General features: G+C 40.8%; 4 protein-coding genes, 1 long non-coding RNA gene and 1 pseudogene across 5 annotated transcripts; 2 read left to right on the forward strand and 4 right to left on the reverse strand.

The window, feature by feature from the left end:
- Positions 1–5,559: 5,559 nt before the first annotated feature.
- On the reverse strand, positions 5,560–7,461 carry LOC115667764 (receptor-like protein EIX1). The gene has a single exon (XM_030589307.2). It carries the CDS (start codon positions 7,459–7,461, stop codon positions 5,560–5,562), a length of 1,902 nt encoding a protein of 633 aa, XP_030445167.2.
- Positions 7,460–9,090, forward strand: LOC115667112 (uncharacterized). Its single transcript, XM_056303004.1, has 4 exons — positions 7,460–7,502; positions 8,220–8,459; positions 8,548–8,660; positions 8,895–9,090. Exons 1-4 carry the CDS (start codon positions 7,460–7,462, stop codon positions 8,994–8,996), a joined length of 498 nt encoding a protein of 165 aa, XP_056158979.1. The 3' UTR covers positions 8,997–9,090.
- A 14,080-nt stretch (positions 9,091–23,170) lies between these two features.
- Positions 23,171–24,787, reverse strand: LOC130134932 (receptor-like protein EIX2; annotated as a pseudogene).
- A 16,642-nt stretch (positions 24,788–41,429) lies between these two features.
- LOC130134933 (receptor-like protein EIX2) lies at positions 41,430–42,264 on the reverse strand. Its single transcript, XM_056302971.1, has one exon. It carries the CDS (start codon positions 42,255–42,257, stop codon positions 41,595–41,597), a length of 663 nt encoding a protein of 220 aa, XP_056158946.1. The 5' UTR covers positions 42,258–42,264; the 3' UTR covers positions 41,430–41,594.
- A 9,178-nt stretch (positions 42,265–51,442) lies between these two features.
- LOC130134930 (uncharacterized) lies at positions 51,443–52,255 on the forward strand. Its single transcript, XR_008814453.1, has 2 exons — positions 51,443–51,735; positions 52,005–52,255. It is a non-coding gene; the product is annotated as an uncharacterized LOC130134930 (long non-coding RNA).
- Positions 52,256–55,961: 3,706 nt separating this feature from the next.
- On the reverse strand, positions 55,962–60,434 carry LOC115666230 (serine carboxypeptidase 24-like). The gene is made up of 10 exons (XM_056303005.1): positions 60,074–60,434; positions 59,658–59,744; positions 59,453–59,545; positions 59,275–59,360; positions 58,945–59,175; positions 58,728–58,858; positions 58,532–58,636; positions 56,248–56,374; positions 56,077–56,164; positions 55,962–56,029 (listed from the first exon to the last, which is right to left on the reverse strand). Exons 1-10 carry the CDS (start codon positions 60,432–60,434, stop codon positions 55,962–55,964), a joined length of 1,377 nt encoding a protein of 458 aa, XP_056158980.1.
- Positions 60,435–60,948: the final 514 nt, after the last annotated feature.

Here is a 60,948-nt window from a genome sequence, read left to right on the forward strand (position 1 = left end):
CATTACGGCAACGAACGCCAAGCCTTCATATATCTCGACCCAACCTGCAAGCTGGGAAACCAAAGAGTCTAGTTTTAGTCATTGTGAATGAATTTGTGGAAGCTTTTCCTTAACTTGATTTGAATTGCGTTTACCATATCGTGATGGTACCAGGGGTACCATTTCTCCTGTACTTTCAGTTTTAGTGCTGCAATGTTATGTCGAGTTGTTGGCAAAGGAACGGCTGCATCTGTTGTGCCGCTACTCAAGAAAAAGGCAATAATCCATGCGAATCGACACTCAAAGCCACTAACAACGGTAAGAGAAAAGAGACCGTTGTGATGAATTAGAAGAAATGTTGGTTTCGCCGTATGTATGAATGTTTGTGCACTAATCCTACCAAATTATTGTATCATAGGTAAATCTCAAGTCTATCCAGCATGTTATATGATAGATTCTATATGCAGCACACTTAAGGTCCTCTATCATAATTATGGTAAGGAAGGAAAGGCACATCCACTCTTGGAATTGAAGTCTTTAAATTGATGACTGGACCCCATCTGGAAGAGAAGTCCAAGTCAACTTGGAAGGAAGTCTTTTGATTCCTTGTCATTATTCATAACACTTGTTTTTTTTTGTATAAATGCGTGTTTATAAGACACCGTCCATTTTAAGTTAAGATCTTAATCAAATTAACAATTTCGAAATAATTATCTTGACTAGTTATGTTGCCCATGCTATGCACAGAATTTTGTTAGCTATTGCTTAAAAAGCAAAACAATGAAAACAAACGGAGAAGCCATATCGTAATCACTTTCACAACATCACAAATGTAATTTGATTCTTTATTTCCGAACCCTTTTCCAGTAACATCTATCTTTATTTTCAAGATAACTAATTATTTGCTCCATAGGAAATATAAGCGATTAGTCTGTTAAAGAAACTTTCTTTTTGTTGGCTTTTCTTTTGATAGATGTATTTCAATCAAGAGAAAATCAATTGCATATTAATGTTGTCCAACTTTCCTATAATAAAAGTATTATTTTCATAAATATTTCTACCTAATAATACTCACCTTCTGTGCCTCACTTTATTCGTGATCTAAGTAAGATGGTATAATAAAGTTTAAATGTATTTTTTCAAAAGAAGATGAGATAGAAGCGATATTCTGTTTTTAAGTTTAGCGGTCACGTGGTATCCATACCAGTGTTCGCGCACCTCAACTGGTTCATTTACCCGAACGATCTTAAAGGTGTGCTCTCCCCACATCGGCTTGGTGCATTCAAAATTTTACTCTTAAAGTGCTCACAACAAGACTTGAAACTAAGAGACAAGGAGAGAAGCAAGCTCTATTACCATTTAAGCCAACACCTTATTGAGGAAGTCATATTTTTACTGCCTTGCAAAATTTTTGCAATGGTTATATGTTTGTAGAATGCTCCATGACAAATTATTTCTACGATCTTTTGTGAGCCCAGAAGAGAAAGATAAGGCCAAAAATAAAAATAAAAAATGCAGGTAGGTGTCAATTTAGGAGATGGTCATTGCTTATTTTTGCAATTACTTTAAAGAAAAGAAAATTACGAAAAACATATGAAAGTTGGAGATAGCCTAAAAGAGAGAGAAAAGGCAAAAAAAAAAAAAAAACAAAATGGGTAGTAGGTCTCAAAAGGTCAACCATGTCCAACTTTTTTCCTGAAAATCGATTGAATAAAAATAATAAATTAAGCACCACAAATTTAAGATAGAATCAAATTGAAGCAAAGTCAAATTTCATTATCTCGACTTCGCTGGTATCAGTCGGCCAAGGTAGAGTGTTCAGAGATGGAGTTGTGGGAGAAATCAAGCCACAAAAGCGACATGTTAGGCTAACTATCTGGGCAAAGCCCCCAAAAATGGTGCCATTTGAGAGAGATATCCCGTGGTCCTCCACTTGTGTCCCATCCATTGTGGAAATGTTGCTCCAAATTTGACGGAATCCATCCGAATGATTCCAAGTTGGAAAAGGGCCACTTGGGATCTACCCTAAAAGTCAAGTAAATTATCGCTAATATCCAAATACTTCAAGCTAGGGATGGGGACGTGTAGTTTAAGATGTGGGTTTCGACTCCCACGCCCGGCAAGAGGCAGGGCAAAAGTCTGAGAGTGAGTTGAGAGTTAGAGAAGGACAGACCAAAAAAAAAAAAAAAGCAAGACCTAGGTTACTTGGAGTGTGGACCGGTACGTGGAACGAAAAAGGGATCGCGAAACTGTTACTTGTAAAAAATGTGGTACAATAAGGGTGGACTTCTACTGATCATGTAATTAGGATAAAACATGATTTTGTAGTTACAATATAGATAATATAGGCGGCATAATGCGTTTTTAATGTATCTGAACCACTAAGTTTCATGTTCAGACAAGAACTACTATTTTTAATAACATTTTCCGATACAAAAATATTATCATGAAAAATATATAACAGGTAACTAATAACGATTAGTGTATTGGAATATTCACAGTGCTCATTTTAATCTGTCCGGACCCTAGAATTTTGCCTGCTTCCCTGTCCGTCCCAATGATCCAAGAATTGGAGGCCCATTTAAATCTGTCCGGACCAGCCCTAATTAACAGGTATCTTGCACTATGACCTTCGGCCACATAAAATGCGAGAAAAGAAGCCGAGTAGAAATCAAATTTGGCTGAAAAGAGAGAGCGGAGAGCAAAGTTTGGCATGCGAAGATACAGTAGAAAGAGTATTGTTTTGCGAATTAGACCTCACAGCGTGCTAATTACATTACATTGATAAGCAAAGTAATGGAAGGGAAGAGATCACACGAGCACAAGTTCTAAATACACCCGAAATGAAGAACCAAAGGGCGGGGAGAGGGCACGAGATTGCTCATTTCTCATGCGGTGTGGTTACATAACATGCACCTGATGTGGATGCAAGTGTACTGTCTCAAAGGATGTATGTGCAGCACATGTAAGGTCCACATACCATAATCAGAGTCATAAAAAGAAGGCACGTCCGTTCTTGTAAGTGGGAGTTTGTAAGTTAATGACAGGGCCCCATCCGGAAGAGAGAATTCAACCACTACAGATTAGTTTAAGTGAAAAGCAGCCCAATTAAGGAGATCGTGGGACACTACGCTCAATTTTTGCAGTGCTGGACACGGACCTAATTAAGTCAAGTCTTTTGGGTTAATGATTGTTTCTATGTATAAATGCGTGTCTATAACAACACCGTCCATTTCACGTCATGACTTTTATCAAATTACCAATTTTAAAATGACAATTTCAACTAGTCTTGTTGCCCGTGCTACACACAAGATATTCTCGGCCATTGCTCAAAAAGCAAGACAATAGGAAACAACAGCGAAAAACATACTGCGATCACTTTCACAGCATCGCAAATGTAAATTTTTATTCTTTATTTCTGAATTCTTCTCCCACAACACCTATTTCAAACTTGAGTTTGCTTCGTCCATAAATTTTCAAGATAAATGATGATTTCGACCATAGAAAACATTAACAGTTCAATCTGTAAAGGAACTATCTCTATGTAGGCTTTTCTTTCAATAGACGTGTGTCGATTGTTTTCCATGGATGTAATTTGATTCTTTAGTTATTTAGTGTTTCCTATGAATGCAAATCACTAAACTAATAGTGATGGTAATTGAGCAAGGGATCAATAACGCAATTCATGTGCAGAAAGTGAAAGGGTCAGAGTACCATTCCTACATATAAACTACACTAAGAAACTCAGAGCTATCATAAAATAAAATGCTCCCAAAAGAAAAGAATCGAACAGCATATGTATCTTATCTTATATTAGAAAAACAGGTCTGATAATGAGTGGGGATAAACATTCGCGATCACTTGCTAATAGCATCCAGAAAAGACAGAATCTAACCACCACCTTTGTTGTAGAGAAAAATGTAGCAACGAGCTTTTGGATGGATGATGAATATGAGAAGGTTGAGGAATTCAAACTCTATATACAATTCGGACAAAAAGCCTAGTTGAGACTGGAGACAAGCATGGTTGATTTTTAGCAGAGAGACCAAAGGTCATTCATGAAGGGGAAGAAATGAGAAGCTAAGAGTACGGCTTTGCCATCAATTTCCATCCTCTTAGATTGGATATCATCAAGAGGCCTCTGAGCTCAAAAAACACAGAAGAATCGAGAATCGAGGCAAAATATAAACATAATCGAAGGATTAAAACACGGTTTTGGAAAATTACTTCGACGAGTCTCTAGGAGATATGGGATGATCATAAACAACATTCCTCGTTAAGAGAGCAAGTAGTTGCGCAAAAAACCGACGATCCGAAGTAGTTTAAAAAATAACTCGTGTTCAACTTAAGCAAAGTAAGATGGTAAACACAGATATAGCTAAATTTGGTAAAGCAACCTCAAAGTAATCTTTTTGTAAGGTTAAATTCAGATTCCATACGGTCGCTGACAATACATAAATCTCCAAGCAAACTCATCATGTTCAAAATTTGAGAACCGGAAATATCACCATTTTTAATAGACGCAAATCAGCGACGTCACCTCTTTTTTTTTTTGGTCGGAAAGAAGTTCTATTTATCATCAAGAAGTCTTAGACAAAACGCTCAAATAAGGGACATCAAAACACAACAGGTCCTAAAGAGGTTGGGGGGCTGGGATAACCAAGAAGGAGGAAGAGTATTTAATCTTCGGGCCTTAATTACCCAATCAGCCACTTGATTTGCGACTCTTCCACAATGGGCCAAGGTGATGTTGTTAAAATAGGCTAACTGGGCTTTGAGCATCCAAGATGGGCGCCTCCACCTCCCACGGCACGTGAGTTTTTTCCTGCATGGCTTCAAAGAGATTCAAGCTGTCGGTCTCCAAGTACAGTACTTCGTTTCTTCTCAAACTGAAGTGCTTCAACGGCTCCACCAGAGCCAGGGTTTCCACCTGGATGGGCGAGGAAGCTCGGATTTTTTTAGCAAATCCGTCTATCAGAACTCCTGAGGTATCTCGGAGGACTCCTGCGATCGCTCCCTCTGGACTACCAGCTACGAAGGAACCGTCGATGTTTATCTTAAAGGACTGATTCTTCGGCGGACACCAATTCAAGGGTAAGTGAGCTTGATTCGAGTCAAGTGTTGAACTTTTAGTGTTCCACTTACAATAATTGCTGATCATCGACTCCGCTGAAGCAATTAGTGTTTCGGGGGGGGGGGGGACAGGGGGGGTGTTTGTTTTCGACGGAATACAAGATCGTTCCTTGCTTTCCAAATGTACCAGAGAAGGGCTGCGATTTTCTCAAAGGGAAGTGAGTTAGCTGGCTTTTGTTGGTGATTTTGTAGCCATTCGTCCATCCGCGTGATGTTCTGACTGTATATTTAATGCAGGATCATTCCAAACCGAGCCGGTCCAAGGGCAGAGCAAAAACAGATGTTCCACCGCTTTCGATTTCGTGATTACAAAAAGGACAAACTGGCTGAGGTATGATCTTGCGCTTGTATAGGCTTTCTCTGGTAGGGAGTGCATTTTGGCACAGGTTCCAGAGAAAAATTCTAACTTTAGGGTGGGCCTTCAGATGCCAGATTTGGTACCACAGCTTACGAGATGGCTGATATGATGATGAGGCTTGCATTGTATTCTGTCTGCCCGGTGAAGTTGTTTTGAGATAGGTTGAGGTGGCTCAGAAATGTTAACGCTGAAATGCCCTGCGGAATTGTCCCCGAGAGGTGGTTGTTCGAAAGATCAAGAGATTCGAGTGACGTCATGTTCCCAATGCCAATGGGAATATCTCCAGAGAGAAGGTTGTGGGACAAGTTCAAGCCATGCAATCCCGCGAGATAAGCAAATTCTTTGGGGATTGACCCGGTCAAATGGTTGCTTGGGAGATCCAAATTGACCACAAGTAGCAGATCAATATTGGTGTATTCATTGTATCGTCCCTTCATGATCTCAACCACAAGCTGATCCCAAAAAGGATATAATGGCAATGGAGATCCAAATGGATTGACTTGATTGAAGTTTATCATGCCGCTCATATTGCCAAGACAACGTGGGATCGTTCCCCTCAAATTGTTCGCTGCCATGTCTAATATTTTCAATCCTGAGAGTGAGCAGAGCTGCGGAGGGATGCTTCCCGTAAACCTATTCTCTCGTAGCCTCAGGATCGACAAGTAACTAAAGCTTTCGCCGAACCATGTCGGGATGCTACCAGAGAAGTTATTCTCTCCAAGGTCTAAAATTTCTAGCCTTGTGCAATAACCCAAAGACAGAGGAATCTCCCCATTGAGACGGTTTCCATTCAAGCGTAGGAAAGAAATGACGGGTCTCATTGAGCATGGAGGTACTGCAGACGACTTATTGAATGACAAAGTTGAGGGAGATGAAGAACACTTCCAACGGTCCGGAATACTGCCAGATAGCTTATTGTTGGCAAGATTCAAAGCACACATGCCCATCACGGTACATAACGATGACGGTATTGTACCATTAATTAGGTTATCATTGAGATACAGAAAATCTAATCGGTACATAACACCAATCTCTGTCGGAAGAGATCCAGAGATCGAGTTGTGGGAGAGATCCAAAGCGAAACAGTTAGAAGATAAGCTAGGCAAGGGTCCAGTAATTTGATTGTGAGATAGATTGAGCTCGTCGAACGTCATGTTGGCTAACCAATTTGGCAGGGGCCCAAAAAGGGAAGCATCGGAGAGTATGATACATTCGGCTTCCACTTGTGTCCGAATCCACTGGGAAAATGGAGTTCCGAATTTACAAGATTTTAGCACAATGAATAGAAGGTGGAAAGGTGGTATCCAGCTGGGTTTTGCCTTGAAAGTCAAGTTATTATTGTCACTAACATCCAAAAACTTGAGCATTGACATATTAGAAAAATGGATTTCCGAAATCACACCTCCCAAAGAATTATTACCAAGATTCAGACCCAAGAGATGAGAAAGCTTTCCGAAACTACTGGGTATAGTACCGGTCAAATGATTACTGGCAAGACACAAATCTTGTAAAGCCCGCAATTTTGCTAATGACTTGGGAATATGCCCCGCCAATTGATTATTATAAAGATCTAACCATCTCAATGACGACAACCGACCTAATGATGATGGAATGGTCCCATTCAATCCATTATCTGAAAGATCTAGTGTTACCAAGTTCGACAATGACCCGATGACACTAGGGATTGAACCGGATATGGAATTGTAGGGAAGCATAATGTATTTTAAGTTAGTAAAGTGCACTAACCAGTTGGGCAAAGCAACCTTAAGAAGATTACCACGTATCTCTAGACTCTCTAAGTTATTCTCATTGAGTCTCGACGAATTTCTTTGGGTTGTTGAAATCTCTTCTCCGATTTCGTTAGCAGACAAACGCAACGACTTGAGGTACCGCTTGTTCTTTAAGAATGAGAATAAGCCTCCCTCAATGCTGTCAAAAAGATTTCCCTTGAGATCGAGATGAACAAGGCTTGTAAACTTGTCAAACCACATGGGAATTGATGAGTTGAAAAAGTTCCTTGAAAGATCGAGATGTTGGAGAGAAGTCATGTTTTAAAAAGTTCAAACCACTGTAGGGTTCATCAACGAAAACAGCGCAGCGGAATATAGAACCCTAGACAGGATCCATGTGTATATTGAAATCGAAAAGGAATTTCGATACGTACCTTTTGCAGATCGAAGATAAATCAAAGACGATTGTGTCGGATGAGCGCCCCAAGTGTTGCGCCTCTACCGGTATCCACACACACGAACAGAATTCTCCAACGATCCACGTGCTAGCGAAAGATCTTGAAGTTCCTTTTCTTGAACACCTTTTGATTTTCGATACTCTATCGAAAAAACCCTAGACAGAGAACGATTCTCTATCTATTTATACAGCCTCATTATCTAGCGGAATTAAAAGAAGTGAGCCGAGCTATTTGGGCCCGCCAAACCGTCCACCTTCAATCGTACGTTTAATCGTTATCTCATAACGCGCACGACCGCATAGATAATTTAAATAGGAGAATAAATTAAAATCTACTTCTTAAGTAGATCAAGGAGCACAGACAATATTAAGTCCGTTCGCTATTGTGTGCGACCCTGTAGGTTCACTAAACATTAGCAGTGTGCCCAAAACTCTTTTGGCCCACAAGTCATAAGCGGTCTCTAACAAGACATTATGACTACCTAAGTATAGTGAAGATCGGTTTTCCGACACAACCTAATCCAAAATTAATATTAAAGTATCAACCTTGATTGATTCTTAGGGCTCCAAGAAGGCCGACGAGCTCAAGGCCGCCGCCCTCAAGCAGGCCGACCAGATCAAGTCCATCGCCGACTCCATCTCCCCGCGCTCGACGCCGGCCCCTCCGCCAATGCCGCCACCACCGCTCCCCCGGGGCCGTTGGAGGAGGAGGAGGACCTCAAGAAGCTCGACGTCACCGGCGACCTGCGGGAGTTCGTCAAGGGGTCCACGCCCACGACGTTCCAGAACTTACCAATTCGAGGTACATTTCTTTGATGTCCTCGAGGCTCTTGTGAGGTCGTAGGGATTGATTTTGGCGTGGTCGTTTGATGGTTTGGTTGTGATGGTAGATGACGAAGAGGTGGAGGAGGAGTGCGGTGCTGCCGCGGCTGGTTCAAACGTGAAGCGGGATCTGACGGAGTGGCAAGCGAAACACGCGACTCTCGTCCTCACGACCGTGAAGGTACGACGCCGAGTTCTTGTGGCTTGGTAAGAAATGTGCTTGCGAGTGTTTCAGATCGGCTCAATGAAGTTTTGTTTGGACAAGGAGTTATCGTTCTGATCATTGTTGTTTAGGTTTGAAAGAGCTCCCTATGCTGCCTCTGGTCTAAATGTTTGGCTTGGTGATCTCTGTGCGTGTTTTGCTGCGAGAAGCCATGATAGCTTCTCTTTGTTTCACGATGATCTTGTTATGCAGGAGATTTCGCGGCTACGGCATCAATTGTGCCCTCGGGTTATGAAAGAAAGGAGATTTTGGAGGATCTATTTTACTCTCGTAAGCACTCAAGTGGCCCCGTAAGTCAATTTGCTTCGTGGGTTGGGATGAAATCGAGTAATTTTCCTAGTTCAAGGGAGAATGTCCCCTTTGCTTTAGTTGATACGCCCTCCAAGCTACCGTCTGCCATACACTAAGCATTGTGCAATGTTGCTGGGCTTATTCTTCCTACGTAAAATGGTGCCGTTAAGGACCAAAAAAAAAATGGCTTTTTTCTCTGGGTCATTTAAAAAAAAGAATTGTGTTTGGTAATTGATGAGAAGATTCATTTTGGTAATTGAGCCCGTGTTAGGGCCCAGCTTCACCATGTCGTCGATCACAAAGACCGCGCCGAAGGATGTGGCCGACTGGCTAGTCGTCGGGGCTGAGGCTACTTTGTGTGGCGGTGAAGTTTGGGCCAGCAAACACTTCGTGCAAGTAGAAGTGGAGGTGGCTCAGCTTGTCTGATCTTCTCGGCCCGGCTTCGATCGACAGGCTGCGGGCGGATGTTTGGGATCGTCCGGCGAAGATGGTTAGAGAGAAGATAAGCGTGATGAGGATGAGTTTGGGTAGAGATCTGGCCATTGTGTGGTCGATCTGGGCGTGTTGGGCATTTCGAAGTTTTGGAAGCGTTTTAGGTTGGTGGGTAGTCTAGAGGCTATATAGAATGAATTAATGCCGTGAATAAACTGTTCCAAAATAATGCAGTACTAATCATCCAGATTTCATGATCTGATCAAAGAAAAAATTCATCGATTTCGTGGGATGTATATAAAATTGATCTACTAATAGTTAGAATTTGGGCAAATTTTCGTGTAACAGATTATGTCCACCTTCCCATTCCAATCTATGACAGGCCATCTACGCCGATAATTAGAGGATTCAAAAGAAATTACTTCGTTGTGATCATGTCCACGTACTTACAACTAGGGATCGGATCTTAGTCGACCTTAGGTTTTGGAGGCGCAAAATCCGGACCAATCCCTTTAGAGAGGCAAACACACGTGTATGTGCAAGAATGAATTGAGAGAGAGAGAGAGAGAGAGAGAGCAATGACATTATCAAGGTATTATCAAAGTTGCGACCTCTTTATTTTCGACCCGATTGCAAATCTTTTAGCACTCAAACAGACAGACAGAAAAAAGGGGATCCGAGAAAAAGAGAGACTCAAAGCAGCAGATCATCATGAGAAGAGGTTTGATCTATAATGATCAGCAGTTGAAGAAGCAAGCGCATCTGTACATGAAGTTGGAATCGGCTAGGCACTCTCCGCGGGGCTGCTGGGCGGTGTGCTTCTGGTAACACGCCTTCTGGCAATTGTAGAGGGTGCAGCTGTTCGGGTCCAGCAACTCTTGACATCTCTTCTGGGCATTTGCATGGGGCACCGTCACCATGCACATCCCTGCAAGTTTACATCCGTCAACCATCAAGTGAAATGAACCACATTATTGCTTTGGCTTGAAAGAGAATCTTAGAACTTGGGCAGACTTATTTCCATGCATATATTTCTGGGAAAATTTCAAATCAGTACCCAAAGTTGGCTCATTTTCAAATCAGTACCCAAATCAGTACTCCACCCGAGGCCGATAACCTCCGCCAGCCCCGGCTATGGCCGGCGGAGGGAAAAGAGGAAAAAAAAAAGAAGAAGAAAAGGAAAAGGAAAAGAAAAAAAAGAAAAAAAAGGAAAAAATAAACAAAAAAAAATTAAAAAGTAAACGACGAAATTGCCCTTATTCCGGTCGCTGGAATAGTAACGTGCTTGTCGGCCGGTGAGTATTTGACCGGCCAGCGAACTCAAGCCCTTACTTGAGACTAATTGGGCACTTCGAGCCCCTATTTGAGGCTGATTGGGCACTTCAGACTCTTATTTAGCACTATGTCCACTTTGGACCCCTTTTTGAGAAAATGACCCCACTTTGAGTACTGATTTGAAATTTTCCCTATATTTCTCATCATTTAATTCCAAATTTAACGTGTCGGTATCCGTACACTCAACCCTCTAAATTGGGAGAATTGTTTTTCTTCCCTCACCCCAAAAAATACCCCCAAGTTTAACATCCTAGAGTTTCGAACCCTTTTAACGATCTCATCATTTAATTCCAAATTTAATTTAAAATTTAAAAGCAAAAGAAGAAATGGATTGAACATAAATAACTCCAAATTTTGCATCGTGATTGACTCTCTTTGTCCGTTTGGATTTGAGGACATCTTGGGATAAGAGTAGGTCGGGAATTGAAACCTGAGAGGAGGAGGACTGCTACGAAAATACGAGGAAAAGCGAGGGTCTCCATCTGGGTGAGAAGAAGATGTGTTCTTTCAAGGGCTAATCTCGAACAAACAAGAGAACTCGAAAGTAGAGAGGAAGGTGCGATGCTGTGGATATTTGAAAAAACTGATGCTTGGGGTGCTTTTATAGATTTTAGGAGGGTTTGTAAATTTGGAATGTATGAAAAATTATATCTAGAGACATTTGGAGATTCAGGGAAGGTAATCTGATTCCTCCATGTTTTCTGGAGTATGGCATTCTCGTTTGCAATTAAGGGAACGTCGAATGATTAAAATTGGTATGATAATTATTTGCTTGGATTATTTGCCAGATACTAATCATCTTGATTTAGGATGTTGTTGTTGGCCCAAAAAGTACAACGGCAACTATTCAAAATCATAGTTCGGCAACCAAGAAATATAGATCAACCAAACAAACGTGTGAACAGTACACTAAACCCCAAGATTAAAGTGATTTATTGTAGTTCGACTTTATATTTTACACTCGAGTGTATCTCTCATCTCACTTGTGGTTTACAATAGCAAATTTGTGTACAAGAGATTTCTCACACTTAGATATGACTATGTGTGTTCTAAACCCCTAAGGGCTACATTGGTTAGTCCGATTGTTTCGCGGAAATAAATGATTTGAAAAACGTTTTCAAAAAAACAATCCGCTTGTATCGCTTAAAAAAATGAACAGGATGAAAAAAATTATATTGTCTATGAAAATATTTGGATAAAAGCTGTTGTCGATAATGAAATATTTTTCGTTAACTAATTAAATAAAATGATACATGCGATTATTTTTAGAAAAATATTTTTCAAATTATTTATTTTTGACGAAACAAATGGAGCCTTATCTCTACGAAAACCAAGCAAGATTAGGACACAATCTAACGGTTAATTTTCGACTATTGCGACTTTCGATCGGCCGCTCGCTCTAAAAAATAATTGGTCAAAATAGAGTTCTAGCTAGGAGCCTAGACATAAGGGTCCGGTCGCCTGCGTACTTAATCTCGTTTGAACAAATTTACAAAAATCGATAGTTATTGATGGTTTTGTAGTCATCAAAACACATAGGATCTCCCCAATTTTTTTACGATGATAAAAATCATAAAACAATACCACGAATAAATTCAAACTTTAAAATCTAACATTCTCCTCCTTTAAAAAATAATCACATAATCAAGCGCCCCCTCAAAATAACTATTTTTTTTATATGAAAATGCTTCTTTGTTTGGAAAACAACATTGGATCCATAAAAAACTTCCTGAGGAATCCAGATCTTCTAGACTAAAGTTTCTTGCAATATGTCTAAATTTACCACAGCCATAACATACATGTGATGCAAACCTACTAGATTGAACAATGTCTATGATCTCGATCATTTCTATGATTAACATGATGTCTACCAAACATATTTTTTTTTTATTCTTGCTTCCTTCAACTTTTTGAAAGGAAGACCTCCACTCTTCAATTTTCTTTTTCAAAACCTCATATTCATTTTTCGAATTTTCAATATCACTTCTAATAGATTCATTTCGTTTTTTTTAAGGGTTCATTTGTTTAGTGAAAATGATTTGGAAAACGTTATCCTCAAAACACGATAGCTGGTATTACTAACAAAAATGAATCAACAAATTTTTTTTTCATTGTCTACGAAATTGTTTAGACATAAATTGTTGTTGAATTATGAAAATATTTTTCATTAACTAATTATTTTAAGCGATACAAAGGTATTATTTTTAAGTAAATATTTTCTAAATCATTTATTTTCTGCGAAGCAAATTGAGCCTAAAAGAACTTTTTTTTTTCAAGTGACCCGGCTTATTTCTTTTTCTTTTCACCTTTCTTTTCCTTTGATTTGAGCTGTGGGAACTCTTTTCTCAAGTGACCTGGCTTATTGCATTCAAAACATTTTACATTCTTTCGCCAATTCGAATAATTCTAATTATAATTTTTATCTCTACAAAATTTAAAATTACGTGTAAGCTCCGATGTCGTCATCGCTTTGATCTCTAGACCCCTTCTCACTGTGAATAGAAGCTTCAAAAGCATTCTACATAACATTAAAAGTGACGAATCTAAGGAGATTGATACGATTTTAGGAACAATAACTTCCGCATTAAGTTTTACAGAAATGGTAGTCATGACTTATATTTATTTATTTATATTTTTAATCTGATTAGAAATCAAAATTAAAAGATAGTGGGAGAGACCAAAGGGTGTTCCCTCCCTTGATAGATAGATACTTATTTAACGTAGAAATTTCTTCCTACGTTAACTATAACATAATTCCATTGCATCGCATGGTTCGTGCGTCTAGTTAAAATTGTTTCACGGAAGCTTAAAAAAATGTCAAAATGGTGCTAGTACTATGTTTTATCTTTTACATTAATTTAAGCTAAATTTACGACGGTCTAGTAAAATCAATTTACTTTGAGTGTACTTCTCAAAAATTGAACAGATGTTCGATATATTTACCAATTTTTCCTAAAAAAGAACTTGAAGCTGGCAAAAGTATTTTGACTTTATGGAGGTAAAATCGTGCATCGCCTAAACCTTATTGATTCCCAAAACTTGTGGCATGAGCTTGATTCATGTGATATTTGTGAAATCTCTACCATCTAATGTGATCAACTTCAGTTGAACTCGTCCAATCTAAATGGTGAGGTGCACTAAATTCACGTGAATCAAATTTATGTAACACGTTACTCCTCGCTATTTGGACGCACATTCGTGTAGCATTTGCCTTTTGTTCGCTCCCATCCACACATAAAAGAGAGGAAATTACGCTCCGAATTCGGAATCGTGGACTGGACACCATGAAAAGGAAGACAATAGATATCGTTGAGTACGATAACCTGTGTAATGCTATCATTATTAAGTTGTCAAGATGCGAGGACATCTTCAGTTTAAACACCATCGCAAGTTATAGAGCTCGAGAAGAAAGAAACATGTCGAAACGAAACCGATGATCATATCGAACAATCAGCAATTCCAGAAGCAAACGCAGCGGAATATTTGGCCGAACGCATCAGTTTGGCACGATCCGAAGGCCTCTTTGTCGCACGTCAGGGTGCTTCGTTCGACAGGCTGCGAGACAGTTAGGGGCATAACAATTGTTTGGGTCCAGTACCGCCGAACATCTCGACTGCGCGTTTGCACAGGGCACCGCACACATGCCTGCATATAGTTCCAATCGTCAAGACTAGTTTGAACAGATTAATAGGCATTGGTAATGGATGTGAAAGCAAATGAACCTGAGACAAGGAGGGCTACGACTAGAATATGGGAAATAGGAAGCTTCTCCATCTGGTTGACAAATGAGACCTTTCAATTACCTCAAACCAAAATCAAAAGAGTGCTTTGTAGGTAGAGATGAAGGTGCAATATGCAAATCAATGGACATGAATACTGATTTTTGGGTAATATATAGGTTTTAGGGGCTCATTAATTGAAAATATGGAAACCTAAATCTGGATATTTAGGAAAGGTAATTAATTGAAAATATGGAAATTTAAATCTGGATATTTAGGGTAGGTAAACTAATTCTTCTTTCCCTCGTTTCCTAACGTTTTTCTTTTCTTGTCAAATATACGTTGTCATTAAGTAAGATGATTTTTAGATCTAGAGAAATTTGGAGATTCAGGGAAGCTAATCTGATTCCTCCATGTTTTTTGGAATATGGCATTCTCGTTTGCAATTAAGGAAACGATCCAATGATTAAAATTGGAATGATAGTTATTTGCTTGGTTTATTTGTCAGATACTAATCATCTTGATTTAGGATGTTGTTGTTGGCCCAAAAAGTACAAGGGCAGCTATTCGAAATCATAGTTCGGGCAACCAAGAAATATAGTAAAAATAAATCAACCAAGCAAACGTGTGTACAATACAATAAATCCAAAGATGAAGTGATTTATTGTAGTTCGACTTTATATTTCACACTCAAGTATATATGTTGGAAGAAATAGAAGAAGAAGAATTTACGTATTGAGGAAATTACGTAACACTGTTTTTGTTATAGCCAGAATAAATTCAAGAAATTGATAATAAAAATAAAACAGGAGGTGAGGTACGGATAACCGAATCTCCTTAAGATGATTAGTTCCTACCAACGGTGCTAAACAGCTTCTCGAATTATGCCTCCCAAGATACAACACCTCGAACCTGTTTGTATCGGATTACTATACGAACATGACTACGTCGAACACTTCTCAAAGCGGCACACTAAGAGGAATATTGTTGAAGAGAAAACTCAAGAGACGCTCTAGAAGTACTTCGAGGAGTTCTTTTTCTGTCTCTCGTTTGAACTAATAAGACACGTCTATTTATAGACGAGGGAAAATAACTGCAGAAAACTGAAGGGACATGAACTTGTCGGTTATGCTCACATTAGTAGAGCCATCAACCCATAATTAACAGCTATATTAAATGCTCACATTAGTAGAGCCATTAACCCTTAATAATTGTAACAATTAGGACATAACGGTTACACACGAATTAATGTTGAGCTATTAATTCCTATAATTATAACAATATCTCTCATCTCACTCGTGGTTTACAATAGCAAATTTGTGTACAAAAGATTTCTCACACTCAGATATGACAATGTGTGTTCTAAATCCCCAAAGGCTACAGAGGTAGGTTCATTTGTTTCGCGAAAAAAGAATGATTTTGAAAACGTTTTCCTAAAAATAATTGCTTGTATCGCTTACAAAAATAAATGAATAAAAATTTTTGTTGTCTACAAAAATATTTAAACATAGTCTGTTGTCGATAATGAAATATTCTTCATTAACTAATTAAATAAAACAATACATGCGATTATTTTTACAAAAATGTTTGCAAAATCATTCATTTTTCATGAAATAAACGAAACTTTTATATACACTAAAACCAAACAAGATTAGAACACAATCCAAACGGTTAATTTTCGACTATTGCATCTTTCGATCGCCCGCTCGCACTTCAAGAAAGTTGGCCCAAAATAGAGGTCTGGCTAGGAACCTAGACATAGGGGTCCGGTCGCCTGGTTTCTTTACATGGACAGTGAGTTTTACTACTAGGCATGTTTGAACACATTTACAAAAATCAATAGTTTTAACTTATTGATGATTTTGTAATCATCAAAATACAAATGTCAACAATCTCTCCATTTTTTATGATGAAAAAAAATCATACAACAATACCACGAATAAAATCAAAGCTTTATAATCTAACAGTTTCCTCCTTTGAAAAAATAATCACATAATCAAGCGCCCCCTCAAACGAACTATGTTTTATTTTTTTATATGAAAATGCTACTTTGTTTCCAAAATAACTTTCGATCCATACAAAACTTCCTTACGAATCCAGATCTTCTAGAATAGCAGTTTGTTACAATATGTCCAAATTTACCACAACCATAACATACACGAGATGCAAACCTACTAGATTGAACAATGTCTATGATCTCGATCATTTCTATGATTAACATGATGTCTAACAAACATATTTTGTTTTATTCTTGCTTCCTTCAAATTTCTGAAAGGAAGAGCTCAACTCTTCATTTTTCTTTTTCAAAACCTCATATTCATTTTTTGAATTTTCAAGATCACTTTTAACATATTCATTTCGTTTTTTTTCTAAGGGTTCTATTGTTTAGTGAAAAATGAATGATTTAGAAAATGTTATACTCAAAATAATCGCTTGTATCACTTACAACAATGAATCAAAGAAAGTTTTTTTTTCAGTGTCTATAATTTGTTTAGACATAAATTGTTGTTGAATTATGAAAATATTTATTCATTGCCTAATTATTTTAAGCGGTACAATTGGATTATTTTTAGGTAAACGTTTTTCAAATTATTTATTTTTCGCGAAATAAATTGAGTCTAAAAGAACTTTCTTTTTCAAGTGACCTGGCTTATTTATTTTTCTTTTCGCCTTTCTTTTGATTCGAGCCTTGAGCACTCTTTTCTCAAGTGACCCCGCTTATTGCATTCAAAGCATTTTACATTCTTTCGCCAATTCGAATAATTCATTATAATTTTTATCTCTAAGAAATTCCTGAATCTCTGTGGAAGCTCCGAGATCGTCATCGCTTTGATCTCTAGACTCCTTCTCACCATGAATAGATGCTTCAAAATCATCCCACATAGCATTAAAAATGACGAATCTAAGGAGAGATGACATGATTTTAGGAAAAATACTTCCGCATTAAATTTTACAGAAATGGTAGTCGTGATTTATATTTATTTATTTTTTATTTTTAATCTAATTAGAAATCAGAATTAAATGATAGTGGGAGAACCAAAGGGTGTTCCCTCCCTTGATAGATAGATACTTATTTAACTTAGAAATTTCTTCCTACATTAACTATAACATAATTCCATTGCATCGCATGGTTCGTGCGTCTAGTTATAATTGTTTCACGGAAGCTTCAGAAATTGTCAAAATGGTGCTAGTACTTTGTTTTATCTTTTACATTAATTTAAGCTAAATTTAGGACGGTCAAGTAAAATCAATTTACTTTGAATCTACTTCTCAAAAATTGAACAGATATTCGATATATTTACCAATTTTTCCTTAAAAGAACTTGAAGCTTGCCAAAGTATTTTGGCTTTATGGAGGTAAAGTCGTGTATCGCCTAAACCTTATTGATTCCCAAAACTTGTGGCATGAGCTTGATTCATGTGATATTTGCGAAATCTCTACCATCTAATGTGATCAACTTCAGTTGAACTCGTCCAATCTAAATGGTGAGGTGCACTAAATTCACGTGAATCAAATTTATGTAACACGTTGCTCCTCGCGATTTGGACGCACATTCGTGTAGCATTTGCCTTTTGTTCGCTCCCATCCACACATAAAAAAGAGAAATTACGCTCCGAATTCGGAATCGTGCAACCAACTCACATTTGGACACCACGAAAGGGAAGACAAGAGATATCGTTGAGTACGATAACCTGTGTAATGTTATAATTATTAAGCTGTCAAGATGCAAGGACATCTTCAGTTTAAACACCATCGCAAGTTATAGAGCTCAAGCAGAAAGAAACATGTCGAAATGAAACCGACGATCATATCGACCAATCAGCAATTCCAGAAGCAAACGCAGCGGAATATCTTGCCGAACGCATCAGTTTGGCACGATCCGAAGGCCTGCTGCTGCACGTCAGGGTGCTTCGTTCGACAGGCCGCGAGACAGTTAGGGGCATAACAATTGTTTGGGTCCAGTACCGCCGAACATCTCGACTGCGCGTTTGCACGGGGCACCGCACACATGCCTGCATATAGTTCCAACCGTCAAGACTAGTTTGAACAGATTAATAGACATTGGTAGTGGATGGGAAAGCAAATGAACCTGAGACAAGGAGGGCTACGACTAGAATATGGGAAGTCGCAAGCTTCTCCATCTGGTTGACAAATGAGATCTTTCAATTACCTCAAACCAGAATCAAAAGAGTACTTTGTAGGTAGGGATGAAGGTGCAATATGCAAATCAATCGACATGATAACTCATTTTTGGGTAATATATAGGTTTTAGGGGCTCGTTAATTGAAAATATGGAAACCTAAATCTGGATATTTTGGGAAAGGTAAATAATCGAAAATATGGAAATTTAAATCTGGATAATTAGGTAAGGTAAACTAATTCTTCTCTCCCTCGTTTCCTAACGTTACGTTGTCATTAAGTAAGATGATTTTTAGATCTAGAGAAATTTGGACATTCAGGGAAGCTAATCTGATTCCTCCATGTTTTGTGGAATATGGCATTCTCGTTTGCAATTAAGGTAACGTCGAATGATTAAAATTGGAATGATAGTTATTTGCTTGGTTTATTTGTCAGATACTAATCATCTTGATTTAGGATGTTGTTCACTACAAAAAAAAAAGGTTTTAGCGACAAATTTTGCGACGAAAAATTTGGCAAAATTCGTCACTAAACGAATTTGCGACAAATTTTGCGACGGAAACAAATCCGTCGCGGCGGAGGAAGGAGGAAAAAGAAAAGATAAAAAAGAAAAATTAATCTTATGGATTCAAGTGTTGGGTTGAAAGCTCGGGCGAGGATCCGATTGATCTTGGAATTGCTCCGGACAACTTATTGAATGACAAAGTCAACAAAGATAAAGAACCCTTTCAACAGTCGGAGTGCTGCCGGACAGTTTATTGTTGGTAAGATTCAAAACATACAACCCTTCCCTGTCACATAAGGATGATGGTATTGTACCATTAATTAGGTTATCATTGAGATACAAAATATTAAATTGGTACATAACACAAATATTTGTTGGAAGAGATCCTGAGATTAAGTCATGGGAGAGATCCAAAGCGAAACAATTAGAAGATAAGCCGGGCAAGGGTCCGGTAATTTGATTGGAGGATAGATCGAACAAGTAAAACGTCAAGTTCGCTAACCATTTTGGAAGGGGCCCAAAAAGGAAAGCATGTTAGAGTATGATATCTTCTGCTTCCACTTGTGTCCGAATCCACTGGGGAAATGGAGTTCCAAATTTACAAAATCCCATCCAAATGATTCCAAGTTGGAAAGGGGGTATCCATCTGGGTTTAGCCCTGAAAGTCAAGTTATTATTGTCACCTATATCCAAAACCTTGAGCCTTGACAAATTAGAAAAATGGATCTCTGAAATCACATCTCCCAAAGAATTGTTACAAAGATACAGAAGCCAGAGATCAGAAAGCTTTTGGAAACCTTTAGGTATAGTAATTGTCGAATGATTTACTCCCAAGAGGCAAGTATTGTAAAGCCCGCAATTTTCCCAAATGACTCGGGATCTTGAGAAACACTTAACAATATCAATGATGACAACGAACCTATTGATGATGGAATGGGTCCGTTCGATCGATTAGATGCAATATCCAGTGTTTCCAAGTTTGACAATGATCCAATGACACTAGGGATTTGACCGGAGAAGAAATTGTGGGAAAGCAGAACGTGTTTTAAGTTTGTGAAGTGCGCTAGTCAGTTGGGCAAAGCACCCTTAAGATAGATTATCACATATCTCTAGACTCTCTAGGTTATTCTCGATGAATCCCGATGAATTTCCCCGGCTCGTTGAAATCTCTTCTCCGATTTGGTTTTCACACAAACGCAATAACTTGAGATTTTGCTTGTTCTTTAAGAATGAGAATAAGCCTCCTTCAATGCTGTCGAAAAGATTTCCCTCAAGATAAAGATGGAAGAGTGCCGATCACTTGCATGAGGCCTCCTACATTTGCAATCTTTGAACCCTCATGCCGAGGTACTTTAGTGATCAAAGATAAGAAACCATAGGATATCGTCCACAACCGAATTTCCATTGTAATTATGAAGATCGAGGACTTCCAAATTGGTTAGATTTCCCAATTGTCGGGGAATTGTTCCACAAAAGTCAGCAAATGACAGATTGAGGTACCGGGAAAAGTGTCAAAAAAGTCTTAAACTTATTGCATTTGTGCCAATTTAATCCTAAACCTTTTTTTGTGCCAATTTAGTCCTAAACATTTTGTCATTGTGCCGATTTAATCATTCCGGCTAATTTTGGCCGGATATTGCTGATGTGGATACCTGTCGGCTTATGTGGCACCACCAGCGCTAATGTTGACAACTTTTAATAATATTTTTCGATTTTTTAAATTATTTTTTTAATGGGGGTTGGCCTCCATTTAGATGTTCATGGACACAAGCAATATTCAGGCTGTGGACGGAGAAGCAAAAACTCATAGATGGAATTGGAATTGCAAGTTTCTAGTTTCTACAGAAATTAGAACTATCTTGACGATTCTATGGTCTAGTCGTTTGAAAAGTTACAAAATTTTCCGATTTGTTAGTAGATTTCTGATTTAGCTAATAGATTTTTAATGCCGTTGGTTGACAGAGTATGACCAGCAACTCAAATATTGGGTAATCCATTAGAAAATTACCAACACTAGAAGAAAAATTTCTCAACTTTCAAATGAAATAGTAAAATTACCGACTCTTCTTGAATTTAACCTGTGTTGTAAGTAAATTACACACTAGAATAAATTACTATTTCAAATGAATGTCGGTAAATGTATTATAGTATTAGTATATTACAAAAAAAAATTATGAAATTTCAAAGAAGTTGGTAACTTACTATTTTAGTGGAATGTTGACATCTATTTTTTGATTGCCCAATTAAATTGCACCAAATTTAGGAATTAAATTTTAAATTCCTGAAACAAAAAAATATTTTTAATTTTAATTACATTGCCTATAGACATAGGTACATTTTGCATTATTAGGATGTGTTTTTCTTCTTTTAATTATTATTATTACTTTAAAAAAATGGGATCGGGCCGGGTCAGGACCGGCCCGACCTGGCCCTCTCCTTTCTTCCCTTCCTTACGCACGAGCTGGGCCCAGCCCAGCCCACTCTTTCTCTCCTTTCTTCTTCCCCCCGGCCCAGTCTCTCTCTCCCCCTTTCCTCTCTCCTTCACGGTGGACGCAAGATGGCCTAGTATTGGCCGCCGCCTGGACAAAGCCATTTTTGAGAAAAAAAAGAGAAGGGAGAGCCGAGAGGGAGATTAAGCGAGACAGAGAGTGAGAGAGTGATCCCCTGGCGATCACCGCGGTCGAAAACCTCCGCAAGTCCTCCCCTTCCCCCGCGCCAAGCCTCGGTAGGTCCCGTTTCGCTGGTTTCCATTTTTACTTGATTTGGGGGTCGGTTTTTCCCCTGTTTTGGGGACGCCGGGCCGGGTTTCGTGGTTGTCCTGCACACGGGAGCTCCGGCCCCCGTCCATCCTTCGTCTGGATGGTATGTGTGTCATTTTTCGTGTGTTGAGAGTCCCGGCTTGTGTTTGAGTCTCGGTTGAGCCGAAAGTCGTTTGTTTTTTAAGCGCCCACCACCTGTTCGACAAAACGCCTACGTGAGATCCAGTTTTAGGTCGTCCGTCTTGGCCGGCGTCGAGTCGCCCGCGCGTGTCGCATCCCTTTTGGCGTACTGTAGTGTTTAGAGTTCCGGGCGTCGGCCGCGTCCCAGCCCCGCCGTGTTGTTTCGTTTGGAGTTTGGCCCGGGGGTGCCCCCGGCCGGCGGCGTCAAAGCCGGCCGCGGAACGGCGACCCAAGTGGAGGTCGGGCCTCGGTCTGGGCTGGTCGGGGCGACGCCCGAGCAGGGCGTCGCCAGGCCGAGACGAGCGGCGTCTCGGCCGTCTCCGTCGAGTCCCCGCGGAGCAGGGGACTGCAAGGGTAGTCGGGTCTGTGAGGGGGCAGAGTCGGGTCGGATCTGGGTTGGGCGAGGAGCCCGACCCGATGCCCATGTTTCTCTCTTTTGGGGCTGGGCTTTGTGTTTATTTAGTATTGAATAGGCGGTGGGCCGGGCCTTTTCTTTTTTTAGTTCCTTTTTTAACACTGCCGGACTGGGCTCATTTACCGAGCCCAGTCCCACATGGATCCGGGCCAGCGTGCCCGGGTCAGTCCCGATCCGGGTCGGATGTGGAGATCCGACCCGGGTCCGTTTATTATAATATAATATAATTTTATTTTATTATTAAAAAATAAAAAAATCCGAAAATCAAAAAATGAAATTGGGCTTTGGAATTGCCTTTTCTTGCATGTTTTGTGTGATGAATGCCATGCTTAATTGCACGTCGTCTGTTTAACACGTTTTGGATTGTGTGTTTAAATTAACCTTTCATATGGTTGAGTCGTAATATGGTAGGTTTGAGCCCAAGTTAAGTTCCAGATCTAGACTTAGCGCGTACCAGGCTACGCTTTCCCTCTCCCAAGGAAAAATTTGGCGGGTCGCGATATGGAATATTGGTAAATTTATTATATTGTGGGTAAATCGCCGGCGATATTTGTAGAATTTCAGAGGACATAGAAATTTAGTTCTTTGCCTGGTCATTCGTAAAATCCTTGTAAGCAAATTATTGGCCACAATTTTTTACCCAGAAGATTGGAAAATCACCAGCAACTTCAAAATTCTACCAAGACGGAAATTTTCGAGTTTTGAATCCGTCGGACCAGCACTAATTAACAGAGGATCTCTCACGGTGACCTTTTGCCCCATGAAATGCGAGAGCAGAAGCCGAGTGGAAATCATATTAGGCTGAAAAGAGAGCAGAAAGCATAGTGTACGGTAGAAAGAGTAGTGTTTTGCGAATTAGACCTCACAGCATGCTAATTACTTTACAGATATAAGCAAACTAATGGAAGGGAGGAGATCACACGAGCACTAGTTCTAAATACACCCAAAATGAAGAACCAAAGGCAGGGGAGAGAGCACGAGATTGCTCATTTCTTACGCGCTTCCTGACTGTCTCAGTCTCTTCAACTTGCCTGCCTTCACCACTATAGCCACATATGCCTTGTCTGCTGCTTGATCCGCAAACCTGAAATATGCAAGTCTCCAATCCTTTTTGAACTGCAAAACTCCGAAAAAGCCCCAGAACCCAGTCGCAAATCCAAGCATTACGACCGCACAGAACAACACCTTTCCAAGCTTGTCCTCTTCGTGTGTATCTTCAGGGTGAGCGATTTTCGGTGGTTGAGGCGCCTCGGAGCCAGGGCAATTTTTTCTTAGAAGATCACCACAGAGTAGAGGATTGCCGGCATAAATGGATGGATCGTCAAGCGTCTGGATTTGATTTCCTTTTGGAATCTGTCCCATCAAGTTGTTTTGCGATAGGTTGAGGTGGGCTAGGGATGTTAATGCTGAAATGCCTTGCGGAATTGTCCCCGTGAGGTTGTTGTTCGAAAGATCAAGAGACTCGAGTGACCTCATGTTCCCAATGCCAATGAGAATATCTCCAGAGAGATGGTTGTGTGACAAGTTTAAGCCATGCAATCCCGAGAGGAAAGAAAGTTCTTCGGGGATTGACCCGATCAAATCGTTGCTTGAAAGATCCAAATTTACCACAAGTTGCAGATCAATATTGGTGTATTCATTGTATCTTCCCTTTATTATCTCAACCACTTGCTCTTGATGCCAATTCGCATCAGAGTACCTAGTTGCTGGCGATGGAGATACAGATGGGGGGGGGAAGTTATATCTTGCATAGGAGCAGCGGCCACAGATCCAAATGAATTGACTTGATTGAAGTTGATCATGCTGTGCATATAGCCAAGACAACGTGGGATTGTTCCCGTCAAATTGTTCACTGCAATGTCTAATATCTGTAGTCCTGAGAGTGAGCAGAGCGGCAGAGGGATGCTGCCAGTAAACCTATTCTCTCGTAGCCTCAGGATCACCAAGAACTGAAAGCTTTTGCTGAGCCATGTGGGGATGCTTCCGGAGAAGTCATTCTCTCCAAGGTCTAAAATTACCAGATTTGTGCAATGACCTAAAGCCAGAGGAAGCTCCCCATTGAGACGGTTTCTGTTCAAGTGGAGGGTGGCAAGGTAGGGCAAGGATCCAATTGAGCTTGGAATCACTCCGGACAACTTATTGAATGACAAAGTCAAGTAAAACAAAGAACCCTTCCAACAGTCCGGAATACTGCCATATAGGTTATTATTGGCAAGATTTAAATCCATCAATTCCATGTCGCATAATGATGACGGTATTGTACCATTGATTCGATTATCATTGAGAGACAGAATATTGAATCGGTACATAACACCAATATCTGTCGGAAGAGATCCAGTGATCAAATTGTGGGAGAGATCCAGAGTGGAACAGTTAGAAGATATGTTGGGCAAGTGTCCGGTAAATTGATTGTGAGATAGATCGAGTACGTCAAATGTCATGTTGGCTAACCAATTTGGCAGGGGCCCAAAAAGGGAAGCATTGGAGAGTACGATATATTCAGCTTCCACTTGTGTCTGAATCCATTGGGGAAATGGAGTTATGAATTTACAAGATCCCATCGAAATGAATTGAAGTTGGAAAGGGGGTATCCAGCTGGGTTTTGCCTTGAAAGTCAAGTTATTATTGTCACTAACATCCAAATACTGGAGCCTTGACATATTAGAAAAATGGTTTTCTGAAATCACACCTCCCAAAGAATTGTTGCGAAGATACAGATCCGAGAGATGAGAAAGCTTTCCGAAACTACTGGGTATAGTACCGGTCAAATGATTGCTGTCAAGGCACAACTCTTGTAAAGCCCGCAATTTCCCTAATGACTCGGGAATATGCCCTGCCAATTGATTATTAGAAAGAACTAACCATCTCAATGACGACAACCGACCTAATGATGATGGAATGGTCCCATTCAATCCATTATATGAAAGATCTAGTGTTACCAAGTTCGGCAATGACCCAATGACACTAGGGATTGAACCGGAGAAGGAATTGTAGGGAAGCATAATGTGTTTTAAGTTAGTAAAGTGCACTAACCAGTTGGGCAAAGCACCCTTAAGACGATTACCCTCTATCTCTAGACTCTCCAAGTTATTCTCATTGAGTCCCGATGAATTTCCTTGGGTTGTTGCAATCTCTTCTCCGATTTGGTTAAAAGACAAACGCAATGACTTGAGGTACCGGTGGTTCTTTAAGAATAAGAACAAGCCTCCTTCAATGCAGTCGAAAAGATTTCCCCTGAGATTGAGATGAACAAGGCTCGGAAACTTGTCAAACCACATTGGAATTGATGAGTTGAAAGAGTTCCCTGAAAGATCGAGATGTCGGAGAGAAGTCATGTTTTGAAATGTAATGTTAGGGATGGGACCTTCAAAAAGATTTATCGAAAGATCGAGGTACTGGAGATGAATAAGAGAAGTAGAATTGGCCAAGTGATCAGAAGACAGATGGTAATTATGTAATCCACAATCTGATAAGCTCAAATGCAATAAGGTTGGGAGCATGCTGATCACCTGCATGAGCACTCTTCCATTCGCAATCATTGAACCACTCATGTCGAGGTACTTTAGTGACCGAAGATAAGAAATCCATTGGATATCATCCACGACCAAATTTTCATCTTCATTATGAAGATCAAGGACTTCCAACTTGGTGAGATTTCCCAACTGTCGAGGAACCATTCCACCGAAGTTAGCAAACGACAAATTGAGGTACCTCAATTGTTTCATCGAACCGAGGAATTCAGGAATTCTTTCTTGATTGGAATCGATCCCGCTTAAGCCCAAGTGATTCAAGTATCTCAAGTGCAGCAAAGAAGAGTTCAACTCACCAGCCAGGAAGAGCTTCAATTCCATGGGAAAATAAAAATCAGTATTGTCATTTCTTGGTTGGGGTAATTGGAGCTTGATGACATGGCCATATACACTATCACAAATCACTCCTTCCCATTTGCAGAAATCTTTGTCTTTCCACGAAGAAAGCAAGCCAGATGGATCTAAGAGGCTTTGTCGAAGCTGGAGTAGAGCCTCTCTTTCTTGCTCTCTGCAAGTGGACGTTGAATTGCTACTGAAGCACACACATGAATTATCTAAAATAAGGAATAGAGTTACTAGTGTGAGCACTTGGGGACAATATCTCCCCATGAGCAATGAGGGAGAGGATGAATTCATGTTTTCGAGTGGAGGGTTTAAGGGTCCTCTAATCAAACCCAGATCATTTATAGAGAAGGGCAGGGAGAGATTTCTCGTTTGATGTGACCAATTGTGGTTACATACATGCACCTTATGTGTATGCATGTGTATCATGTATATGCAGCACATTTAAGGTCCACATATGATAGTCATCATCAAGGAGAAAAGGCACATCCACTCTTGCAGTTGGAGTTTGTAAATTGACGACCAGATCCCATCTAGAAGAGAAGTCCAAGTCAACTTGGAAGCAAGTGCAGCACCATTACGGAGATCGTGGACAACTCTGTCCAGTTTTTTGCAGTGCCAGTCCCGGATCAAGTCAGAGTCTTTTGGGTTCGTTTCATTATTATTCATATTAAGGTCGTTTCTCGGTGTACATTGCGGGTTCATAAAGATACCATCCGTTTCACGTTTTATCTTAACTAAATTTACTAATTTTGAAATAACGATGTTAACTCGTCTTGTTGCCCATAAAGATGATGGTAATGTACCATTCATCACGATATCACCGAGACACGATTGAAAGAGATAGAGAGATTAAGTTTGTCTGAGAGATCTAAATTGGAACCGTTCAAAGGTATATATTGAGTAAGGGCGTGGTAATTTGAATGTGAGACAAATCAAGCCACAAAATTCACATGTTGGCTAACCCATGTAGGCAAAGCCCCCAAAATGGAGGCATTGCAGAGAGAGATGCCATGGTCCTCCGCTTGTGTCTGCATCCATTGTGAAAATGTCGATCCAACTTTTACACAACCCATCCGAATAATTCTAAATTGGACAGTGGACCAGTTGGGATTTGCCCTAAAAGTCGGGTAATTATCGCTAATATCCAAACGCTGCGAGGCTAGACCTAGGTTATCCGAAGTGTGGATCGCTTGAGTAGGGGGAATAAAATATGGGAACGCGGAGCGTCATTTGTATCAAGCGATAGGGGTAGACTTCTTTTAATCATGTAATTAAGATAAGACATGATTTTTTAGTTATAATAAAGATAATGTGAGCAGTATAATGTGTTTCAAACGTATTTGAGCCACTGAGTTTCATGTTCAAACAAAAATTACTATTTTCAATAATGTTTTCAACTAAAAAAACATTAACATGAAAAATATATTTCGGATAAGTGATAAATATCAGTGTATTGGGACATTTGAAATGCTCATTTTAGTATATGGGTTTGTTCTCCTCGGTCAGAAAATTAAGGGCCAAAATCCTGGAGGGACTTTGCTGTGCATATGCATTCTATTATTATAAAATGTAACTACCACCGTTTGAGTGTCAATTATAGTTAAGGAAAATACTGACTATTCGCAAATAACACCAGGTCAAGTGAACCTTCTCTCCATCTATGTCGTTAAATCAAGCAACTTCCGGGATAATACCTGTTGATGTCATGAGCGGTTCTGAAAATATTCTCGTCATGTCCTAATGAAAAAGAAAAGAGGCCACCGATAATACAGTTTATCGAGTCAATTGTGTAGTGTTACTTTCTCCGGAAAAAAAAGAAGAAAGGAATGTAATGTCTGTGGTAGGATTATTTACTGTACATTTATAGAAGGAAAAAGCTGATCATTTAACCTTAATTACATCCATTTCATTCAACTGGTATTGTCACTGGCTTTCCGCATTCTAGTTGAGAACTCGAAATTCACAAGAAGAAATATCAAGCACTTCCAACCAACTACTTCTTATGAATTCCCAAGCTTCTAGCATACTGCAAGGGCTTCAATAGTTTTTCATCAAGAACAAAAGATTGACCAGAAACGTTTCATTTAACGATGGACCTGAGCATTTGTGGGATCATAGCTCAAGTGACTTCAGGCGGAGCTTGTCTGCTTAGGAGGTGGCTTGGGCATTGGTGCATTAGACAGGAAGCTCTTGAGCATAGTATGCGCCTGGGAGCGGCGACACATTGGCACTTCATGTCCCGAGCCCATTACGGCAACGAACGCTAAGCCTTCATATATCTCGACCCAATCTGCAAGCTGGGAAACCAAAGAGTGTAGTTTTAGTCATTGTGAATGAATTTGTGGAAGCTTTTCTTTAACTTGATTTGAATTGCGTTTACCAGATCGTGATAGTACCAGGGGTACCATTTCTCCTGTACTTTCAGTTTTAGTGCTGCAATGTTACGTCGAGTTGTTGGCAAAGGAACGGCTGCATCTGTTGTTCCGCTACTCAAGAAAAGGCAATAATCCATGTGAATCGACACTCAACGCCACTAACAACGGTAAGAGAAGACACCGTTGTGATGAATTAGAAGAAATGTTGGTTTCGCCATATGTATGAATGTTTGTGCACTAATCCTACCAAATTATTTTATCATAGGTAAATCTCAAGTCTATCCAGCATGTTATATGATAGATTCTATATGCCGCACACTTAAGGTCCACTATCATAATTATGGTAAGGAAGAAAAGGCACATCCACTCTTGGAATTGAAGTCTTTAAATTGATGACTGGACCCCATCCAGAAGAGAAGTCCAAGTCAACTTGGAAGGAAGTCTTTTGATTCCTTGTCATTATTCATAATAGTTGTTTTTTTTTTGTATAAATGCGTGTTTATAAGACACCGTCCATTTTAAGTTAAGATCTTAATCAAATTAACAATTTCGAAATAATGATCTTGACTAGTTATGTTGCCCATGCTATGCACAGAATTTTGTTGGCTATTGCTTAAAAAGCAAAACAATGAAAACAAACGGAGAAGCCATATCGTAATCACTTTCACAACATCACGAATGTAATTTGATTCTTTATTTCCGAACCCTTTTCCAGTAACATCTATCTTTAACTTGAGTTTGCTTTGACCATTAATTTTCAAGATAACTAATTATTTGCTCCATAGGAAATATAAGCGATTAGTCTGTTAAAGAAACTTTCTTTTTGTTGGCTTTTCTTTCAATAGAAAGTTATACAACCCCTAATACACCCTAGGGAAAAACCTAAGGGTCGCCCTCTTCCATTCTGCTTCTGAATTTCTGGCTTGAATCTCTGGAACTCACCTGCAGCTCCACTGGGCACCAACAGCAGCTCCCCGAACTTCCAAAAAGAAAAGGCGCACTTCCCGGGTTTAGGACCGGGGGTCTGAAAGTGGCGATTATACAACCGTGAGACGAATCTCAATAAGTGAACAACCCCAAAGCCCACGTAGGCACTCACGTACCGCCAGACGAAAACACACATAACACACAACGATCGGCCAAACTAACAATCAGATGCTACCCTACCTGGAATCCATCACGCACGTTCCTGCACGTTAGACAATAACACAGCCAACACATCACAGCAAGGAATCACAGACGCGCGCGTGCCTCAATTATAAGACAAAAATCACTTGGGCACATCCCATACCGTGCCTAACAGTTTCTACCCCATAATTAAGCATCACATCGCGCGATACAAACACACTCGCACGCTACTCACACCATGCGTCACTTTCCACAATCCTCTCGATTGTCTTGCCAAATCCCACTCATTTTCAACCTTTCCACCACTACCGCGCCCGCGTAAAACGCATCAGGCCAACGGTCTTCTGATCTCGTCAGGCATCGTCATCCCGTCGGGCCGGGCATCGTCACCTCGTCAGGGACGGCATCGTCCCGCGTAAACGTACACGCCTCAGAACGGAATCCTACACACACTTTCCTTCTACCTCGCCCGCGTAAAACGCATCAGGCTAACGGTCTTCTGACCACGTCAGGCATCGACACCCCGTCGGGCCGGGCATCGTCACCTCGTCAGGGACGGCATCGTCCCGCGTAAACGTACACGCCTCAGGACGGACCTTTCCAACCAATCCTACATTTCCGTACCCTCGTTCCACTCAAACCACACTTGCCACGCCACCACACAAACACACTGCCAAACATACACACTTCACACACATTTCACATTTACACAACCTCGTCACACAAACACCGCACGAACACCCAATCACACATTGTTGGCACGCGAATACAATACGTGAATGCACTACCACACCACCACACTTCACGGCCACACACACGCGACACATGGCCAGTCCACAATCAGCCTAAGCACAATCCCAAATCAGCCACAACCACACAGTCATATCACAACACACACGATCAACACACAAACTGGCATTTCTCCACACCCAAACGTTATCAAATCAGTTCAGGCCCTTCACGACAATTTCACAAAATCTCGGGCCGGACCTAACAGTACCAACCACACGACAAACAGCACCCCACAGCACCTAAAACCACACATCACAGCCATCAATCAGTCTTTTTCGCCCTCAAAATCACCATATCTCACTCCCGGCTCTTCACGGCACTTTCATAAAATTACATGCCGGTCCTAATGGTACTAACCACGTATCGAACAGCCACTCACAGCACATCACACGGCATATCACAGCCAGCAAACAGTATTTTCTGAACCCAATTTCATCCCGATCAATCCGCAACATCACAGCCTTAACTTAGCCTCCTAAATCTCGAAATTTCATCGCCAAATTAGTCCACAACAAACCAATTTCCAGCCCTCGATTCAGTCTCGAAATAGCCACAAAAATAGTCACAAAATCGCCTAAACCGGGTCCTAAACGAGCCCAGAAATACCCGAGCTTCTAGGTAGTTTTTGGGGAAGACACTTACCCAAAAAGGCGAGACAGAACGGGCTGGAATGGGCCGGGACAGCAGCAGTAGCGGGAGCAGCGTCGCCAGCGACGTACGGACGGCGTGAACAGTACTTTTCGTACGGACAGGGCTGGAACGGTGGCCGGCGAGGTGCCGGTGACAGCCGCGGCGTCCCATACGGTCCGGCGTGAACAGCGATCCGTACGGACGGTGAACAGTAACCATACGGACACTGTACGGACGGTGCTGGGCGGCGACGTATGGACGTCTTTGGGACGGCCGGGTGTCGACAGACGGTGATCGGAGCTCCGCGAAGCTCCGTGATCTGTTTGTAAAACAGAAAAATGAGAAAAGAGGGAAAAAGGAGAGAGAGGGCTGTTTCGGACTATACCCGGGCCGTGGTGGCCGAACAGTGAGAGGGAGGTCCAAGGGTCTTTGTGGCGACGGGCGGTGGGCGGCCATCGGCTCGGGCAGTGCTTTCTGCGTGAATGTATCGACCGAGAAAGTGCACGGCAAAAAACCAGAAACGGTGAGGAAGAAGAGAAATGAGGAGAATGGGCTCGGCAGATCAGGGAAATGCGTGAGAAAGAGAGAGATTTCTGGTCAATTGGGTCAAAGATGGTCTAAGTGGAGTCCAAGTGTCATTATCTAAGCCCATTGAACACTTTTGCCCTTGATCCAAAGGACAAGATTTGATCAAATCCAATAATTTATGGGTGAAATGGTCTTTTGTCCCTAACCATGGTTGACCAGACCTAGTTTAGTCCCAATTAACCTTGGTTAACCCCAAAATTTTGACCAATTTTCGGAATTAAATAAAATGGTCTTAGGGGCATTTTCGTAATTTTCCGATCCCGAACCGAAATTTCAATTTTCGCACATACGTGTTCCATATGTGCGTGGCCAACATAATATGGCGTCGGAATCGCGAAATTCATCGCGCAAGCCCTCGAAAATCCACGTCAAAGTTTCAGGAATAAAATAATATTATTTTTTCAATTTTTGTGGAAATTTCAATTTTTGGCCAAAACCACTCTGAATGTGCGTGGCCACCCCAAAATGACCTTGGCCGCGAAAAATAACCTCAAACAGCCTCTGAATCCAGTCTCGGTGCCCACAGGGGCAAAACCGTAATTTTTTCGGCCTCGGACCGAAATCCATTTTTTTGCAGAAATGGGTGGCCCCAAGGTTGGCCAAGCCAAAAACGTCATCGGCCGTCCAAAATTGTGACTTTCAAAATTCTCGATTCTCGAGCCCGAATTCCAAGAAATGACTAAAATCGAACAATCGCGACTTTAGCTTATCTCTTGCTAACGGGTGGCTCATTGGGATTACGCGCTCTCGACCCGTGACCGACACTAAGTCAAATCACGTTTAAGTTTGCTCGAACCAAGGCGACCTCGATTGTCATATAATTGCGAGGGTATGTCACTAGTGCCCTTTGGACACGATCAATCAAATAGATCGGTCTCGGTTGGCTCAAAACATTCCCTCGTCAATCGATATGGTCGAAGATCGAACCTAGGTCGAGTTCTTTGGTCGTGCGAACTCAATCCCGTAATAGCCCTACCCCTAAGGTTAGCATCCCGTGAATGCGCATTTCCGGGTGAGATCTTACTATAAGTGCATTGATAAAATTCATTTCCTAAATCCCGGGAAAAGGATCGAAAATTCAGACTGTTACAGGGATACTCGTAGAATTTCAGAGGACTTAGAAATTTAGTTATTTATTTTGTCATTCGTGAAATCCTTGTTGACACCTAAATTTTGTCTATTCATTTAGGGTTTAATTACATGAAAATTTAGGGATTGATTTTTAACCCCTAAACAAAAATATTTCCATTAAATTACATGGCATATAGATGTTAGGCGCATTTACATTAGTAGAACTTAGTGAAGCGTATTTTCTTTTTATTTTATTTCATTTTTATTTTTATTATTTTTGAAAAAAATCGTCACTATAAAAATTAAAAAAATTATTATAAAAAATAATAAAAAAAAGGGGACAAGACAAAAGGGGAGTTCTTAGCTGGGCTGATACGAAATAATGTTCTCTGTCAATCTTCATCCCCATTTTCACAAAAGAAGCAAAATAAGAAAGGACAAAAGAGTAGGACGTCCATTGCAAGGGAAGGTCAAAAGCAACACAAAAAATGAGCTGACATACTCTCTCTCTCTCTCTCTTTGGCTGCCGCAGTACATATCACTAAAGCATGAAATGACGTCTGCGTACATAAGGAGGAGCAAGAGGTCCAGAGAAAGGGCCAGAACACGAGAGAGGAAAAGTCAAAGAAAAGACCAAAGAAAAACACTTCTTCCCGGGACTGAGACGAAGGCCTTTCTTGCTCTCTCTGGTTTCCATCATGTACACAGGAAAGAGGAAAATTTACAGTCTGCACATGCAGAGATAGAGAAGAGAAGAAAGGGTTTTAAAAATGGTGGTGGCTTCAACGTTCAGGGGAAGAGGACAGTTCAAAAAAAAGAAAGACAGAGAGCAAAAACCGAGAGTTTTGAGAGGAGAGAAAGGGGAGGTTTTTGGGGTGCTGGAACAGAGAGAGTTTTCGGGGGAGCTTGAGGCACGAAAGGGAAGAAACAGAGAAGAAAGAAGAGTTGGAAAGGAGATGGAGAAGGAAAAGAGAGATCTTTGGGGGAGAGTCTGAAAAAAAAAAAAGGCACAAAAGGGAGAGAATAGAGAGTAGTCAAAGAGAAAAAAAACGAGAGAGTTTCAAGAGAGAAAAGGGAGACCGAGAGAAAGTTGAAGCGAATCGGAGAGGCTCGAGCCTCGTTCGCTCGCCGGAGGACCGTCTGAACCATCGCCGAGCCCCCCAGCCATCGTGCCTCGCTCCGGTCGACCGCGAACCAGGTGGGTACTAGCTCAGGTCCCCCGTTTTTGCTTCCCCTTCCCCTGCCTCTCGGGTGCCGGGCACACCGAGCCTATTCGGTGGTCGCCCGGCCCCGTCGACGGAGGCAAACATTTTTTTTTGGCACCCAATGAAGTTGTTCTAAGTGTTATATGTTGAAAATCAACCATAAACTTCGTCGAAATCGGATCTGGGATCCCATCTTTCAAACGCTCCTCACATGTTTGATGAAATGCCCGAGTGAGGACCGAAACTGAAAAAACACGAAAGCAGTCCGTAGAACCTTTGATTTATGCTTTATTCGCTGGAGATTGATGTTTGGTCACTGAATCCTTGATTTCGTGTGATTTCGTGGCATGTTAACTCCGGTACGAGTCGATCATGTGTACATTCCGTACCCGCCGGAAAGCTTTTCGTTGCCGGAGCGATGCTCGCGGTTGAGGCCGCCCCCCGTTAGTTTTCGATCTTTGCTGCTTGTCTGTATGTTGGGTTGTTTGGTTTTAGCGCGTTTCTTTGGGGCCGAACGTTGGACGGTCGGAAAGTGTATTTTGAGTCGCCGGCGAGGAAATGTGGTTTTTCTCCAAGTCGCCGGCGCGGTTGCCGGAACGTCGACCGTCGGCGACGGCGTAAGGCTAGCGTCCGCCATTGACGTTGGCGGCTCGAGTCGACGACCGGCGGTGGGCTTCCTCGGCGATGGTTGTCTTCGGTGATGTCTCGGTGAGTTCTTGGTTGAAGAAGCAAAGGAGAAAACGTTCTGGGGAAGACGTGCATGGGCAGAAAGCACGTAAAGGAAGAAGACCAGAAAAAAAGAAAAAGAAACCAAAAAAAAAAAGAGAAAAATTAAAAAGGAAAAGAAAAACAGAATAAAAATTAATTTGAAAACTCGGGCGGGTCGGTCCCGGGTCATGTGTCGGGCGGATCGGGTCAGGGGACCCGGTCCGGAATTATTATATTATTAAAAATATTAAAACATTAAAAAACATTTAAAAATTCAGAAAATTCAAAAATATTAAAAAATTCAGAAAAATTCCAAAAAATTCCAAAAAATTCAGAAAATTAGGAGATGTTCAGAAATCAGTTTTGGGCTTAATTGCACTAGATTTCAGGTTAAAAACTCAAAACAAAAAATGAAAAAATGAGAAAAAAAAACCCTCTAAAAAATTCCCAAAAATCGGGTAAGCCGTGAGGGCTTTACTTTAGGGCTTTTGATTGTCTTTTCTTTTCTAGAGACGATGATAGGTCACTGGTTGTTTATTTTGGTTGTGCACTTTAAATACATCGGTTGTTATTTTCCATTTTTAGCATGGTTAGGACGAGCTTTAGACTTTTCGATAGGCTACCCGGTATGTTAGTTTGCGAACGTTCAAGTTTAGGTACCGAAAGGGCACTAGTTAGATCGCTAGTGTAATCAAATCCCCAAATTTTGGAATCTCTGGTTTTCGCACGCATCGAGATGACGCTCCCGCGTCTCGATTAGGGTTTCTAGCCGACCCTTGATCATGGCTAGTGGCGACTCCATTCAAATGCGTAAATTAGAAAATTCTCGTCGCACGAGGTATAAGGCTTGGGAGTGCCTTAGTCTTTGGATTAGTGAACCATTTGGTTTGTCCTTCAAACGAATCAATCGTTGTTCACATCCATCGACAAATACCTATTGGCCTAACCAATCGGTTCAGGTAGGTCGCGACAATCCTGATAAGCAAGTTACTGGGCATTACCACTAACCAAGATGAATCAAATAGGCATGCGGCCATGTTAGTAAAGGAATTAGGGGGCGAGAACACTAGTATCATAAGTGTGGAATTCTACTCCACCGCTCTATAAGAGGCAGAGCAAAAGTCAGAGAAAGAGAGAGAGGAGAGCTAAAGATAGAATAGACAAAAAAAAAATTGAATTTGGCTGAAAAGAGAGAAAGTGGAAAGCATAGTTTGGCACGGGAAGATACACTAGAAAGACTAGTGTTTTGCGAGTTAGACCTCACAGCATGCTAATTATATTACATTGATAAGCAAACTAATGGAAGGGAAGAGATCACACGAGCACAAGAAATTTTATACACCCAAAATGAAGAACCAAAGGTAGGGGAGAGGGCACGAGATTGCTCATCTCTCATGCGGTGTGGTTACATAACATGCACCTCATGTGGATGTATGTGTACCGTCTCAAAGGATGTATGTGCAGCACATGTAAAGTCCACATATCGTAATCATAGTCATAGAAGAGAAGGCACATCCATTCTTGCAATTGGAGTTTGTAAAATTGATGACTGGTCCCCATCCAGAAGAGAGAATTCGACCTCTCCAAATTAGTCCGAGTGAAAAGCTCCTCCATTGAGGAGATCGTGGGACACTGCAGCCAATTTTTGCAGTGCCGGATACGGACTAAGTCAAGTCTTTTGATTGTTTTTCCGTGAAAATCCGTGTACATAACGACACTACCGATTTCACGTTATGATTTTTTACTAAATTACCCGAAATAATGATCGTAACTAGTCTTGTTGCCCATGCTACACGCAAGATTTTGTTGGCCATTGCTTAAAAAGCAAGACAATAGAAAACAACGGCGAAAAAAAAATTGCGATCACTTTCACAACATCACAATTCACAAATGTAATTTTTTATTCTTTATTTCTGAAATCTTCTCCCGCAACATCTATTTTAAACTTGAGTTTGCTTTGTCCATAAATTTTCAAGATAAATGATGATTTCGACCATGGATAATATAAACGGGTCAATCTGTAAAAGGAACTTTCCCTATGTGGACTTTTCTTTCAATAGATGTATGTCGATTGTTTCCAATGGATGTAATTTGATTCTTTAGTTATGCAAATGGTGTTTCCCATGGATGTAAATCACTATACTAATGGTGATGGTAACTAAGCAAGGGATCAGTAACGCAATTCATGTGCAGCAAGTGAAAGGGTCATAGCTATCGTAAAAAAAAACAAGGCAAAAATCCTTTCACAAGAAAAGAACGGACCGCATATGTATCTTATCTTATAATGGAAAAACAGGTCTCACAGTGAGTGGGGACGAACATGCGCAATCGCTGCTAAAAGCATCGAGAAAAAACAGAATCTAACCACTACCAATGTTGTGAAGAAAAATGTCGCAACAAGCTTTGGATGGATGATGAATATATATTAAGAAGGGTCGAGGAATTCAAACTCAACAAACATTTCAAATCTTCCATGGACTCAAAAGCTGGGTCGCCTATTGATAACGAGTCCTAATGTATATGAGAAATGGCCGAAGGAAGAACAAGAAGAACAACTTCAGCTTTAGGGGACAAGTAAAATTCAGGCGGCGGATAGATACTGAGAGAGACGACAGAAGGAAAAATTCATAAAAGGAATTGGAAAAGCTGCAAAATGTTCCGTTCAGACTTTTTATTTAATTGGTAAATTTCTAATGCCATTTGCTAGAAAATGCGGACGGTGCTGTTAAATTCCTGTTAAAAGCCATGTCGGCAATCGGCATTACATGTGGCATCCAAAGGGGCTATTGAAAACAGGGGCTATTGAAAACCTTAAAGTATGTAAAAAAAAATTGTAAAAAATTTAGAAGAAAGAAATTTAAGAAAAAAACAAAAAGTTGTTTCTTGTTCGAACCTCTACTATCTGTTAGCTCTCTTTCTTTTTGAAATTTGACAGATCTGATTTTGAAATTTGCCTAATTAAAACAAACATCTCATAAACCCTGCTTTAGATTTCTCTTGGCTTGTTTGAAATTTTGCAAATCTGCCTTTGATCTTTAACTGTTGACCAAATCGACAGGATCCTCCTATTTTGGTAGGAGAAAATTATAGGATATTCTCCTGATTTGGTGTTCTTTCCTTGTTCAATTGTTACTCTGTACATTCCCTGTAATTCTGGAAACAATTATGTACCTCTATCAATAAAAAGGCAGTCCCTCTCTCAAAGAATTTATAACAAAAGAAACTTTGAGAGAGGATTCCCGAGGACGTAGGCTTACTTAGCCGAACCTCGTTAAATTGTGTTTGCGTTCTTTGTCTCTAAATTTATCATAGATCAATACCCCAAGGCATTGAGTGCAATCCAGAATTGTAAGAAGATGTCGGAACTATGGCATAGACGCATGGGTCATCCGTCTGATCAGATTTTACACACTCTTGATAGATCTTTATCTCATGATTCTAGTTCATGTGATTGTTGTCATTTCGCCAAACAACATAGACTTCCTTTTCCTAAGAGTACACATTTCTCTTCAGAATTATTTGATTTAATTCATTCTGATGCGTGGAGTGCTCCCATTGAGTCTCGGGATGGCTATAGATATTTCATCTCTTTTATTGATGATAAGTCTCGCGCTACATGGCTGTATCTGCTCAAAACCAAAAGTGAGGTTCTTATTGTTTTTCAGGAATTTTGTGCTATGATACACAATCAATTTAAGACAAACATGAAAGTGTTGCGCACGGATAATGGGACGGAATACACCAATCAAGCATTTCAAGCTTATTTGCGCAACTTGGGTATTATTCATCAAACTTCCTGTGTTGGGACGCCCCAACAGAATGGCATCGCAGAAAGGAAAAATCGTCATCTTCTAGAAGTTACTCGGGCCTTACTTTTTTCGGGGAATATGCCCAAAACATATTGGAGCGACGCTGTTCTCACCAGTTGCTATATTATTAATCGGCTCCCTAGCCGATTGCTTGAATATAAGATTTCGGTAGAAATTTTATATGGGAAGAAGTTCAATGTCTCACATTTGAGGATTTTTGGCAGTACATGCTATGTTCACTCGAACGATGGTAAACTCGATCCACGTGCTCGGAAGTGCGTGTTCGTTGGCTATTCTTTAGCTAAAAAGGGATACAAGTGTTACGAGCCCACCACAAAGCGCCTCTATATATCCCGTGATGTTCACTTTGATGAGACTAATATGTATTATTCTGACAGGAGCCAACTTCAGGGGGAGTACACCAAACTCTCAACAGATTATGGAGAAGTTGCCCCTGTCCCTATTGCTGCTTCACCTGCCCCTGTCCCTATTGCTGCTTCACTTGTGGTACCCACGAATGTACCCACTTTAGAAACAAGGGATGGAGGACGATTAGAACATGACACCGAGCTACAGCAAAATCTAGAGCCGATGGCTGAAACTCACTCTGGGGAAGAAATCATGATAGAAGAATTTTCTGGAGCATCTTCACCACCAGTTCGCCGATCTATGAGGATTTCTAGGCCCTCTGCTAGACTTCGAGATTTTACCACATATCACACGGTACAGTATCCCATCCAAGACTATGTCAATTATGACAAAATTTCGCATCAATTTTGGTGTTTCTTATCTACTCTTGAAAGTTCAAAAGAACCCAACAGTTATGAAGAAGCCAAACATCAATCAGTGTGGATTACAGCTATGAAGGAGGAACTCCAGGCGCTTGATAAAAATCACACTTGGGATGTGGTGCGATTACCTGATGGAAAGCGCTCTGTTGGTTGTCGTTGGATTTACAAGATTAAATACAATAGTGATGGCTCAGTCGAAAGGTATAAAGCTCGCCTTGTAGCTAAAGGCTACACCCAGACCTACGGCATTGACTACAAGGAGACATTTGCTCCAGTTGTGAAGATGAATACGGTTCGTGTTCTTATGTCCGTAGCAGTCAATTGTGGGTGGTCGCTTTGTCAAATGGACGTGAAAAACGCATTTCTTCATGGAGACCTTGAAGAAGAAGTGTATATGGATCTTCCCCCGGGTCATGCCTTGCAAAATGAAGAAAGGATGGTTTGCAAATTAAGGAAGTCCATCTACGGACTTAAACAGTCTCCTCGAGCATGGTACGGCAAGCTCAGTGGTGCACTTACAAAGTTTGGGTTTGTACGAAGTATGGCCGACTCATCAATGTTTACCAAATCTGATGAGGGTGGTATTGTAATTTTACTCGTCTACGTTGATGATATTGTTATCACCGGAAGCAATAAATCTGGAATTGAGGCTCTCAAACAATATCTTCGTCGAGAATTTGATATCAAAGATCTTGGAAAACTAAGGTATTTCTTAGGAATTGAAGTGGCCAGCTCTCACAAGGGTTTGTTTCTGTCACAGAGAAAGTACATTCTGAACTTGTTAAAAGAAACAGGGAAAATGGGGGCCAAACCGGCAAATGTTCCTATGGATTACAATAGTAAGTTTGCCGCTGATAATACTCCCATGCAAGACATTGGAGCATTTCAACGTCTCATAGGCAAGTTGATTTACTTGACTATTACTCGACCAGATATTACTTACGTAGTTAGCTATGTAAGTCAATTCATGCAAAATCCGACTCAAGGGCACATGGATTTGGTTGATCGATTGCTGAGGTACTTGAAAACTACACCAGGAAGGGGTATTTTAATGAAGAACAATGGGCATACGAGATATTGTCGGGTATGCAGATGCTGATTGGGCGGGAAGCCCCAATGACAGGAAGTCTACTACGGGCTTTTGCACCTTCGTAGGAGGTAATATTGTTACTTGGAAAAGTAAGAAGCAAAATGTCGTTGCTCGTTCAAGTCGCCGACTGAGAATATCGAGCAATGGCTACTACTACTAGTGAGATAGTTTGGCTGCACCTTCTCCTCCAGGAATTAGGGTGCAAACCAAGAACGTCACCTACGAAGCTGTTTTGTGATAATCAAGTCGCTTGCTCTCATATCGCCTCAAATCCCGTGTTCCATGAAAGAACAAAACACATTGAGGTAGACTGCCATTTTGTACGGGAAAAGGTTCAGGATAACACCATTGAAACTCCCTATGTTCGAAGTGAAGATCAGTTGGCCGATATTTTCACCAAAGCCCTTGCTAAAGGACCATTTCAGGACATGGTGAACAAGTTGACCTCTGATGATATCTTCGGTCCAACTTGAGGGGGAGTGTTGACCAAATCGACAGGATCCTCCTATTTTGGTAGGAGAAAATTATAGGATATTCTCCTGATTTGGTGTTCTTTCCTTGTTCAATTGTTACTCTGTACATTCCCTGTAATTCTGGAAACAATTATGTACCTCTATCAATAAAAAGGCAGTCTCTCTCTCAAAGAATTTATAACAAAAGAAACTTTGAGAGAGGATTCCCGAGGACGTAGGCTTACTTAGCCGAACCTCGTTAAATTGTGTTTGCGTTCTTTGTCTCTAAATTTATCATTAACCCTCTTTCGGACTTGAAATTTTAGTTGTATTCAACTTTGAATCTGGGAAAATGACCGCGTCTTTCGCTTCACTTCTTTTTCTCCACCTTCAGCTTGGTGGGAGAGCATCCATGCATCCATCACAATTGAAGCCCATCTCTCAATCTGCAGACATCATATTCTGCGACAAAGTTGGAAACCTTACAGCACTCTTATTACATTACATCAATAAGCCAACTATTGGAAAGCACAAGAAATTTCACACAGCCCCAAATGAAGAACCAAAGGCAGGGGAGGAGACGGCAAGAGATTGCTCATTATTTATGTGCTTCTTGACCGTCTCAGTCTCTTCATCTTGGCTACCTTCACCACTATAGCCACGTATGCCTTGTCTGTTGCATGATCCGCAAAGCTGAAATATGCACGTCTCCAATCCCTCTTGACCTGCAAAACACCAAAGAAGCCCCAAAACCCAGTCGCAAACCCAAGCATTACGACCCCGTAGAACAAGGCCTCTTCAAGCTTATCCTCGTCATGTGTATCTTCAGGGTGAGGGATTTTTGGAGGTTGAGGCGCCTCGGCATCGAGGCATTTTCTTCTTAGAAGATCACCGCAGAGTAGAGGATTGCCGGCATAAATGGAAGGATCGTCAAGTGTCTCGATTTGATTTCCTTCTGGAATCTGCCCGGAGAAGTTGTTTTGAGACAGGTTGAGGTGGCCCAGAAATGTTAACGCTGAAATGCCCTGCGGAATCGTCCCCGAGAGGTGGTTGTCCGAAAGATCAAGGGACTCGAGGGACCTCATGTTCCCAATGCCAATGGGCATATCACCAGAGAGAAGGTTGTGGGACAAGTTCAAGCCATGCAATCCCGCGAGATAAGCAAATTCTTCGGGGATTGACCCGGTCAAATGGTTGCTTGAGAGATCCAAATTGACCACAAGACCCAGATCAATATTGGTGTATTCATTGTATCGTCCCTTCATGATCTCAACCACAAGCTGATCCCGAAAAGGATATAATACATCCCAAAAAGGATATAATGGCCGTAAAAATGCAAATGGATTGACTTGATTGACGTTTATCATGCTGCTGTTTATCATGCTGCTCATATTGCCAAGACAACGTGGGATTGTTCCCCTCAAATTGTTCACTGCCATGTCTAATATTTTCAATCCTAAAAGTGAGCAGAGCCACGGAGGGATGCTTCCCGTAAACCTATTCTCTCGTAGCCTCAGGATCGATAAGTACCTAAAGCATTCGCCATACCATGTCGGGATGCTACCAGAGAAGTTATTCTCTCCAAGGTCTAAAATTTCTAGCCTTGTGCAACAACCCAAAGACCCAGGAATCTCCCCATTGAGACGGTTTCCATTCAAGCGTAGGATAGAAAGGGCGGGTGTCATTGAGCGTGGAGGTACTGCAGACGACTTATTGAATGACAAAGTTAAGGGAGATGAAAAACACTTCCAACAGTCCGGAATACTGCCAGATAGCTTATTATTGGCAAGATTCAAAGCACTCATGCCCCTCACGTTAAATAACGATGACGGTATTGTACCATTAATTAGGTTATCATTGAGATACAGAATAACTAATTGATACATAACACCAATATCTGTCGGAAGAGATCCAGAGATCAAGTTGTGGGAGAGATCCAAAGCGTGACAGTTAGAAGATAAGCAAGGCAAGGGTCCAGTAATTTGATTGTGAGATAGATTGAGATCCTCAAACGTCATGTTGGCTAACTAATTTGGCAGGGGCCCAAAAAGGGAAGCATTGGAGAGTACGATAAATTTGGCTTCCACTTGTGTCCGAATCCACTGGGGAAATGGAGTTCCGAATTTACAAGATCCCATCAAAATGATTTGAAGTTGGAAAGGGGGTATCCAGCTGGATTTTGCCTTGAAAGTCAAGTTATTATTGTCACTAACGTCCAAATACTTGAGCCTTGACATATTAGAAAAATGGATTTCCGAAATCACACCTCCCAAAGAATTGTTAATAAGATCCAGACTCAAGAGATGAGAAAGCTTTCCGAAACTATTGGGTATAGTACCGGTCAAATGATTACTGTCGAGGCACAACTCTTGTAAAGCCCGCAATTTCCCTAATGACTCGGGAATATGCCTTGCCAACTGATTATTAGAAAGATATAACCATCTCAATGACGACAACCGACCTAATGATGATGGAATGGTCCCATTCAATCCATTATCTGAAAGATCTAGTGTTACCAAGTTCGACAATGACCCAATGACACTAGGGATTGAACCGGAGAAGGAATTGGCAGGAAGCATAATGTGTTTTAAGTTAGTAAACTGCGCTAACCAGTTGGGCAAAGCACCCTTAAGATGATTCTCCCGTATCTCTAGACTCTCTAAGTTATTCTCATGGAGTCCCGACGAATTTCCTTGGATTGTTGAAATCTCTTCTCCGATTTGGTTAGAAGACAAATGCAATGACTTGAGGTACCGGTGGTTCTTTAAGAATGAGAATAAGCCTCCTTCAATGCTGTCAAAAAGATTTCCCTCGAGATCGAGATGAACAAGGCTTGTAAACTTGTCAAACCACATTGGAATTGATGAGTTGAAAGAGTTCCATGAAAGATCGAGATGTTGGAGAGAAGTCATGTTTTGAAATATAGTGCTCGGGATGGGACCTTTGAAATGATTCATCGAAAGATTGAGGTACTGAAGATGAACAAGAGAAGTAGAATTGACCAAGTGATTAGAAGAAAGATGACAATTATCTAATCCACAGTATGATAAGCTCAAATTTGATAAAGATGGGAGCATGATGATCACCTGTATGAGGCCGTTTGCGTTTGCAATCTTTAAACCACTCATGTCGAGGTACTTTAGTGATTGAAGATGAGAAACCCACGAGGTATCATCCACAATCAATTTTCTATTGTAATTTTGAAGATCGAGGACTTCCAACTTGGTGAGATTTCCCAATTGTCGGGGAACCGTTCCATGAAAGTTAGCAAATGACAGATTGAGGTTCCTCAATTGTTTCATCGAACCGAGGAATTCGGGTATTCTTCGATGATTGGAATCGATCCCGCTTAAGTCCAAGTGGTTCAAGTATCTCAAGTGGAGCAAAGAAGAGTTCAACTCACCAGCCAGGAAGAGCTTCGATTCCATGGGAAAATGAAGACTAGTTTCGTCATTTCTTGGTTGGGGTAATTGCAGCTCGATGACATGACCATATACTCTATCACAAATCACTCCTTTCCATATGCAGCAATCTTGGCCTTTCCACAAAGAAAGCAAGCCAGATGGATCCAAGAGGCTTTGTCGAAGCTGGAGCAAAGCCTCTCTTTCTTGCTCTTTGCAAATGGACGTTGAATTGCTACAGAAGCACACACATGAATTATCTAAAATAAGGAATAGAGTTACTACTAGTGTGAGCACTTGGGAACAATATCTCCCCATGAGCAATGAGGGAGAGGATGAATTCATGTTTTAGAGTGGAGGGTTTAAGGGTCCTCTAATCAAACCTAGATCATTTATAGAGAAGGGCAGGCAGAGATTTCTCTTTTAATGTGACCAGTTGTGGTTACATACATGCACCTTATGTGTATGCATGTGTATCATGTATATGCAGCACATTTAAGGTCCACATATGATAGTCATCATCAGGGAGAAAAGGCACATCCACTCTTGCGGTTGGAGTCGCAAATTGACGACCAGATCCCATCTAGAAGAGAAGTCCAAGTCAACTTGGAAGCAAGTGCGAGAACTCATGTCCAGCTTTTTGCGGTGCCGGTCCGGATCACGTCGAGTCTTTTGTGTTCGTTTCATTATTATTCATATTAAGGTCGTTTCTCGGTGTACACTGCGGGTTTATAAAGATACCATCCGTTTCACGATTTATCTTAACTAAATTTACTAATTTTGAAATAACGACGTTAACTAGTCTTATTGCCCATAAGGTTGATGGAAATGTACCGTTCATCACGATATCACCGAGACACGATTGAAAGAGGTAGAGAGATTAAGTTTGTCTGAGAGATCTAAATTGGAACCGTTAAAAGGTATATATATTGAGTAAGGGCGTGGTAATTTGAATGTGAGACAAATCAAGCCACAAAATTCACATGTTGGCTAACCCATGTAGGCAAAGCCCCCAAAATGGAGGCATTGCAGAGAGAGATGCCATGGTCCTCCGCTTGTGTCTGCATCCATTGTGGAAATGTCGATCCAACTTTTACACAACCCATCCGAATAATTCTAAATTGGACAGTGGACCAGTTGAGCTTTGCCCTAAAAGTCGGGTAATTATCGCTAATATCCAAACACCGGAGTTAGACCTAGGTTATTTGAAGTGTGGATCGCCTGAGTACGGGAATAAATTATGGGAATGCGGAACATCATTTGTACCAAGCGATAGGCGTAGACTTCTTTTAATCATGTAATTAAGATAAGACATGATTTTGTAGTTATAATAAAGATAATGTGGGCAGTATAATGTGTTTCGAACGTATCAGAGCCACTGAGTTTCATGTTCAAACAAAAATTACTATTTTCAATAATGTTTTCAAATAAAAAATTATTAGCACGAAAAATATATTTCGGATAAGTAATAAAGATCAGTGTATTGGGACGTTTGAAATGCTCATTTTAGTATGTTCTCCTCGGTCAGATAATTAAGGGCCAAAATCACGGAGAGACTTTGCTGTGCATATGCATTCTATTATTATAAAATGTAACTACCACCGTTTGAGTGTCAATTATAGTTAAGGAAAATACTGACTCTTCGCAAATAACACCAGGTCAAGTGAACCTTCTCTCCATCTATGTCGTTAAATCAAGCAACTTCCGGGATAATACCTGTTGATGTCAGGGGCGGTTCTGAAAATATTCTCGTCATGTCCAAATGAAAAAAGAAGAGAGGCCACCGCTAATACAGTTTATCGAGTCAATTGTGTGGTGTTACTTTCTACGGAAAAAAAAGAAAGGAATGTAATGTCTGTGGTAGGATTATTTACTGTACATTTATAGAAGGAAAAGGCTGATCTTTTAACCTTAATTACGTCCATTTCATTCAACTGGTATTGTCACTGGCTTTCCGCATTCTAGTCGAGAACTCGAAATTAACAAGAAGAAATATCAAGCACTTCCAACCAACTACTTCTTATGAAATTCCCAAGCTTCTAGCATACTGCAAGGGCTTCAATAGTTTTGCATCAAGAACAAAAGATTGACCAGAACCGTTTCATTTAACGATGAACCTGAGCATTTGTGGGATCATAGCTCAAGTGACTTCAGGCGGAGCTTGTCTGCTTAGGAGGTGGCTTGGGCATTGGTGCATTAGACAGGAAGCTCTTGAGCATAGTATGTGCCTGGGAGGGGCGACACATTGGCACTTCATGTCCCGAGCCCATTACGGCAACGAACGCCAAGCCTTCATATATCTCGACCCAACCTGCAAGCTGGGAAACCAAAGAGTCTAGTTTTAGTCATTGTGAATGAATTTGTGGAAGCTTTTCTTTAACTTGATTTGAATTGCGTTTACCATATCGTGATGGTACCAGGGGTACCATTTCTCCTGTACTTTCAGTTTTAGTGCTGCAATGTTATGTCGGGTTGTTGGCAAAGGAACGGCTGCATCTGTTGTGCCGCTACTCAAGAAAAAGGCAATAATCCATGCGAATCGACACTCAAAGCCACTAACAACGGTAAGAGAAAAGATACCGTTGTGATGAATTAGAAGAAATGTTGGTTTCGCCGTATGTATGAATGTTTGTGCACTAATCCTACCAAATTATTGTATCATAGGTAAATCTCAAGTCTATCCAGCATGTTATATGATAGATTCTATATGCAGCACACTTAAGGTCCTCTATCATAATTATGGTAAGGAAGGAAAGGCACATCCACTCTTGGAATTGAAGTCTTTAAATTGATGACTGGACCCCATCTGGAAGAGAAGTCCAAGTCAACTTGGAAGGAAGTCTTTTGATTCCTTGTCATTATTCATAACACTTGTTTTTTTTTTTTTTGTATAAATGCGTGTTTATAAGACACCGTCCATTTTAAGTTAAGATCTTAATCAAATTAACAATTTCGAAATAATTATCTTGACTAGTTATGTTGCCCATGCTATGCACAGAATTTTGTTAGCTATTGCTTAAAAAGCAAAACAATGAAAACAAACGGAGAAGCCATATCGTAATCACTTTCACAACATCACAAATGTAATTTGATTCTTTATTTCCGAACCCTTTTCCAGTAACATCTATCTTTATTTTCAAGATAACTAATTATTTGCTCCATAGGAAATATAAGCGATTAGTCTGTTAAAGAAACTTTCTTTTTGTTGGCTTTTCTTTTGATAGATGTATTTCAATCAAGAGAAAATCAATTGCATATTAATATTGTCCAACTTTCCTATAATAAAAGTATTATTTTCATAAATATTTCTACCTAATAATACTCACCTTCTGTGCCTCACTTTATTCGTGGTCTAAGTAAGATGGTATAATAAAGTTTAAATGTATCTTTTCAAAAGAAGATGAGATAGAAGCAATATTCTGTTTTTAAGTTTAGCGGTCACGTGGTATCCATACCAGTGTTCGCGCACCTCAACTGGTTCATTTACCCGAACGATCTCAAAGGTGTGCTCTCCCCACATCGGCTTGGTGCATTCAAAATTTTACTCTTAAAGTGCTCACAACAAGACTTGAAACTAAGAGACAAGGAGAGAAGCAAACTCTATTACCATTTAAGCCAACACCTTATTGAGGAAGTCATATTTTTACTGCCTTGCAAAATTTTTGCAATGGTTATATGTTTGTAGAATGCTCCATGACAAATTATTTCTACGATCTTTTGTGAGCCCAGAAGAGAAAGATAAGGCCAAAAATAAAAATAAAAAATGCGGGTAGGCGTCAATTTAGGAGATGGTCATTGCTTATTTTTGCAATTACTTTAAAGAAAAGAAAATTACGAAAAACTTATGAAAGTTGGAGATATCCTAAAAGAGAGAGAAAAGGCAAAAAAAAAAAAACAAAATGGGTAGTAGGTCTCAAAAGGTCAACCATGTCCAACTTTTTTCCTGAAAATCGATTGAATAAAAATAATAAATTAAGCACCACAAATTTAAGATAGAATCAAATTGAAGCAAAGTCAAATTTCATTATCTCGACTTCGCTGGTATCAGTCGGCCAAGGTAGAGTGTTCAGAGATGGAGTTGTGGGAGAAATCAAGCCACAAAAGCGACATGTTAGGCTAACTATCTGGGCAAAGCCCCCAAAAATGGTGCCATTTGAGAGAGATATCCCGTGGTCCTCCACTTGTGTCCCATCCATTGTGGAAATGTTGCTCCAAATTTAACGGAATCCATCCGAATGATTCCAAGTTGGAAAAGGGCCACTTGGGATCTACCCTAAAAGTCAAGTAAATTATTGCTAATATCCAAATACTTCAAGCTAGGGACGGGGACGTGTAGTTTAAGATGTGGGTTTCGACTCCCACGCCCGGCAAGAGGCAGGGCAAAAGTCTGAGAGTGAGTTGAGAATTAGAGAAGGACAGACCAAAAAAAAAAAAAGCAAGACCTAGGTTACTTGGAGTGTGGACCGGTACGTGGAACGAAAAAGGGATCGCGAAACTGTTACTTGTAAAAAATGTGGTACAATAAGGGTGGACTTCTACTGATCATGTAATTAGGATAAAACATGATTTTGTAGTTACAATATAGATAATATAGGCGGCATAATGCGTTTTTAATGTATCTGAACCACTAAGTTTCATGTTCAGACAAGAACTACTATTTTTAATAACATTTTCCGATACAAAAATATTATCATGAAAAATATATATCAGGTAACTAATAACGATTAGTGTATTGGAATATTCACAGTGCTCATTTTAATCTGTCCGGACCCTAGAATTTTGCCTGCTTCCCTATCCGTCCCAATGATCCAAGAATTGGAGGCCCATTTAAATCTGTCCGGACCAGCCCTAATTAACAGGTATCTTGTACTATGACCTTCGGCCACATAAAATGCGAGAAAAGAAGCCGAGTAGAAATCAAATTTGGCTGAAAAGAGAGAGCGGAGAGCAAAGTTTGGCATGCGAAGATACGGTAGAAAGAGTATTGTTTTGCGAATTAGACCTCACAGCGTGCTAATTACATTACATTGATAAGCAAAGTAATGGAAGGGAAGAGATCACACGAGCACAAGTTCTAAATACACCCGAAATGAAGAACCAAAGGGCGGGGGAGAGGGCACGAGATTGCTCATTTCTCATGCGGTGTGGTTGCATAACATGCACCTGATGTGGATGCAAGTGTACTGTCTCAAAGGATGTATGTGCAGCACATGTAAGGTCCACATACCATAATCAGAGTCATAAAAAGAAGGCACGTCCGTTCTTGTAAGTGGGAGTTTGTAAGTTAATGACAGGGCCCCATCCGGAAGAGAGAATTCAACCACTACAGATTAGTTTAAGTGAAAAGCAGCCCAATTAAGGAGATCGTGGGACACTACGCTCAATTTTTGCAGTGCCGGACACGGACCTAATTAAGTCAAGTCTTTTGGGTTAATGATTGTTTCTATGTATAAATGCGTGTCTATAACAACACCGTCCATTTCACGTCATGACTTTTATTAAACTACCAATTTTAAAATGACAATTTCAACTAGTCTTGTTGCCCGTGCTACGCACAAGATATTCTCGGCCATTGCTCAAAAAGCAAGACAATAGGAAACAACAGCGAAAAACATACTGCGATCACTTTCACAGCATCGCAAATGTAAATTTTCATTCTTTATTTCTGAATTCTTCTCCCACAACACCTATTTCAAACTTGAGTTTGCTTCGTCCATAAATTTTCAAGATAAATGATGATTTCGACCATAGAAAACATTAATAGTTCAATCTGTAAAGGAACCAGCTCTATGTAGGCTTTTCTTTCAATAGACGTGTGTCGATTGTTTTCCATGGATGTAATTTGATTCTTTAGTTATTTAGTGTTTCCTATGAATGCAAATCACTAAACTAATAGTGATGGTAATTGAGCAAGGGATCAATAACGCAATGCATGTGCAGAAAGTGAAAGGGTCAGAGTACCATTCCTACATATAAACTACACTAAGAAACTCAGAGCTATCATAAAATAAAATGCTCCCAAAAGAAAAGAATCGAACAGCATATGTATCTTATCTTATATTAGAAAAACAGGTCTGATAATGAGTGGGGATAAACATTCGCGATCACTGCTAATAGCATCCAGAAAAGACAGAATCTAACCACCACCTTTGTTGTAGAGAAAAATGTAGCAACGAGCTTTTGGATGGATGATGAATATGAGAAGGTTGAGGAATTCAAACTCTATATACAATTCGGACAAAAAGCCTAGTTGAGACTGGAGACAAGCATGGTTGATTTTTAGCAGAGAGACCAAAGGTCATTCATGAAGGGGAAGAAATGAGAAGCTAAGAGTACGACTTTGCCATCAATTTCGATCCTCTTAGATTGGATATCATCAAGAGGCCTCTGAGCTCAAAAAACACAGAAGAATCGAGAATCGAGGCAAAATATAAACATAATCGAAGGATTAAAACACGGTTTTGGAAAATTACTTCGACGAGTCTCTAGGAGATATGGGATGATCATAAACAACATTCCTCGTTAAGAGAGCAAGTAGTTGCGCAGAAAACCGACGATTCGAAGTAGTTTAAAAAATAACTCGTGTTCAACTTAAGCAAAGTAAGATGGTAAACACAGGTATAGCTAAATTTGGTAAAGCAACCTGAAATTAATCTTTTTGTAAGGTTAAATTCAGATTTCATACGGTCGCTAACAATACATAAGCCTCCAGGCAAACTCATCATGTTCAAAATTTGAGAACCGGAAATATCACCATTTTTAATAGACGCAAATCAGCGACGTCACCTCTTTTTTTTTTTTGGTCGGAAAGAAGTTCTATTTATCATCAAGGAGTTCTTAGACAAAACCCCCAAATAAGAGACATCAAAACACAACAGGTCCCAAAGGGGTTGGGGGGCTGGGATGACCAAGAAGGAGGAAGAGTATTTAATCTTCGGGCCTTAACTACCCAATCAGCCACTTGATTTGCGACCCTTCCACAATGGGCCAAGGTGATGTTGCTAAAATAGGCTAACTGGGCTTTGAGCATCCAAGATGGGCGCCTCCACCTCCCACGGCACGTGAGTTTTTTCCTGCATGGCTTCAAAGAGATTCAAGCTGTCGGTCTCCAAGTACAGTACTTCGTTTCTTCTCAAACTGAAGTGCTTCAACGGCTCCACCAGAGCCAGGGTTTCCACCTGGATGGGCGAGGAAGCTCGGATTTTTTTAGCAAATCCGTCTATCAGAACTCCTGAGGTATCTCGGAGGACTCCTGCGATCGCTCCCTCTGGACTACCAGCTACGAAGGAACCGTCGATGTTTATCTTAAAGGACTGATTCTTCGGCGGACACCAATTCAAGGGTAAGTGAGCTTGATTCGAGTCAAGTGTTGAACTTTTAGTGTTCCACTTACAATAATTGCTGATCATCGACTCCGCTGAAGCAATTAGTGTTTCGGGGGGGAGGGGGGGGTGTTTGTTTTCGACGGAATACAAGATCGTTCCTTGCTTTCCAAATGTACCAGAGAAGGGCTGCGATTTTCTCAAAGGGAAGTGAGTTAGCTGGCTTTTGTTGGTGATTTTGTAGCCATTCGTCCATCCGCGTGATGTTCTGACTGTATATTTAATGCAGGATCATTCCAAACCGAGCCGGTCCAAGGGCAGAGCAAAAACAGATGTTCCACCGCTTTCGATTTCGTGATTACAAAAAGGACAAACTGGCTGAGGTATGATCTTGCGCTTGTATAGGCTTTCTCTGGTAGGGAGTGCATTTTGGCACAGGTTCCAGAGAAAAATTCTAACTTTAGGGTGGGCCTTCAGATGCCAGATTTGGTACCACAGCTTACGAGATGGCTGATATGATGATGAGGCTTGCATTGTATTCTGTCTGCCCGGTGAAGTTGTTTTGAGATAGGTTGAGGTGGCTCAGAAATGTTAACGCTGAAATGCCCTGCGGAATTGTCCCCGAGAGGTGGTTGTTCGAAAGATCAAGAGATTCGAGTGATGTCATGTTCCCAATGCCAATGGGAATATTTCCAGAGAGAAGGTTGTGGGACAAGTTCAAGCCATGCAATCCCGCGAGATAAGCAAATTCTTCGGGGATTGACCCGGTCAAATGGTTGCTTGAGAGATCCAAATTGACCACAAGTAGCAGATCAATATTGGTGTATTCATTGTATCGTCCCTTCATGATCTCAACCACAAGCTGATCCCAAAAAGGATATAATGGCAATGGAGATCCAAATGGATTGACTTGATTGAAGTTTATCATGCCGCTCATATTGCCAAGACAACGTGGGATCGTTCCCCTCAAATTGTTCGCTGCCATGTCTAATATTTTCAATCCTGAGAGTGAGCAGAGCTGCGGAGGGATGCTTCCCGTAAACCTATTCTCTCGTAGCCTCAGGATCGACAAGTAACTAAAGCTTTCGCCGAACCATGTCGGGATGCTACCAGAGAAGTTATTCTCTCCAAGGTCTAAAATTTCTAGCCTTGTGCAATAACCCAAAGACAGAGGAATCTCCCCATTGAGACGGTTTCCATTCAAGCGTAGGATAGAAATGACGGGTCTCATTGAGCATGGAGGTACTGCGGACGACTTATTGAATGACAAAGTTGAGGGAGATGAAGAACACTTCCAACAGTCCGGAATACTGCCAGATAGCTTATTGTTTGCAAGATTCAAAGCACGCATGCCCATCACGGTACATAACGATGACGGTATTGTACCATTAATTAGGTTATCATTGAGATACAGAGTTTCTAACCCGTACATGACACCAATATCTGTCGGAAGTGATCCAGAAATCGAGTTGTGGGAGAGATCCAAAGCGGAACAGTTAGAAGATAAGCTAGGCAAGGGTTCGGTAATTTGATTATGAGATAGATCGAGCTCGTCAAACGTCATGTTGGCTAACCAATTTGGCAGGGGCCCAAAAAGGGAAGCATTGGAGAGTTCGATATATTCAGCTTCCACTTGTGTCCGAATCCATTGGGGAAATGGAGTTCTGAATTTACAAGAGTTTAGCCCAATGAGTAGAATTTGGAAAGGGGGTATCCAGCTGGGTTTTGCCTTGAAAGTCAAGTTATTATTGTCACTAACAACCAAATACTCGAGCCTTGACATATTAGAAAAATGGATTTCTGAAATCACACCTCCCAAAAAATTGTCACGAAGATTCAAATCCAAGAGATGAGAAAGCTTTCCGAAACTACTGGGTATAGTACCGGTCAAATGATTATTGTCAAGGTACAACTCTTGTAAAACCCGCAATTTCCCTAATGACTCGGGAATATGCCCTGCCAACTGATTATTAGAAAGATATAAACTTCTCAATGACGACAACCGACCTAATGATGATGGAATGGTCCCATTCAATCCATTATATGAAAGATCTAGTGTTACCAAGTTCGACAATGACCCGATGACACTAGGAATTGAACTGGAGAAGGAATTGTAGGGAAGCATAATGTATTTTAAGTTAGTAAAGTGCAATAACCAGTTGGGCAAAGCAACCTTAAGACGATTACCAAATATCTCTAGACACTCTAAGTTATTCTCATTGAGTCCCGATGAATTTCTTTGGGTTGTTGAAATCTCTTCTCCGATTTCGTTAGCAAACAAACGCAACAACTTGAGGTACCGGTGGTTCTTTAAGAATGAGAATAAGCCTCCTTCAATGCTGTCGAAAAGATTTCCCATGAGATCGAGATGAACAAGGCTTGTAAACTTGTCAAACCACATGGGAATTGATGAGTTGAAAGAGTTCTCTGAAAGATCAAGATGTTGGAGAGAAGTCGTGTTTTGAAATATAGTGCTCGGGATGGGACCTTTGAAATGATTCATCGAAAGATTGAGGTACTGAAGATGAACAAGAGAAGTACAATTGACCAAGTGATTAGAAGACAGATAAAAATTATCTAATCTACAGTCTGATAAGCTCAAATGTGATAAAGATGGGAGCATGCTGATTAGGGGTGTCAAAAGTACCCGCTCAAACATGACCCGACCCGAACCGACCCGATCCAAACAAGAAATTTTCATATTGGGTCGGGTTGACCTTAACTTGTTTGGGTAATAATAAAAACAAGGCTTAAACTTGTTTTGGATCTACCCGAGCCCGCCCGAAACAAGCCCACCCATTTGTCCTTCTTGTTCCAAGCGCGCCGAAACCTTATCTTCTTGTTCAAAGTGACGGACAGAAACCTCCTCGCGACGGGAAATTCATCGTCGCCTTCCCTCCTTCCTTCGACCTCCATATCCGAGGCTCTCGCGAGCTTCGAGTTCGCCCGCCGGAGATCCCTCTCCCCGCTTCAATTGCCGGATCTCTCTCGCCGGCGCCTAGGCGGAGCTCGTGATCGCCGACTCCGAGGAACCGCCGCCATGGCTCCGTCGCAGTCGCCGTCCCAGCCTTCCGGGTGAGTCTTCCCCTTTGGGTGTTCCGGTTGGTGTTCGCTGGATGGGGTCATCGTGTTCCGTGATTCTTGCACCCGATTGCCGGCTTGTTCGTTTGATTGCGTGCTCCTCCCGTTCTCTCGGGTACCTGATTGCTCGATTCTAGCCTGCGTTCCCGCTCGTTCTCGACTGTTTCGGGTGTAGTTTGGGGTAAAGGGGTTACGGTGTTGTAATTCGTGATTTTAGTGCTAGTGTTGCGTCTTTGAATTTCAAGCGATGTTTCGGGTGCGACGGTGGTGTTGCTTGGCTTTTGATTTTCGTATCCAGCGGGGTTACGTTAGCTGAATTCATCGGGTGAGTGTTCAAATTCGGAGCTTTTGCAATGCTCTCGGGGAAGTAAACTTTTTGGTTGTTGGGTCTTGAATTTACACTTTTCTTTACTTGGGAATGTGTTCAGTTCGATTCCGTTGAAAGTTCTTACCTATGTCTGTGGTTCCCCAGAGTAGTATTGGTTAAACAATGATTAGTAAACCTCTAAACACGAACCCGAACCGACCCGACCCGATCCGAACCCGACCCGATTGTGCGGCTATATCATGTTCGGGTCTTGTTTCGAGTCGGGCCAAGCACATATATTTATTGTTTCGGGTCGGGTCGAGTATCATGAAAACCCAGCCCGACCCGACCCGTTGACACCCCTAATGCTGATCACCTGTATGAGGCCTTTTGCGTTTGCAATCTTTAAACCACTCATGTCGAGGTACTTTAGTGATTGAAGATGAGAAACCCACGAGGTATCATCCACAATCAAATTTCCATTGTAATTTTGAAGATCGAGGACTTCCAACCTGGTGAGATTTCCCAATTGTCGAGGAGCCGTTCCATGAAAGTTAGCAAATGACAGATTGAGGTACCTCAATTGTTTCATCGAACCGAGGAATTTGGGTATCCTTCGATGATTGGAATTGATCTCACTTAAGTCCAAGAGGTTCAAGTATCTCAAGTGGAGCAAAGAAGAGTTCAGCTCACCAGGCAGGAAGAGCTTCATGCCCATAGGAAAATGAAGACTAGTTTCGTCTTTTCTTGGCTGGGGTAATTGGAGCTTGATGACATGGCCATATACTCTATCGCAAATCACTCCTTTCCATCTGCAGTAATCTTTGCCTTTCCACGTAGAAAGCAAGCCTGATGGATCTAAGAGGCTTTGTCGAAGCTGGAGCAAAGCATCTCTTTCTTGCTCTCTCCAAATGGATGTTGAATTGCTACAAAAGCACACACATGAATTATCTAAAATAAGTAAAAGAGTTACCAGTGTGAGCACTTGGGAACAATATCTCCCCGTGAGCAATGAGGGAGAGGATGAATTCATGTTTTAGAGTGGAGGGTTTAAGGGTCGTCTAATCAAACCAATATCATTTATAGAGAAGGACAGGGAGAAATTTCTCTTTTAATTTGACAAGTTGTGGTCACATACATGCACCTTATATGTATCATGTGTACCATGTATATGCAGCGCCTTCAAGGTCCACATATGATACTCATCATCAGGGAGAAAAGGCACATCCACTCTTGCAGTTGGAGTTGGTAAATTAATGACTGGATCCCATCTAGAAGAGAAGTCCAAGTCAACTTGGAAGCAAGTGCAGCACCATTACGGAGATCGCGGACAACTCTGTCCAGTTTTTTGCAGTGTCGGTCTCGGATCAAGTCAAGTCTTTTGGTTCCGTGTTATTATTCATATTAAGGTCGTTTCTTGGTGTACATTGCGTGTTTATAAAGACACCATCCGTTTCACGTTTTGATCTTAACTAAATTACTAACTTTGAAATAACGATGTTAACTAGTCTTGTTGCCCATAAGGATGATGGTAATGTACCATTCATCCGGATATCACCGAGAAACGGGGGAAGAGGTAGAGAGATTAAATTTATCGGAGAGATCTAAATTGGAACCATTAAAAAGTATATACATTGGGTAAGGACGTGGTAATTTGAGTGTGAGACAAATCAAGCCACAAAGTTCACATGTTGGCTAACCATATAGGCAAAGCCCCCAAAATGGAGGCATTGCAGGGAGAGATGCAATGGTCCTCCGCGTCCATTGTGGAAATGTCCATCCAACTTTGACGCAACCCATCCGAATAATTCTAAATTGGGCAGGGGACCAGTTGGATCTACCCTAAAAGTCGGGTAATTACTGCTAATATCCAAATACGGACTAGACCTAGGTTATCTGAAGTGTGGATTGCTCGGGTACGGGGAACAAAATATGGGCACGCGAAACGTCATTTGTACCAAACGATAGGCGTAGACTTCTTTTAATCGTGTCATTAGGATAATACATAATTTTGTAGTTACAATAAAGATTATATGGGAAGTATAATGTGTTTCAAATATATCTAAGCCACTGAATTTCATATTTAAACAAAAATTACTATTTTCGATTATGTTTTCAAATATAAAAATATTAGCATGAAAAATATATTTTGGATAAGTAATAAAGATTAGTTCATGGGGAAGTTCCAAATGCTCATTTTGGTATACGGGTATGTTCTCCTCGGTCAGAAAATGAAGGGCCAAAATCATCCAGAGACTTTGTTGTGCATATGCATTCTATTATTATAAAATGTAACTACCACTGTTTGAGTGTCAATTATAGTTAACGAAAATACTGACTATTCGCAAATAACTACAGGTCAAGTGAACCTTCTCTCCATCTCTGTCGTAAAACCAAGCAACTTCCAGGATAATACATGTTGATGTCGTGATCGGTTCTGAAAATATTCTCATCATGTCCTAACGAAAAAGAAGAGTGGCCACCGATAATACAGTTTATCGAGTCAATTGTGCAGTGTTACTTTCTCTGAAAACAAAAAAGCAATGTAATGTCTGTGGCAGGATTATTTACTGTATATTTATAGGAGGAAAAAGCTGATTTTCTAACCTTAATTACATCCATTTCATTCAACTGGTACTGTTGGCTTTCCGCATTCTAGTCGAGAACTTAAAATTGACAAGAAGAAATATCAAGCGCTTGCAACCAACTACATCTTATGAATTCCCAAGCTTCTAGCATTCTGCAAGCACTTCAATAGTTTTGCATCAAGAACAAAAGATTGACCAGAACCCTTTCACTTAACGCTGGACGTGAGCATTTGTGGGATCATAGCTCAAGTGACTTCAGGCGGAACTTGTCTGCTTAGGAGGTGGCTTGGGCATTGGTGCATTAGACAGGAAGCTCTTGAGCATAGTATGTGCCTGGGAGGGGCGATACATTGGCACTTCATGTCCTGAGCCCATTACGGCAACTAACGTCAAGCCTTCATATATCTCGACCCAACCTGCAAGCTGGGAAACCAAAATGTCTAGTTTTAGTCATTGTGAATGGATTTGTGGAAGCTTTTCTTTAACTTGATTTGAATTGCGTTTACCAGATCGTGATGGTACCAGGGGTACCATTTCTCCTGTACTTTCAGGTTTAGTGCTGCAATGTTACGTCGAGTTGTTGGCAAAGGAACGGCTGCATCTGTTGTGCCGCTACTCAAGAAAAAGGCAATAATCCATGCGAGTCAACACCCAATACCACTAACAACGGTAAGAAAAAAGACTCATTTGTGATGAATTAGAAGAAATGTCGGTTTCCCCATATGTATGAATGTTTGTGCACTAATCCTACCAAATGATTCTGTCGTAGGTAAATCTCAAGTCTATCCAGCATGTTCTATGATACATTCTTGTTTCGGGTAATTAACCATTACACCTCACCTATATATCCAAATCCGCAAGCGGGTCTCTATGAGTTCTTTAAGGATTGGCAGGACCGATGTTTCTTTGTCACTTTTGCTATATATGAGTTTGACGCGTGGTTCACTGCATAAGCCAAATCACAAGATTAAGTTATCTCTGGATATTTTGCATGCCCTAAATTTGAAGAAAGTTGTTGTCTCGCGATCGACAGAACCTGCAGAGCGTGTAGTTCAATGGAATGTAGGAGGTGTCAACGTGGAAGCACTCTTGCACCTCTTTCCTTTTCAGGTACTTCACGGTGTCAGCATCCATGCAGAATTCATTCCCGTCTCTATACATCAGATCCTGCTTCTAGAGAAAAAACGATGGATAAAGCTATTTCTTGAGATTTCTTTTCGTGCCTCTAAAACTGAATCTGGGAGCTATCTCACCTGTATGGAGTTGTCCCCGCATGGTCTCGTATATACGTTAAAGATATTTACAACTCCCATTTCATTGTCACCTGCTTCTTTCTGCGCTTTAGAGCAGCCTTCCGAAGCTCTATCCACAGAGCAAAATTTCCTCATGTTTTCGTACGTAGTGTCTGAAAGAAGCCCCAGATTCCAATAGAACTCCCACTTTGCAGGATCTCCAGTTGCTTTGTCAAGAGAAGGATTTCCTAACTAAAGTTTTTTTTCCCCAAGAAAATAGCAAAAATTTAGCTCAATTCAGCAGTGAAAACGAATCTACTTCAACCGGAGACTCCATGTTAATCATCTCACCAAGAGTCCCTTCAGATTGATAATTGGTCGGGCGATCCCTTTGTTTTGATTTACAATCACTTGTGCAAGTTGAGGAATATAATGGCCTAAAACAAGTCCAATATTGAGCTTCTGAGTGACCCACACTGTGCTGTATAAGTGGGTTCATTGGGATTCAATGGTGACAAGACATGCATACCTGCATAGCTCTCTCCAGCAAGATAGAACTCTCTGTACTTGAATTTCGGGAAGACTTCAAGCCATTTGTTTAGAAACGCATAACTGTCCATGGCTAAGATCGTAAAGAAAGGGGATAGCGATTAATCTATCGGAAGAGATGTATCAGTAAGACGCAAGACTTAAACCGTGAAAAACAAAGATAAACCGAGTCTGAAAGTCCCGACCAGTGCTATTATCTCCATCTTGCTCAACAATGCTGCGAACAGAATATCCGACACCAAAAGGGGAATCAAGGAAGAGCAAATTCGCCTCTGCAACAAGCCAACGAGATGACATTAGTAAATGGGGCCATCCACGAGTTTGAAAGAGGTAACATTCGTAAGGTCTTTCGTTCATTGGTTCAAATGGGATAACAGAAATGAACCAATTGCGTCTCCCTGCATGAAAAAGTCGGTACTTTGGTTTCTAAAGACCGTATTGGCAAAGTCATAGCGTATCACAAAAGTATATGCTCTAGTTCTACCATTATGTACTATTAGAGCATTAAATTATGATCATATCTATTAGTTCGACGGAATTTCGTGAGAGAGAGGCAAATCAATGTTGTTGACTACATGAAGCATTGCTGAAACAAAATTACCGGTGTCCCATGAGATTTGTCTCTTCGCAAGTTTCCCATTGGGCAGGACCTGAAAGGGTCCGATCTCCTGAAAAGCTCCGTACCCAATCGACGAGCAACCGGGTCCTCCGTTGAGCCACAGGAGAAGAGGCTTGGAGTCTGCATCTGATGACGCTTCGACCAGCCAATAGAACATCTTCTTTCTCTCGCTTATCCTCACATAACCCGAATACTGCGCGACGCATGCGTCCTTGGGTTGTCTGGGTAACCTCGTGATCTTGGCACTCGCCGCGTCGTCTATGGAAGTCCTCGCCGCAACAGACGACATCAATAAGCTCAACAAGAGAAGGTGGAAAGCGTCTGGTGATGCAAGTCTCCCCATCTTTTGATCGTGTTTTGATGGGGTTCCTTGTAAATGCTCTTTGGAATCCTGTTCTCTATGTGTATATATGTGTGTGTTTTGGCGTCAACTAGTTAACTGAAGAGACAAGATGGTTGCATTTGTTTGTGTAATTAGCAGTAATTTGTTGTGTACAGTTATAACAAAACCACATTGTTCAATACGAATTGGGGGTCATGAAAATCTTGTACTGTAATATTAGCACTGTTTAAGGCTTTTCTGAGCTGTAAGCACAAAGGGAAGCTTCGATTATGGTTGTGGGAGTTAAAAGGGCCGATGAGGCTGATCCATCGATATCTTATCCCTACGTTTTCAAATATATGGATTGAAATTCTCATGAACTAAAGTCTTGCGCTCTTTAAAATAACAACTATGTGGGGAACATTTACATCAATAATCTTGTTGAGTTACGATTACAGTCAAGTTCAATAACCAAAACGTGAAAAACAGGAAAAAATATAGGACAATGGAAGGTAAGTCTAGACATCTTTTGATT

This window comes from Syzygium oleosum, unplaced genomic scaffold, assembly GCF_021117445.2.
Source record: "Syzygium oleosum isolate NSW1041296 unplaced genomic scaffold, Sole_v2.1 Sole_v2.25, whole genome shotgun sequence".
Taxonomy (NCBI): Eukaryota; Viridiplantae; Streptophyta; class Magnoliopsida; order Myrtales; family Myrtaceae; genus Syzygium; species Syzygium oleosum.

Bases quoted from the DNA above. Each gene is read 5' to 3' on its own strand.
- LOC130134933 (XM_056302971.1), bottom strand. From the start codon at position 42,257: ATGAAGGGACGATACAATGAATACACCAATATTGATCTGGGTCTTGTG.
- LOC115667764 (XM_030589307.2), bottom strand. From the start codon at position 7,461: ATGTGGTTTGACAAGTTTACAAGCCTTGTTCATCTCGATCTCAAGGGA.
- LOC115666230 (XM_056303005.1), bottom strand. From the start codon at position 60,434: ATGGGGAGACTTGCATCACCAGACGCTTTCCACCTTCTCTTGTTGAGC. The intron at 59,745-60,073 runs GTAATTTTGTTT...GGCTTGTTGCAG, and splicing joins ACAAATCTCATGGGACACCG to AGGCGAATTTGCTCTTCCTT. The intron at 59,361-59,452 runs GTATGCATGTCT...GACTTGTTTTAG, and splicing joins TGCTGGAGAGAGCTATGCAG to GCCATTATATTCCTCAACTT.
- LOC115667112 (XM_056303004.1), top strand. From the start codon at position 7,460: ATGGGAATTGATGAGTTGAAAAAGTTCCTTGAAAGATCGAGAT. The intron at 7,503-8,219 runs GTTGGAGAGAAG...ATTGATTCTTAG, and splicing joins GTTCCTTGAAAGATCGAGAT to GGCTCCAAGAAGGCCGACGA. The intron at 8,661-8,894 runs GTACGACGCCGA...CTTGTTATGCAG, and splicing joins TCGTCCTCACGACCGTGAAG to GAGATTTCGCGGCTACGGCA.